The sequence below is a fragment of the Aedes aegypti genome, chromosome 3 (assembly GCF_002204515.2).
Source record: "Aedes aegypti strain LVP_AGWG chromosome 3, AaegL5.0 Primary Assembly, whole genome shotgun sequence".
NCBI classification, from domain to species: Eukaryota; Metazoa; Arthropoda; class Insecta; order Diptera; family Culicidae; genus Aedes; species Aedes aegypti.
In genome coordinates, this window is record NC_035109.1 from 181,907,309 (window position 1) to 181,968,256 (window position 60,948).

General features: G+C 39.1%; 1 protein-coding gene across 1 annotated transcript; it reads left to right on the plus strand.

Moving 5' to 3' along the window:
* The first annotated feature begins 28,990 nt into the window (after positions 1 to 28,990).
* LOC5578558 lies at positions 28,991 to 48,254 on the plus strand. The gene is made up of 3 exons (XM_001663899.2): positions 28,991 to 29,430; positions 29,497 to 29,634; positions 47,108 to 48,254. Exons 1-3 carry the CDS (start codon positions 29,080 to 29,082, stop codon positions 48,158 to 48,160), a joined length of 1,542 nt encoding a protein of 513 aa, XP_001663949.1. The 5' UTR covers positions 28,991 to 29,079; the 3' UTR covers positions 48,161 to 48,254.
* The last annotated feature ends 12,694 nt before the right edge of the window (positions 48,255 to 60,948 follow it).

Below are 60,948 nucleotides of genomic sequence, written 5' to 3' on the forward strand. Positions count from 1 at the left end.
ACGTGCTGCTTTAAGTTTATTATGCATTTTTGCATAGCAGATATCAATATGGTATTGCAAGCTGGGGCTCATCGTATAATTTTATTTTTTATTTTATTTTATTTATTTATTTCTTCATCTTCAGTAAAAACTGTACAGACTGATTATGCTTAAACTAATGCTTGTAACAACCACATGAATTGACAACAAAAATTTCCTAATCCTTACACACGAATTAAACAACAAATAATCGGTACATATCAAAAGAAAAACAAAACGACAATATATCTTCATGAATTAGACTTCACACAATATGACATAGCACTACACAGTTAAGTTTCTCAAAGAAATCGGTTTCCATGTGGCATTCTTCTTGCGTGTAAACTCTCTGAATTTCACTTCTCGTGGCCAAGTGGACGCCTCCATAGCAGATAGTTTCCATCGATTGTGCAGAACAATTTTGAAAGAAATGTAGTCCAGATCTTCACAATTTTTCCAGTTCGATACTAATTTGGTCACATCCATACATTCGGGTTGCGGAGCACAAAGCGATTCAGATACCAAGCAAACAATTTCTTTTTCTGTCACGCGCTTATCGATGTTCGTTAAAAGCAGTGCAAAAGAATCTTCGGGACTGTGCCTAGGATAGTGGTATGTCGAACACGCATTCGTATTATCTAATGATTTCGGTGATCCATTCGGGGTAGAGTGACGATGTGTTGAGTCGAACGGTGCAATAGGAGTTAATTTGGCAACCACACTGTTTATTGTCGCAATTTGAGACTTAATTTCCTCCAGTTCAGTTGAGATCGAATCAGACGGTGTAGGTTTGGAATTTGGAATGCGATCTCTGGCTCTGCAAAATTCCAACATGCAATCATCGCACATCCAAATAATGTTTTTGGACAGCACACATAAGTCTGCTTCACTGACATTGACGCACGATGCATGAAACTTTCGTGCACAGCTTCCTTCACATACGGTGTAAAGACCCTTCATCATATCGATGTCTAAGGAACACTTTTTGCATTGTTCGTCCATTGTTGAGCTCCGCCTTCAGGAATATCACCTACGAGATTGGGTTGCCCTCGATCTAACTGTGCTTTCTAAGATTATCCTTAATAACACTATCGTGAAACAGAACTAAATCACCGTGTACAAACTAAAACTTTGAATTTATCTTCAGTTTTCCCTACTCAATCAACGTTTAAAACGAAGCGACAGACGTACGTCAATTATATATACAAGTCTCGTCTTGAGTCTTGATATCTAAAGGAAATCCAAGTTCAACAAAACAGGTGTATTAAAGCTATTTTCAAATTACCGTTTTTAAATCCCACGAATGAGCTTTATACAATGTCGGAGCATAACATTTTGCCAATAAGAGGTCTTCTCACCATGCCAATATGTACAACAGTGTTTAAAATATTGAATAATTCAAATTTTCATCATAATTGGTCATTATTTTTTTTTAAGATTTTTAAACTTTTCTACTCTTTAAAAAGGCATGCATATTTCAAGGATGTGTTATTCTACGCAACATTAGTCTCCATGATAGCTTCCTTTTCTACTAGTACACCATCTTGATTGAACCATGATTTCTCATTTTTTTTTACTTTGTCCGGTATTGGGTGCTGTCCGGTACTGGGGGATCTCCCCCTACGTTTTCTTTAGTGATCCAATTTTTATCGGATTTACTAGCCGTTAGTAAATTTTGCTTCATTGGTTGGGTCAATTTGTACACAGTTCGGTCCATTATTAACAGTTGGCCTGCTCAGAGATAGCGGTTCCATGCCGGGATCTAAATCCGAGTTAACGGTCCTTCAAATAGAAAGTTGCGCATAAGCCGTTAGCTTAACGATACAGAAAGGATTGTTACAAGTTCTATAGTTCCCCTATTTAATTACCAATTATTATTTCGGGTGATTAGTTTTCAACAAAGAGAAATGACACACAAAGTTTCACCTAGGTTCCAGTCGGGCGGCGGTAGAATTTTTGCAGTCTTCTCTGTGTGGGTATATGGATTCGATCAGGGTGGGTATACGGCTTTCAACTACGAACAAAGCTCTCATACCAATCGCTTCTCACGCGGGCTGGCCCAAACAGTACGGGCCAAACCAAGCAGCTAACGCTGATGCTTTTCAACACTCATTCAAAAGGATGTCTAACAATGTTATGAGCTACACTAACACACTCACAAAACATGAACGGTAGGCGTATCTCGTTGCGAATACCCCCTGGATTTGATCGCAATTTCTTACTAAATTAAATCATCAACAAAGCTGTTGCTGATTTGTTTTAGCTCTACATTCGACAATCTAGCTGGTGGTGACCAATCGATTAGGTTTTCAGCTCAAATGGGTGTTCAGTTCTCCAGATTTGTGCTTTTGAAAATTCTGAGTTTAGCTTCGATTCATCTTCACCTTATGGGTGGGATGGATTCTACATTCTAGTTCATTTATTTTTATTTCATTTTCATTCATTTAGTATTAACACTTAACAGATAACACTGAATCAGCAATTTCACGCCACAATACTCGGTTCGTGGCCGCATCTTTCCATCCTCGGTTCTGCCCCACGCTCGCCAAATCGCTACGCACTTGATCCGCCCACCTAGCTCGAAGCAAAGAAATTGACTGGATCTCGTAAAAATCGTATCTCGGCTGTTGAGCCCGGCTCTCCGCATAACACCTAGCGCAATATTGAACAACAGACACGAGAGTCCATCACCTTGTCGTAATCCCCGGCGGGGTTCAAAGGAACTGGAGTGTTCACCTGAAACCTTCGCACAATTTTGCACACCCTCCATCGTCGCTCAGTCTCGTGAGCTTCCCGGGAAAGCTGTTCTCGTTCATGATTTTCCATAGCTCTACGCGGTCGATACTATCATATGCCGCTTTGAAATCGATGATGCGTGGGGATCTGGTATTCACGACATTTTTTGGAGGATTTGCCGTACAGTAAAGATCTGGTCCGTTGTCGATCGGTCGTCAACGAAGCCGGCTTGATAACTTCCCACGAACTCGTTTACTATAGGTGACAGACGACGGAAGATGGTCTGAGATAATACTTTGTAGGCCGCATTTAGAATGATGATCGCTCGAAAGTTCTCACAATCTAACTTGTCGCCTTTCTTGTAGATGGGGCATATTACCCTTTCCTTTGTTCTGTTTCCCAGATTGTGCCTATCAGCCGGTGCAGACCAATGGCCCGTCACTCCGGACCCATCTTTATAAGTTCAGCTCCGTATCGGATCCTTACCAGAAGCTTTATGGTTCTTGAGCTGGTGAATGGCATCCTTAACCTCCCTCAAAGTGGGTGCTGGTTGGTTTCTATCCTCTGTAGTACTGACGAAGGCGTTTCCTCCGTTGTCCTGTCCTTTATTGCCTGTGCTCTCAGCGCCATTCAGGTGCTCGTCGAAGTGCTGCTTCCATCTTTTGATCACCTCACGCTCGTCCGTCAAAATGCTCCCATCCTTATCCCTGCACATCTCGGCTCGCGGCACGAATCCGTTACGGGATGCGTTGAGCTTTTGATAGAACTTGCATGTTTCTTGAGACCGGCACAACTGTTCCATCTCCTCACACTCCGTCTCCTCCAGGCGTTTTTTTTTCTCCCTGCAGCATGACCGCCCGCGCTGCGTTCTGCTCCTTCAGAATCTGCCCACATTCCTCGTCGAACCAATCGTTCCGTCGACTCCGTCCCACGTACTCGACGTTGCTCTCAGTTGCTTTGTTGAGGGCAGCTTTCACTGTTCTCTAACAGTCCTCAAGAGGGGCTTCGTCCAGCTCACCCTCTTCCGGTAATGCAGCCTCGAGGTGCTGCGCGTACGCAGTTGTGACATCCGGTTGCTTGAGTCGCTCTAGGTCGTACTGGGGCGGCCATCGGTACCGTACGTTGTTAACGACGGAGAGTTTAGGGCGCAGTTTAACCATTACCAGATAGTGGTCAGAGTCGATGCTAGCGCCACGTCGATAATGCCGGAGAAGTTCCGTCCATCAATCAGAACGTGGTCGATTTGTGATTCTGTCTGCTGTGGTGATCTCCAGGTGTATCGATATGGCAGACTGTGCTGGAAGTAGGTGCTATGAATAGCCATATTCTAGTGCCGTCCGCAATTTATTCCTCATACACACACTGTTGACGATTGCCCCACGCGAGCACGATGGAAAATTGATTTCTTGGCACTGTGATTCTCGAAAAGGATTATTTGACCCTGATGAGTGATTGCATGCAAATAACTGACCGACATCTGTGTGAATCACAATCAATCACCAGTAATGTCGCTCTTCACGGTGGAAAATTCTCATAGCTCTCTTTCAAAATGAAATTGACCTCCTGAAAAGCACGGTTGGTGGTAGTCATCGTCGATCGAACTGGGTTTTCATTCCATTCCAGAAACACACCAAAAGATTACCGAAGACGATTGAATTAAAATGCGTTCGTACGCTTGCGCGTGGAGCGGAGTTTGGTTGGCTTCGACTAGGGCAGTTCAAGTTTCAAAAACGTTTGGAAATCCAATCTCAAAACTCTTACTTGCCAGGCTTACCATAAATATAGTGTACTGTGAAATGTTCACCTCTCTAGGTGGTGATTTAAAGGTGGCCCAAAGACAATGTAGGTTTTTATGGAAATTACTATGGAGAAATTTTGAGAAATGTTCCAAACACGCTAGTACTGTAATGTAAGTACAAGCTTATTATCCCATAGTTAAAACTCATTCTTCAAAGATAAAGATCGCTTTTTATGGAGTAAAATAATCACAGATTCTTCAGAAAGACCTTCCCAACAATTGGGGTTTCTTCTTCATTTTGATTACTTGAACTGAAAAAAATATCGCGTGAATCATTTGTTTCACTTTCGATTGCTTCAATAATCACTTCAGAGATCTTTTAGGATGACTTTGAACAAACTTTCAATATGTTTAAAAAGCAGTTTGGGATCTTTTGTGGATTCCACCAAATCAAGACAGACTCTTTTCTGCGCGATTTGGAAGCAAATCTTGCTTTTCCTAATGGAGTCCAGTATCTCTAACCTAAATCCAGCAAATTTGAAAATACCGTAAAACGGGGTATTTTTTTTTTTAATTTTCAAAACAGGTACTGGTATTTCAGTTATCGATTACAGATGAGAGATTACATAACAATTCATTTTGAATAGACCGACATTCTTTCATATAATTGAAAGTCGATTTTCGGTTTTTGGGTAACTTCAATAATGGGTATGTGAACACATGAAAATTGGCAACCAACCTATTGTTTGGCATCATTTAAGTTGGAAATTGATAGGACAATACAGTAGAAAATGTGGATTAGATTTGGTTCGTAAAATAACAGTATATATAAAAATAGCATTATAAGTCTGTAAAAATTGATATAAAAGAATGTTTCTGAAAAGCTATCGATTGATATTCACATTTCAACATTGAATTCAACATAAATCAATTATTTTTGGAACATAAAGCAGTAGGGTAAAAGCACCGGTTTTGGCCAGCCTAAGAGAAAATGTCAATAAAAATTAAATGGGAAGCCGTATTTTTACTACAAATATATCAAATGCAAGCTTTCAATCCATATTATGCGTGTAAAATATCAAAACTGAGCTAAAACCATTTTTTCGCTTTGAAAATCTCATTGGTCAATATAGGCAAACGGAACCAGTTTCAGCCAGAGATTTAACTTCGGTTCTTAAATTGGCCAATTGCATTGATTTCTCAAGAGAGCGGCCAAATTAGGAGTGCCCTGGCCAAATTAGGTGTATGGGAGTTAAAATTATAAGGAAAATGAATTGTTTTTCTTATGTTTTGAATCAATTTGGACGAGTAAATGAATGTAGCTCTATCATATGAATGTGATCTACTGAACACAAAAGGTTCCATGCTGATTGGCTATTTAAAACGGTCTATAATATACTATGGCTACAGCTGGCGTATGGCCAAAACCAGTGCTTCTACCCTATATAAAACAGGGCGGTGCATACCTCAAGGCGATTAACATTACATGAAAATTTCTGAATTCGATTACAAAAAAATGGTCTCAATTTTTTAAAATATTTTTTACTAAGGGATATGAGATTGGATTTATATTCTACTATGACTGGGCTGTCAGAGAAAAGTGAGGAACTTTTGAAAATTTCATCAAATATTCATCATAGAACAGATTGTTTTTAAGGGTTTCAAAAATGCTTTAAACTCATCGATTTATAATATTCGAATATAAATTTAAAATGCAATTGATTCTTACGAAAAAAGCTCTGACATGAAGTTTACCACTAGAGCAATTCTCGCTGAAACCAGGCCGCCATCGGCACCTATCGTTAGAATTCCAATTTTATGTCTCTGATCGCTAGCTTTCGATAAAACTTAAGGGTGGTCCTTTTTGTTTTCTCAAATTGGTGGACCCCTCGTACGCCAGCTAGCTAAACAGTTTGCAAAAAAGCCCATTTTTTGATAAATCTTGGGTATTTCTTCACGTGATATGTCTCATATTTCCCTTGGAACACATACCAAACTTAATGGCATCGTATAGAGAAAGGATATAGCTTTCATTTGAAGTTAAAAAAAATCCGGCGGCCATTTTGAATTTGGCCGCCATCTTGAATTTTGTTAGAAAATTCGTTTTTTCACCATTAGCGCACCGCTCGTTTTGAATTCTGAGATCACCATCAGAAAGCTGAGGAAAAATTGCGTAAGATAGGCTACAGAAACTAGGTGTGCAATGGTATTTACCCTATGAAATGAACGATTTTCTAAAACATGTTCCACGATTTTGCCGTATATGGCGAGTGCAATCAATGCAAACATCATTTTTGGTACAACAAAGATACAAGTTTTCAATAGTTGGTGTATTTTTCGAGTCAGATGAAGAATAGGAGTATTATTTAGAATGATAAAATCTGGCGGCCATCTTGGATTTCGACGCCATCTTGGTTTTAAGTAATAGAATGAGTTTTCACCTTGATAACACTCAACATGTTGAATTTTAATGCCACCGTTACACTTACTATTCTTCTTGTTCTTCTTTTTCCTGACGTTATGTCCCTACTGGAATAGAGCCAGCCCCTAAGCTTCAAAAATAAATTAACAAGTAGAATTTTTTAACGCTTATTTGTCACCTGAATGATTGTTCTGCATATCTGCGAGTTGAAAAATAGCATTAATTCTTTCACTTATTTGGTCTAAAACCATTGATAGAAATGAACAATCTGTTGAACAGCTAAAATAAGAAAAGAAATAAAGAATCTGTTTGTTTTTTAACGGAGATCTTTAATTAATTAAACATGAATACAGAGCTGGTAAAAAATCATTCTACTGCTAAAAACTAAGATGGCGTCGAAATCCAAGATGGCCACCAGATTTTCCAAACTCAAAATGATTCAGTTTCGGCATTACGTCCACATTAGAACAAAGCCTGCTTCTCACCTTTCAATTTCGCTATTTTTCACATGAATGTTGGGTGTTAGTAAAAACAATACTTTATGATTCAGAAAATCAAGGATTTTTTTTTGCTTAAAAATTTAAGATTTCCATTCTAAATTAATGCACTTTTGGAAATGTTTTACGTTAAAACTACAGATATTACCACAAAACTTACTAATGTCCCAACGCACAATTTATAAACTTCATTTGATGACAAAAAAAGCATATGGTAAAACAAAAAATTTGTTTATTTCAATCAATGTTTTTGGACGGTTTTTATTCATTAAATTTATTTATTCATAATAACTGAATTCAAAGATATGTCGAAGAAATATTCTGTTATTAAAAATCGTATTATAAAAGAAAATTCCTATTTAATAACCTGTATTTATAACTAATAAAGCTGAGTATCAGGCTCGGTTCCACTAGGGACGTAACGTCAGGAAAATGAAGAATAATAAGAAGAAGAATATACGTAACCTTGTTTTTATTGGTAACCTCTAAATTCGACATGCTGAGTGCTATCAAGGTGAAAAATTCATTCTACTAGTCAAAATCAAGATGGCGTCAAAATCCAAGATGGCCGCCAGATTTTATCACTCTGAATAATACTCCTATTCTTCATCTGACTCGAAAAATACACCAACTATTGAAAAGTTGTATCTTTGTTGTACAAAAAATGATGTTTGCATTGATTGCACTCGCCATATACGTCAAAATCGTGGAACATGTTTTAGAAAATCGTTCATTTCATAGGGTAAATACCATTGCACACCTAGTTTCTGTAGCCTATCTTACGCAATTTTTCCTCAGCTTTCTGATGGTGATCTCAGAATTCAAAACGAGCGATGCGCTAATGGTAAAAAAACGATTTTTCTAACAAAATTCAAGATGGCGGCCAAATTCAAAATGGCCGCCGGTTTTTTTTTTAACTTCAAATGAAAGCTATATCCTTTCTCTATACGATGCCATTAAGTTTGGTATGTGTTCCAAGGGAAATATGAGACATATCACGTGAAGAAATACCCAAGATTTATCAAAAAATGGGCTTTTTTGCAAAACTGTTTAGCTAGCTGGCGAACGAGGGGTCCACCAATTTGAGAAAACAAAAAGGACCACCCTTAAGTTTTATCGAAAGCTAGCGATCAGTGACATAAAATTGGAATTCTAACGATGGGTGCCGATGGCGGCCTGGTTTCAGCGAGAATTGCTCACTAATGCTCTTTGCTTTTGTATTCGTTTTTCCTAACTGATTAACATAAATTATGTTGTTTCGTTTAGTGTGTTGTGGGTCCCTCATTAGGGGTCATGCACAAATTACGTCACGCTCCGAGGGGGGAGGGGGTCAAGCCAAGCGTGACAAGCTTTACAAAATTTCGAAGGACTCATACAAAAAACGTGACAAAAAAGTTGAAATTTAGCGTGACATAATTTGTGTATCATCCCTTATTAAAGTTATCCACATTTTCAAAGATACCCCGTATTACGGTGCCACAATTGACGGCGCCCTTTGCTTCCTCACTTGAATTGAACTCTTCGCTACAGGTTGCTTCAAATTTTGGCTCAAAACATGTGCAGGAAATGCAGGAAATTAATTACGACGGTGACCCTCATTGGCTCACATACCGACATTTTCATACAGATGTGATTTTAGTGCTGAAAATCGTCTCTGAAATAAAAATTCAAAGGATTCCATTCCGAGGTGAAATTTATTACTTCTCAAAACGATTATTTTTAGTTTTGAAAACAACTTTATTCACTTAATATGCTTGCTAAATAATTAACAATTATATTTCAAGAATACATAAAATGCCAAAATGTAGGCAATTTCCAAAATTCAATTATTTCAACAAAATGAGCAAATTGTTACGAATTTCGATGAAAAATCTGTTTAGGGACATTTTTCATGCAACCTTACAAGCATCCAGATTGACACCATCTCCAAATTTTATATATTAACCTAGAAATTTATATATGTCTGCCAATACCACACCAAACACGATTGTGGAGCTTTACAATATTTTCAGAGAAATAAACATTCTTTACCATAAAAAAAATTACAACATATAATTCGACAATAGTTTAATCAAACAACGTTCATTTGCTTAAAGATTGCAATGCATGATGTTTGTGCTCTATTAGTAAGAAATAAAATCGTGTGACATGATGATCAATTTCACCCGAACTTACGGTACCTGACAAAATCAAAACTCAAAATGCTGAACGGTGATGTAAGCAGAATGTGTCCATTTTACTTTCTCTACTCAACGTTGTTGTGTAGTGTGTTATAATTAACAAGTTTCACCAATGTGTGAATCGAGCAGCATCGTTCCATTTTTGCTAAAAACGGACTCTACATTTGCATTTTACTTCACATGCAGCATTAAATTTAGAATTTTTCACTCAATTTACCGCAAACGATATGGAAAAATGCTCTTCTTGTAAGCGGAAACAATTCCTCAACACAGAGAGGGTGAAATATTCCTTCCACCTATTCTACAGGCTCTACATGTTGTAGCTGGGAAAATTCACGGAACCATTTGAATAAGCTACCCTCAACGTCATGTGCAGATGAAATAACAGCAACAGATATATGATATGATATGATCGATATATTTCACAAAATTTATAAACTCTAAATAACGTACTGGCATAATAAACAATTCCCGAACATGCTATAGCAGATTTGGAGCTTGTTTAGATGGATTTTATCATGCACTGTTCCCCCCCGATAAAATCCGAGCTGTAGCAGTAGACGATAAACAGACTCACATGATGTGTTGCAGGTCGTGATTGTTACAGAGAGCAATTAGTGAGAAATACTCTCAATTTTCTTAGAATTTATCCAATTGAAGTAGTTAAACAACATTTGATATTTTTGAATAAAACTGTTTATATACTAAAAAAAATATAGAAATTAAGAAGAAACCACTTCAGTGTAATAAACTGTTAAGTACCTAGTTTTATTGCTTTATTTGCGTGATGGGCCCACATCACATCCTAGGCCGAGATAACCACCGTTAACCCTACATAGATGTAAGGAACGGGGACAAAACGGGGTAAGCTAGAACAAGCTACATCCTGGCAGTAAACAAGCATCGTTTAAATGCTGGGTGCATTTGAGATCCTCAACCTTCAAGTGGAAGATACTTCATTTTAAATCCAACTTTTTGAGGAGTATAAGCTGGCAGCCTTATGAGTATTACAGAAAGAGAGTTTGACGCGCGTTTCATGACGAGTTTAAAGAAGAAGACAAAGATAAGAAAATCAACCTAATTATAAAGTTCTGGTTGAATTTTGCACTTGGAATTTATATGAGCTTGATAAATAAAAATATAATACCAGTATACAATGGATGAAAAATTTTATTTTTAAATTCGCAGAGTATTGTACAGTTTTTTTGTAAATTTCTTCAAAATTTCGTGCAAAAATTCAAATGTTGTAAGTATCTATTGGTGCAAGCTTATAAAATTTCAAGATATTCGTTATTTATTAAAACTTCCACTCGGCTCGCAAACGCGATAAATTATTATTAAAGCACAAAGATTCTATTGATGCCCAATCAATTATACATTTGTAATTTTAAAATTAAATCATGTGTTTATGTCTTTATTATATTGACTACTCGCCATGGCGATGTCTTAGACAAATGTCAGATATCACATTAATAAAAAGAGATTCTTCAATTACTTTCCTCATATGAAATAGTTAATTATGTAACAAGTTACAAGATGATGATTTTATTAACATTTTGTTTACAACATATTACATTTCATTTGCCATAGCAGTTTAGATTTTTTTCAGATGAGTTGATTTCACCTGCTTATAAGAGAAAAAAAAATAACGTTTTCAATTTACTTAACCTAACTTAACCTAAACCTAAACGCGAGTACGACCGCTGCCCAAGCCACGACGTCAAGATCATCATAGGAGATTTGAATGCTCAGGTTGGCCAGGAGGAGGAGTTCAGACCGACGATTGGAAAGTTCAGCGCCCACCGGCTGACGAACGAGAACGGCCTACGACTGATAGATTTTGCCGCCTCCAAGAACATGGCCATTCGTAGCACCTATTTCCAGCACAGCCTCCCGTATCGGTACACCTGGAGATCACCTCAGCAGACAGAATCGCAAATCGACCACGTTTTGATCGATGGACGGCACTTCTCCGACATAACCGACGTCAGAACCTATCGTGGCGCCAACATTGACTCCGACCACTACCTGGTGATGGTGAAACTGCGCCCAAAACTATCCGTCATCAACAATGTACGGTACCGACGCCCGCCCCGGTACAATCTCGAGCGGCTGAAACAACCGGATGTCGCCAATGCGTACGCGCAGCATCTTGAGGCAGCGTTGCCGGATGAGGGCGAGCTCGATAGGGCCCCTCTTGAGGACTGCTGGAGGACAGTCAAAGCAGCCATTAACGACGCTGCCGAAAGCGTTGTCGGATATGTGGAACGGAGCTCAAGAAACGATTGGTTCGACGAGGAGTGCCAAGAGGTTTTAGAGGAGAAGAATGCAGCGCGGGCTGCAATGCTGCAGCATGGTACGCGGCAAAACGTGGAACGATACAGACTGAAGCGGAAACAGCAAACCCGCCTATTCCGGGACAAAAAGCGCCGCCTGGAAGAGGTGGAATGCCAAGAGATGGAGTTGCTGTACCGTTCTCAAGAAACGCGGAAGTTCTATCAGAAGCTCAACACATCCCGCAAAGGCTTCGTGCCGCGAGCTGAGATGTGCCGGGATAAGGATGGGAGCATCTTGACGGACGGACGCGAGGTGATCGAAAGGTGGAAGCAGCACTACGATGAACACCTGAATGGCGCAGAGAACACAGGCACAAAAGGTCAGGACAGCGAAGGCGATGGCTACGTCAGCACAGCGGATAGCGGAAATCAACCAGCTCCCACGATGGGGGAAGTTAATGATGCCATTCAACAGCTCAAGAACAACAAAGCCGCTGGCAAGGATGGTATCGGAGCCGAACTCATCAAGATGGGCCCGGACAGGTTGGCCGCTTGTCTGCATCGGCTGATAGTCAGAATCTAAGAAACGGAACAGCTACCGGAGGAGTGGAAGCAAGGCGTTATATGCCCTATCTACAAAAAGGGCGACAAACTGGAGTGTGAAAATTATCGTGCAATCACCATCCTAAACGCCGCCTATAAAGTGCTATCCCAGATTCTCTTCCGTCGTCTATCACCTATAGCAAACGAGTTCGTGGGAAGTTATCAAGCAGGTTTCATCGACGGCCGCTCGACAACGGACCAGATCTTTTCCGTGCGGCAAATCCTCCAGAAATGCCGTGAGTACCAGGTCCCTACGCACCATTTGTTCATCGATTTCAAGGCGGCATACGATAGTATCGACCGCATAGAGCTATGGAAAATCATGGACGAGAACAGCTTTCCCGGGAAGCTCACAAGATTGATCAGAGCAACGATGGACGGTGTGCAAAACTGCGTGAAGATCTCGGGCGAACACTCCAGTTCGTTCGAGTCTCGGCGGGGACTACGACAGGGCGATGGACTTTCGTGCCTGTTGTTCAATATTGCGCTTGAAGGTGTCATGCGGAGAGCCGGACTTAACAGTCGAGGCACGATTTTCACGAGATCCGGACAATTTGTTTGCTTCGCGGACGACATGGATATTATTGGGAGAAAATTTGAAACGGTGGCAGATTTGTTCACCCGCCTGAAACGCGAAGCAACAAGAGTCGGGCTAATGGTGAATGCGTCGAAAACAAAGTACATGCTGGTTGGCGGAACTGAGCGCGACAGGACCCGCCTAGGAAGCAGTGTTACGATAGACGGGGATACCTTCGAGGTGGTGGACGAGTTCGTCTACCTCGGATCCTTGTTGACGGCTGACAACAATGTTAGTCGGGAAATACGAAGGCGCATTATCAGCGGAAGTCGTGCCTACTATGGGCTCCAGAAGAAACTGCGGTCAAGAAAGATTCACCCCCGCACCAAATGCACGATGTACAAAACGCTCATAAGACCGGTAGTCCTCTATGGGCATGAGGCGTGGACTATGCTCGAGGAGGACTTGCAAGCTCTTGGGGTTTTCGAACGCCGAGTGCTAAGGACGATCTTCGGCGGCGTGCAGGAGAACGGCGTGTGGCGGCGAAGGATGAACCACGAGCTCGCTCAACTCTACGGCGAACCCAGTATCGTGAAGGTAGCTAAAGCTGGAAGGATACGCTGGGCAGGGCATGTTGCAAGAATGCCGGACAACAACCCTGTAAAGATGGTGTTCGCCACGAATCCGGTCGGAACAAGAAGGCGTGGGGCGCAGCGAGCTAGGTGGATTGATCAGGTACAACAGGACCTGGAGAGCGTGGGTCACAGTCGAGGATGGAGAGAAGCGGCCATGAACCGAGGGAATTGGCGAAATATTGTTGGCGAGGCTTTATCAAGATAATTGATGTAAAGCCAAATAAGTAAGTAAGTAACTTAACCTAAACATATAACGCATTAATCGTGGCAATAGAAGATTGCAACGATTTTTGCCTGGTATTATTAATGATTTTATTTGACATTTGTTCCAATGTTTCAACATTGGATATTCTATGTAACTCATTGGTACTATACCAGGAAGGAAGCCTCAGAATCATTTACAAAATTTTATTTTGAATTCTCTGCAGAGCTTGCTTCCTGGTATTACAACAGCTAGTCCATATTGGTACAGCATACAACATGGCTGGCCTGCAAATTTGTTTGGATATTGTGGTACCGAGATCCGTGGCACACGCGTCTAACTCAAAGAATGAATAGCTGTGTTCGCTTGCTAGTTAGTCAGACCATCGATAGCATTAAGTTAATACTAATACACAAGTGGTACTTACCGAGTATCGAGGTATATACCTATATCATGCGCTGTCCACCACATCCCCCTTTTTATAAAACAAAGACATTATTACTTATCACCGAGTCATAGCATATTTATTATAGTTCCTTACTCTTCAGAGTTAAACAAGATAATCAAATAAATGTTTTAATCCTAGTATTTACCGGAATCATATCTGTTGGGTACTTGCCGCGATCTTTCTGATCGTCGGGGTGCTGCACTATTAGGATGATCACTTTCAGGAATCGCGACTTCATTAGTTGTCTCTGCTGATTCCGAAATCTTCTTCAGGTGTGAAACATTTCTTTCGTATGATTTTCCTGTTTCCAACGATTGAACTCTTACGTTAGAACCATTGCGTTCTACAACTAGAAACTTCTCCTTGAGGAAGTTTGTCGAGAGTTTATTTGTTTGAGGAAGATTTTGCATAAGTACAACATCGCCAGCCATGATGTTACTTAGCGTTGCTCTACAATGTGCATCCTCTCGTTCTTTTCCCGCAATTTTTTGAATTTTATCACGATCAGCGTAATCAGTCAAAGGAACTGCTGTTGAAATGTCAGCCAGATCTGGGAGTTTTGAACGTATCTTGCGATTTTGAAGAAGCGCGTTTGGCGTCTTGCCGGTAGTCGAGTGAGGAGTATTGTTATACATCTCCAAGTATCGATCCATTTCTGTACGCCATGAACCATACAACGCGTTAGCTATCTTCAATCTCTTCAGAAGAGAACGGTTTTGGCGTTCAACTTCACCATTAGCTTGAGGCCAGTATGGTGACGTATGATTTAAAAAGATACCTTTTATCCGGCAGTATTCTTCAAATTCGGTAGCGACGAACTGTTTTGCGTTATCTAAAGTAATAGTACGCGGAATACCCCAAAGGCGGAAAATTTTGTCTAACCTTTTGATAGTTTCCTTAGCAGTGATGCTCGTCATAACCTCAAGATCAACATGTCTGCTAAAATAATCGACCACTACCAGAATGTACTCTCCACCCAAGCAGCACAGTTTGTTGCAACAGAGCAATATAATCTCGTTTGAAACTAAACAGGTCCGATTTTTTTAGCTAACGTAACTAGAAATCATACTCAATTGCAACGCAAAAAGCGCAAGAGGTGGAGCCTATTTGCAACATGGTTTTGTGTCTAGCATATTGCAATACACTTACAAAAAACTTCAACACTTTACGTATCGCATTGCACAAAAGTTGTTTGAAACATCATATTGAAGTGCAAACAACATAATTATCTAGTTTCAAAAACGTCGTGTTGAACTTGCGTGAACTGTTTTTGAATAAAATCCTAAACAAATATTTATTGATTGGTGCAAATATTTTGTGACAACCCAGCATCATGTTTTGTTCCTCAAAGTGAAAGACTTCATTTTCTATTATGCACATCATTCTACGCCATCTGAGAAAAAGTTTTTTCAATTGCACAAATGAAATATCAAAGCAGATCTAAAATGGTGCTTATCAAAGTGAGTTTCAGAACGCTTCTAGATTTACTGTGAAATTGGTTATTATAATTCGATTTAAAGCAACGCGCTTCTTCAAATCATGAAAAAAGTTGAATTCTTTTAAGTTCATAAAAGTACAACATTACAGTAAATCATGATATAACGATCGAAACTTTTATTTTGTTGGCTGTTTGAGAGAACTTTGCTCTAAAAGGTTCATAAAATCTTGAAATATCTGTGATACAGCTTAAATTGAAGAGTTTATTTTATATTTCTACAAATAAAACATGGAGACACGGCAAAAAATACATACACCACCGGTTAAAAAAAATGGTACATACACAGTAGTATTCCAAATCTAGGTTAATAATTTATCAAATTATTATCTATATAAATAAAAATGGAGTGGTGTTTGTATGTCACGAAATGGCTTGAGAACGGGACAACCGATTTACATAATTCTGTTACTGTTGTTTTCTTGAAGGGTTCCGACGTGTTCGTGTGACGAAAAAGTTTAGGAAAGTTTTCGGAAAATTTGGTAAAACGGGGAGTACTAATATGTTATTTTGTATGGGAGGATCCGTGATATTTTTCAACAGCCTATTTGATGGCAAGACGAAGTTTGCCGGGACCACTAGTTTTGAATAAAATTAATGTAAGTAGGGTAGGTATACCAGTTATGGACATAGTGAGTCCCTATTTCGCCATACGTGATTACTTTAATGTCTTCAAATTTTGGAAATGTTTGTGTGTTGTAGTAGTTAGATTTAACATACAGTGAGAGGCAAAATAAAGTGCCCACCTTACCAGTTTTCGAATTTCTCTCATTGATTTGGTTCAAATTAAAGTTAACACACCTAAATCTTTTGTGATATTTTATTTTTGATGTTCTTTTAAAGTTGCACTTACGAAATTTTGATTAAAAAAAGAATTTTACTTAAAGAAAAAGAAAATCAATTTGTATTGAAAAAAAAGTAGTGACAAAAATAAGTGCCCACTTCCTTCTTGGCCCCAGAAAAGATGATTTAAGAAAAATAAAAAGCAATTTAATAGTTAATGTGTCCTCCTTTGGCCTTAAGGACTTGCTGGAGGCTCTTCGGCATGCTTTTCACCAGGTTTTGTAGGTGTTGTGGATCTAGTTCTTCCCAGGCGCGCTCCAAGGCTTCAAAATAATTATTTTTGTTGGTAACACCAGTTTTTTCAACCCTAGCATCGAGAATCGCCCACAAATTCTCGATGGGGTTGAGGTCTGGGCTTTGTGGAGGCCATTCCAGCGGTTTAATCCGACAAGACCGGAAGAAAGACTTGGTCTTCTTTCCAGTATGCTTCGGGTCGTTGTTCTAGAGAAATATGAATTTCTCTTCAAGGCCCGTCTGGATCAGCGAAACCTCCAGATTTTCCAGCAAGATGTTAATGTAGGAATCTGCCGTCATTATTCCGTCGATTTTCACGACGCTTCCTACTCCAATCCATGAAAAACACCCCCAGACCATCACATTTCATCACATCACACTTCCATGCGTCACCGTTCCTTGGATGTGGCGCTCCTGAAGCTCGAGCTGTCTAACCGAGAGCGGCGGGCTCGTGTGTGATGCAGAGCACCACATCCAAGGAACGGTGACGCATGGAGGAGGAAATGTGATGGTCTGGGGGTGTTTTTCATGGAGTGGAGTAGAAAACCTCGTGAAAATCGACGGAATAATGATGGCAGATTCCTACATTAACATCTTGCTGGAAAATCTGGAGGTTTCGCTGATCCAGACGGGCCTTGAAGAGAAATTCATATTTCTCTAGAACAACGACCCGAAGCATACTGGAAAGAAGACCAAGTCTTTCTTCCGGTCTTGTCGGATTAAACCGCTGGAATGGCCTCCACAAAGCCCAGACCTCAACCCCATCGAGAATTTGTGGGCGATTCTCGATGCTAGGGTTGAAAAAACTGGTGTTACCAACAAAAATAATTATTTTGAAGCCTTGGAGCGCGCCTGGGAAGAACTAGATCCACAACACCTACAAAACCTGGTGAAAAGCATGCCGAAGAGCCTCCAGCAAGTCCTTAAGGCCAAAGGAGGACACATTAACTATTAAATTGCTTTTTATTTTTCTTAAATCATCTTTTCTGGGGCCAAGAAGGAAGTGGGCACTTATTTTTGTCACTACTTTTTTTTCAATACAAATTGATTTTCTTTTTCTTTAAGTAAAATTCTTTTTTTAATCAAAATTTCGTAAGTGCAACTTTAAAAGAACATCAAAAATAAAATATCACAAAAGATTTAGGTGTGTTAACTTTAATTTGAACCAAATCAATGAGAGAAATTCGAAAACTGGTAAGGTGGGCACTTTATTTTGCCTCTCACTGTATATCTTGATGTAACAACATTCAAAAAGATTTAAAATGTGATAGTTATTAAAATTTTACATATGGCCAAATAGGGAACTACTATGGCCATAACTGGTACACTTTCCCTAAATGAAAAACCAAATTCAGTACTATATCATTTATTTCCACTAGAGTTTGTATACAAGTGTCAAAGGATATATCCTTTTACAGATACGCGTATTTCGACCTCGACTGTTAGGCCGTCTTCAGTGTCATGTACTAGACTCGACTTCTGGTATAGTACTAAGGGGCCGTCCATTAATTACGTAAGGGGTTATGGGAGGAGAGAGGGATTGATATTTCTAACGCGCCATACAATTTAATTTTGGTTTTCATACAAAATCTTACCAGGGGAGGAGGGATGTTTGAAAAATTTCGAAAATTGTCTTACATAATTAATAGACAGCCCCTTAATTCCGTTATTCATTTACTTATAGGTGTTCCACTAAACAGCTCGAAGATTTATTATCAATCTAGCGCAAGGTTCAAACTTTTAAATTTCTACATTCGGTGAATGACCGCAAACTGAAGCATTTTAGGAGGAAAAGAAAAGTAATCGCCTATCTCGATACGTGGAAAATTTCTTGCAAGAAATGCTCAAGAAAAGATTTTTTTCAGTACGCAGTTGAAAAGTCATTTCAAATGGAGATCACTGTAGAAAATTTCTTGGCCATTTCTTTCGCTGAAGTTTTTACTTTTCTTGAGCGGAACAGCATACATTTCTAAAAATGCTTCATTTGGCCAACCGCGAAGTAGGTGGCGGTAGTGAGCTAACGTAAAACTCGAACAAAAGTGATATAATTATACACTTTTCTACGATACAATGAAAATAAATAAAAGTCTGTTGTCTGTGGATAATACATTCTTTCTGAGCTTTCATCATCTTCCTCAGCATGTTTAATTGAACATGTTGAGAGAAACCTACGTCGTATAGGCCTTTTCACGAGACAATCAAAATCAGCTGATCTCGAAGCAATTTGACAGTTCTTCTATGGAAATGACAGGCCCGTGTATGCGCTGGTCCTCCACCGATGTAAACAAATTCAAACACAGACCTGTCACATGAAAGGACCTATTGCATGAAAGTTTGCATCATATTTGCACTAACTGCACTAACTTTATCATATACAATTAGTTAGTTCAACAATGGATGAATCAAATTTACATATGCTTGGTATCCATTTAATTTTTAACAATTTGATTTAAATTATTAGAACCTCTCATGATTCAAAGTAGACATCCTTCTAAGTTGATGGAGATCTTTACGGACACTCGATCTATTCCGAACAAAATAAATTCCATTACGAAACTTTTCAGCGTGCACGAATCTTTCGGAAAGAGAAAAACTGTAACCTGTTCAATTAATTCATAGAACAGGTTGTTTTCACACATGTGTATTCTTTTTAGTGTATGCTTACTAAGCCGTGAATGTATGTGGGACCTTAGTTACATGGGATTGGCAGTAGAGCAGGTTGAACGCACGCGTTTTACCGACGGCATGTCTCTTCAACTTTTGCTCTACTGTCTTCAGTGAAGCACCACGGTCGTGCTGAGAATATCAAGTGAGCTTTTTACACACGACGCAATCGTCCTTGGCGCCTTGGGCTTTAGATTTGTTTGTTCAACTCTTATTCCACTAAAATGTTTGATGGGTACATCGTTCCTAAATGCTAACAGTTTGCGCAAGCGGAAAAAGTACTGACAACAACCTTTCGAACATTCAGTCTCTCAGGCCACTGTTGTTTTTTAGTCTATTCACTGATTGCACTACGCTCGGTTCTAAAGTTACTCAAACTTCTAAAACAAGCGCATGGAAGAATGGTAGTCGAGAACTGTCAAAACTAGTGCTTTTCAATATTCGAATTTATCGGTATCGGTGATATCGTTTTCATTCAAAATTGGAATCGGCGATATACCGGATTTGACATTATCGATATAGAACCGATATCCGATAACTTTCATAAGCGATGTTTCAAAGCAAAACCACAAATAACAGATGTTTATGCTAGAATAAAAATCATCTGAAAATTTGTGTAAATATTCAAACTAAAACATGTTTAAAACACTAGCGCCGCCACACAACGTATTGCGGCAATCAGAGGTGAATATAAGTTTCTTGAAATGTCTCATATTCCCCACTGACGTCGACAAGGGAACTTAACGATAAAAGCGCCACCACGATGTTGCTACTTGTGTTGCCATTTAAAAAGACCATAAATTGTCTTAAACAGTTTTACAATCGGACTTAAACGTCTGTTATCTGGGGCACAACCTACAACTTCGGCTTTTTTGAAACTTGTTCTCAAAAGAAGTGATTATGAATCAAGCGCAATGTGAATATATTGTGCATCCCAGTAATTTAGAGCTCCAGCGACGTATTGAAACAGCCTGTGTCGCTCAAGTACTCACATGGAAAGGTCGTCAGAGTCCAGCGACGTTTCGGTCGCTTGAAATAGTTGAGCGAAGTTTGGGTTTGTTATTGATTTTCCCTGCACTGACAATATCACTCTTTGTGTTTAGTTCATCTTCCGTGGTGCTTTCTTTACCTCAGGAGCTCGTTTTCATAGACCTATTCAAAAGACGTTTCAAATCAGCTGATCGGAAAGCTCTTTGACATTTCTTCTATGGAAATGACAGCCTCGTGTTTGCACCGGTCCTCCACCGATGTAAACAAACGTATAGACGAATCTGTCACATTAAAAGGTCTATTACCACTGAAAAAGAGCCATCTATTGCCTTTTCCGATTTGAATATCACCCTATGAGCCTCTGTATGTGCCATAAATTCTTTTACTGTGTGCCGTGTGTTGGTGCTGTCTCGCTCTCTCTAACGGGCAACTTGAGAACAGGGCGGACAGTAAAAGTCAAACGTTCTATAGCATGCAAAGGCTAATTGCCTCTGGAATGAACATAAACTTAGCTCAACTACTTCGCTTTTCATGTTAGTGCTCAAAAAAAAACAGGCTATGATCCTATGCATGCTATCAAATGTTTGACTTTTACTGTGTGCGCTGTTCTCAAGTTGCCCGTGTGAGTAAGCGAGGCAGCACCAACACACGACGCACAGTAAAAGACAAAAGAAAAAAAGATTTAATTATGAGCCTGTGCATGCTATGAAAAGTTTGACTTTTGCTGTGCGCTCTGTTTTCAAGTTGCCCGTGAGAGAGAGCGAGACAGCACCAACACACGGCGCACAGTAAAAGTCATGAGAGCAAAAGAATTTATGGCACGTACAGAGGCTCATACGTACGGTACGTACTGAGGCTCATTTCAATGCGTCGCTGGAGACAGGAAGCAAAAGGCCAGGAGAAGTGGATGAACTTGTCATTCATTTTCCTGTCAATTTTCATACAAAATCTACTTTTTCTCTGCTATAAATTCACTCTAGGTGAACCACTTCCCCTGGCCTAAGAGATATCGGTCTGCGCATTTTCTGTCAAAATAACCTGCACGGAGAAAATGAAGTACTCAAAAGTGAGTTCATTCCACTCAATAGGCCTTTTCACAAGACGTTTCAAATCTTCTGATCGGGAAGAACTTTGACAATTCTTCTATGGAAATGACAGCCTCGTATTTGCACCGTTCCTCTACCGATGTAAACAAATACATAGATGGACCTGTCACATGAAACGGGCTATTGGGGGGCGAGGGGTTGTTCATGCGTTAACCTAATTTCGAGTTAATGGGGTTGAAGTTTTTTTCATTTGCAGCCTATGTTAAAAATACCAACTAGCTAAGTTTTTTACTCCATCGGTGGATTAATTTACTCAACTTTCAGTATCATCGCACTGTCACCAAACCAGATCGCGGCAGTGTGACTCAACGCGACGCACATCAACTCGCCGCATTTTCAAATCAGTTTTTAGTATGGCGCTGCATTCTTACGATTTTTATGAACAAATAGCATTATTCACGTATTAGCAGCGACGCTCGGGGTCCGAGAAAATAATCCAGTTTTTTACGAGCGCTAATGGCCGCCACAATTAGGCTCGCTTTCTGGTAGGGATCAAACGATCTGACATTTCACTTGGGTCATTTGATAGCAAATCAATAAAATCGAAATCGAATGAAATCTTTTTTGACGTTGGATAACGTCTTACGGCAACATACTGGGGTACAATTTCGAAAAACGAAAAATCGCTCGCGTCACGAAAAGTGGTTAGATTTTGACTGTTAATAACTTACTAACGCCCGGATAGATTTTCAAGATTCTTGCACCAATCGATTGGAAATCTTTCTACGAATCTACTCGAACAATGAAAACTATTGATTCTCATGACTAAACTATTGAAAAATTGAGAAATATCGAAGCATGTCTTATTTTTCATAAAAAAGCACATTTTTCTTGTGTATTCCTGACACAGACATCATTGCGCGATATCTTAGCCACTTTCGTCATTCAAAGGGAAACGCCCCTTTCGGTCTTCTTCTTACTTCTCTCCATTATCTCGTGTTCAGTCGAAGCCAATCAAATTCCACTTCACGCGCACGCGCACGACCGCATTTTAATTAAATCGTCTTCGGTAATCTTTTGGTGTGTTTCTGTCTAAGAATGGAATAAAAACCCAGGTCGATCGATTGTGACTACCACCAACCGTCCTTTTCAGGACGACAATTTCATTTTGAAAGAGAGTTATGGGAATTTTACACCGTGAAGAGCGACATTCCTGGTGAATGGGTGTGATGGATTCATATTTCGGTCAGTCATTTGCATGCAATCTTTCATTAGCGTCAACATTAGTGCTTTTCGAGAATCACAGGGCCAAGAAATCAATTTCCCATCGCGCTCTTGCAGGGCAATCTTCGACATTGTGTGCATGAGAGATAAATTGGGGACGGCACTAGAATGAGGATCCCGGTTTGCCTAGCATTTAGCGATGATTGAATAATGCCGTTGTCGTCGTCGTCGCTAACCACATGCATGACAAAGCGATCAGTATAAACTTGTCGATTTGAAAGCTATAACTTATCAGCAACAGCTTCGTTGATGATTTGATTTGGTAAGAAATTGTCGATCGAAACCAAATAATCGCACAGAGAAGACTGCAAAAATGCTACCGCCGCCCGACGGGAACCTATGTAAAACTTTGTTTGCCATTTCACTCCGTTGGAAAACTAATCATCCGAAATTTCAATTGGCAATTAAATAAATAAATTAATTAATAATAATAGGTGAAATATCTCTAGCCGTAACTCTTTTACAAGGAATGCATTGTTGTGGCTCTGAAAAGGGCCGTTTTGCTTGTGTCCCAATTCAATTTAAACTCGTTCGTCACGGATACGACGAGCCAGCTAGAAGGCTTTCGGCATGATGGTCACACGCTTGGCGTGGATCGCGCACATGTTGGTAGCCTCAAAGATAGGCCTAGCTCGCTTCCTGCAGGGCCATGACGGCCAAGCTCTGTAATCGCAGATCGGTCTTGAAGTCCTGAGCGATTTCACGGACCAGGTGCTGGAAAAACAATTTGTGGATCAGCAGCTCCGTCGAATTCTGGTTGCGACTGATCTCACGCAGAGAGACCGTTCCTGGCTGATAACGATACGGCTTCTTGACTCCTCCGGTGGCTGAGGCGCTCTAGCGAGCGACTTTCGTGGGGCCGCTTCCACCAGTGCACTTACGGGCAGTCTGCTTGGTAGAGCCATCGTCGTAGTGTTCTCTGGACGGATTGAAACAAATGAATGATTGAATGTGCGCGGCTGCCGGTCCCTTTTATGACCTTCTCTTGCGAGCGAGCGAGACGAACAGTGAACAGCGAGCGAGCAAGAAGAATTCATCCATTGCGTAACGCATAAAAGGAGCCGAGCCGGCGGCCAAGCATCAGTTTTGTTACAATCGTTGCCGAAGATAGACCGGACTCGGAAAAGGAAGCGCCAAGCGACATCGCAAGATTTTGCGTGACAACATCAATTGCATCATCACCAAATCACAGCCGTCTGGCTCGCCGTGGTGACGTCAAGCGTACCTTCGGTCTCATCTACGAGAAAACCCGCGGTGTACTGAAGTCATCCAGAATTCTGTCGGCTACGCTCTGAAGTGGCAGGGCCGTACGCTGTACAGATTTTGAGGTTAAATCACCTCCATCACCGAGACCAGAATTCAAAACTAGCACTAAATCCATCAAACCTGAGCATGGAATGGCGATCGACGATATCCAAACCCAACCGTCCTTTTCAGGACGACAATTCAATTTTGAAAGAGTTTTGAAAATATTTCTACCATGAAGCGCAACAGTATTGGCAATTCTCACAGCAACAGAACTGTCGGTGAACTAAATAATAGTTATTCGATTCTCACAGTTCAATCGGCCCTTTTCAGGGCTAACAAATGTGTACTAAAGAGTTATTTGTGTTATATTTGCTAATGTGTTTACCACATTCTTGCTATAATTCATCTCTCATTAGTTATGAATAATTGACAAAACGACAATTTGGGAATGTTTCCGAAGACGCTGCTGCAGTGCTGTCGGAATGCAATATATTTTCTATTGTTAAGGAATGATTCAAATATTTTGAATTAATTGCTCCAAATTAACAATGATTAAGTATACACTTAAAAATCAATTCTTAAATATAACGGACTAAGCTTCTGAATACATGTAAAGTGGTTATTTTGTATCAACACAAAATAATAACACAAATGTCTATAATAAATCAGAATTGACATGCAACAAATAGTGTGAAAGTTCATTGGATTTTTAGCAGTAGAAATCTTTCATAAGTTCGTGACGGTCCCAAGCCAGGAAATAGAAGAGGCTAACGATATCCAACGTCAACTTGGCGGTCGTATCTTGGAAACAACCTCTTACTTTTTATTTGATAACACGAAAAAACGTGTTACTGCAACTACTTTAGTATTTTTTTCCGGTCAAATAACGGCTATAAATATTCAAACTTCAATTTAAAAGTTGGGTCCATAAATAAACCTTGACACTAAAGATCATGTTTGACGTTCTATTAGTAGACAAAAACACCACAGGGTTTTAGTTTTAGCACTACACGGAGAGGCCAAACTACCTAAAATTAACTCTTTTGTACTCATCTTGACAGCTAAGTGGAATGATTCAAAATTGAGTATTTTGCAAGGTATTCAATTTCGAGTCATTCCACGAAGAGGGCGTTTTAAGTAAAAACTAACTATTTCTGGAATAGTGATTTTTGGGGTAAAACTACTCAAAATAGGGTTCTTAGCGGTGGCAAAATTGTTCGAAATTTTGATCGTGATTTCTCTGAAACAACTGCATAGATTAGCTTTATAAATTATATATTATTTTTCACTATTATGCACACTTTCGATTACATAATTATTTAACACATAAATATCTTAATGATCTTCGGAAAATTCAGAATATCCGCAACCCGTGTTCCGGTGACGAATGTGTAGGGCGTGATTAATCCTCCTGCTCCTGTAGGGTGTGAGATTCCTCCTGCTCATGTGATGCATCTGCTTTGTGAGGCTGTCCTGCTAATATTATAAATACTTAAGTCTTGTTTCAAATATAACATTGCACCGATTCTTACCTGTGAAATTCAAGTTTAACGTATTTGGAATTCCTTTTAATTACGGGAAGGATTTTACGGTCCTCTTTCTGTTGGTGCATTTTTTTTTCAACTCCCGTGAACGTTGCATAGATCTGCAATAAAATAGTGAAAGTTCGTAGGAAAACGACTGCTATTTAATAAAAACATGGAAACTTACCTGAATATTGCAATAAAATCTCTCTTATCACCTATCCTAATGAAGTCGTTTTTATTTTTCATCCAAAATAGAGTGCGGTTTCAACACTTCATTTTGGGTACTTTCATAGGACGAAAAGTAAACAAAATAAATCATCAAAAATCATAATTCTCAAATAACTCAAAAATAAGTTTTATCGGTAGTACTCTGAGAATAAGTTAAAAGTACTTAAAACAGAGAACATAAAATTACTTATTTCAACGGTGCTGGCAAAGTACTTAATTTTAGGTACTTTTTATGTCAGCTTTGAGTTGTTTCGCCTCTCCGTGTAGGGTTGTTCCTATCTGAGATTTCGAAAGGGACACGGAAAACAAAATACACCCAAAAATTTGAGTTTAAGCCAAGCGGTGTGACAAAATCTAAAATAACATAATAAAAATTTTTTTTTTGGACTCGAATCAACGAAAAAAGACGGCCGCTATAGAAAGCATACACTGTAAGGTCAAAGTACCCTTTAGAGAGTAAAAAAGTACCCACTTTGAGAGAAACTAGTTTAACTCATAAAAAGAGTAAAGGCCCTGTACTCATTAAAGAGTAAACGGCTTGTACGTCAGATCAACGAGTGAATTTTACCCACTATTCGAAAAACATATTTTGAGGAACAGAGTAAAATTTACTCTTTTTTATATATGAGAATTTAATTTGATTTGTATGCTATTTTCGTATAAAAACAATGGAATCCTATTGATAAAAAAACATAAATTTATTTCATTTAACATTAATAATCAACAACAATTATTTGGTATCTAATGCAGCAGAATCATTTGTTATCAGCCATGTAGAGTTGCTGGCCTGGAAATCGGGGCTGCTTCTCCTGGAGGTTTTGTGGTGGGATATACTCGGCATTATAATCATCCTGTAAAATTTGATTTTTCTCCTAGTTAGTGCACACGGCAGGAATATGAATTCATTTAGTTCACCTACCTTGACCTTGACCTTTCTGAACACTTAATTTCTTTGTTTCGAGAACGAACTACTATGCGCATCACAAACTGCTGCATAATATAATGGGGAGTTCCACTATTATTATATCGCAAGGAAATTTTCACCCATTATACAGTAAAAGAACCGAACATAAAAAAGGGCAAAAAATACCCATTATTTGAAAAAATGAAATACCCCCCATTTTGACGTTTCCATATATCAGAAAATAATGGATACTATTTCCACATTAAAGAGTAATGCTGAGTTCACAGTGTAGATAGCGCCACCGTAGCCTTGTGTGTTTGACAGAACAGCAATGCTGTCACAATGTTAAATCCCATATACAGTGGTGCCTTTCTTTTGATGCGGTGAGCACTTGCAAAAACTACTTTCAATGATCCATTGAGTAAACATGTAAATTTTCCCCTAAACTTAAGCGTTTGGCACTAAAATTGGGACAGGGCTTTAGGACCCTATTGGATTGGTATATATATATAGAGCGTTGCACGCACCACATCACCTCGAAAGTCCATATAAACAAATGTCAACATTTCCAGCAGTGAATGTCTGTAACGATGAAACTCAATATAAAAAATCTAATCAATTCCAGCAGTGAATGTCAAAGAGCATGACAGTCAATTGAGCGTGATGAAAGAGGAACAAAGAAGGAGAATTTTTCGTGACGTCACTATGCACGCTTCTATATTAAAGAGTAATGTTTACAATGTGCTACAGATCTTGGGTTAAAAGAATAATCGGTATACTTAATTTTGAGTAAACTCAAAATTTAGGTAAAAATTCCGAGAAGAATAGTGCGCATCTTAAGGACTACACCGTGTGCATCATGTGCACTATTGAGAATTGAATTTTGACGCGGCGAAGTTGGTCAAATATCGTACTTCGCACGTTCACGGAAAAAAACAGTTTACCTAATTTTTGAGTTGAATTTATTCAAAATTAAGTATATCGATTATTCTCTCAACCCAAAATCTCTCGGTGTTCTCTCTCTTCCTCACCAATGTTGTCAAAAATAGAGAGAGCTGTACCTACTCAATGGGGGTAGTTTGGCCCAAAAAGCCCAATTTGGGTAAATACATTATTCTCAAGCTTGGCTTGAATGAACTTAATTTTGCGTTGAATCAAACCAAATGTAAGTAAATTTTTCTTATGGTTTCAAAGGCAAAGTACCTAATGGAGGCCTTGGAAGTTTAGCCAAATTTGAGTTATTAGGCTCAACTACGGTTTTGCGCTGAAACAACTCTGATTTGAGTAGATCCGCGTTGCCGTTTTGGTTAACCCATTTTTCAACGCGAAGAAATATTTAACACTCGCGCAGAAATACCGTTTTGATTCATATTACGGACAGCTTCAAATTCCGGACACTCTACTTTGTATGGAAAACTTTTCACACGAAATGTTTCAATTTTTGCCGTTCAAAAGTTCACAATTTCAAGACTCGTTTAAGTAAGCTTTTTCCATAAATATCTTTGAAAATTTAAGATGTCCGACTACCTTAGATGTCTCTTTAGTGGTTTGACGATTTCAATTGATGATTAGACTGTTCCATTAATGATTATCATGAGCTGTCCGGAATTCGAATCAAAGTGTCCGGAATATGAAGCAAAAGTGAGGAAGCGTCCGGAATAAGAATCATGAGAAGGCCACACATTTTGATTTATTTAAAATTATTCAAGTTGCGGAAGCGTATTCTTTACCCATCATTCGAAAGTTAAGGGCTTCCGATGCTTGATAACGCTAAAGAATCATACATAATGTCTTATTTTGTATGCTCTATGCTGGGTTATACTTCACTGAGGCCTCAAGTGTCCGTATTATGAATCAAAACGGTAGCTCGCGGCGCTCTCCGAAATGCTGCAATTTAAAATCAATCGAGCTTTGATGAGATGCTTGAATTAAAGCTTGATTTATTTACATTATCGAAATAATTTTGATCGGTGGTGTTAGATTTCGTTCGATGCAATTCAATGAACTTGCAAGTTACAAATACTGATACATTAACGTTGCAAACATGTACCAAGTCTTTGCTGCTGTTGCAGATGTGATAAATGCAACGTAAGGTATAAGTTACAAATATTTTCAGTGTGCACACGTTTATGCAACATTGAGGCAACGTTCAATTAGGGTGTAGTGAAACATTTCATACAATTGATTTCCTACATTATTACAACATTTCAATCACTTTGATTTAACCGTGTTCATCGCAAAGTTGAAAGCCTCACGAATCGCTTAGCATGTTTTTGTTACCGATATTTTAAGAAGTGCGGTTCGATCCTTTTTGTGTTCTTTTAAATCCGGTTTAATCAGTCGTAATGCCGTTTGTCGTTGTGCAAACCCGCAAGAATAAAAAATCCAAACCGTGCATGACCGTTGTGCCGGAAAAGTGGGCCAAAAGAGACCATGTTTACTGGCCGCCAGCAAATTTGGTATCGCTTTCCAAAGATGGATTTTCGGAACCAAACATTGATGTTTGGAAAATTCAGAAATGTAAGGTTGTTGGTCGTGGCTCGTCATATGCGGTTGCTGAAGACGTGATGCGACGGTTGGAGGCGGTCACGGACTCGGAGGATGCTGTACAGTCAACTCTAGGAACACGGGCCAATCCTGGCAAGAAAAAGGTCAAATTTGTGCCAAAAGTGTACGAACTGAAAAGCAGTAAGAAGGTAATTGAGAATTGAGATTTAGTTCATTTTTTTTATTCTAACTACTTATTATTTTCCTTTAACCAGGATCACGTAACAAGCCCTCCGGAGAACGAGGCCACATACCCACTTTTTCCAGTGCCAAAACCGCAGACGACCTCACGCCCAGAGGAATTGCGTGGCGTTGCCTCCACTGCATCACAGCAAATCACGGAAATCTCTCAGGTATGTTAAAATCATCGGTCGGATGTCAATTCCCTTCGAAGCCATCAGGATTTGCTGAGACATATATTGCTCATACACGCATAACAATCCTATTTCTATAGAAAATCCCATCGAATATGGGGCTGTTATGCGAGTATGGGCAATAAAATTCATGATCACGTCCTCCTTCGTAAGGGAAGTAAAGCCGATGATGAGTTCGAAATGGGCGTCAGGAATTAAGACCTCGATTCTAGAACCAGGGTGCCCATTCGTCCGGGAAAAGCGGGAAAAACCCGGGAATTCCAAATGACCGGGAATAATACAGGAAATACCCGGGAAATTGTAGAATACACCGGGCGAAACTAGACATTTTTGTCTGGTGGGCACGACTGCTTTACAGTTCATTCACTTTGCATCATGACTTGTGGATTGATAGAGTTAGCAAAATCCTTAAAAAATTGATTCTCAGGAGATATTTTGGCCGGATTTTTCTCACAATTTTGACCTGTTTCTTGCTAGGTCTGTAGTGAATTTATGGCTGAAGACTCAAAGGAAATCTTTTGGAATATGATTGGTGTTGGGCGTAGTCGTCTCTAGTTCGATGAAACACATATTGAAAGCAGCGTTTACTTTACATCAGCTTCAATGCTGCAATAATTTATTTAAATTCATTTCTATATATTCCTTTTACAAGTTAATATCTTACATGATAGTTTCACGAACGAATCTTCTAGAGACACTTACTCTCCAACCGATTCCTTTACACTACTTACGAATATAAGACTTACAGTGTCACCAGTTTCACTGTAAAAACAGTCGCAACAATTGGATTCTTGAAAAATTTCTAGGAAAATATTCATGGATTCTTGACAAGTTTCTTGGTAGGATGCTTGATAGATTTCCATTTAGTTTTATGGAAAATTCTTGATAATATTTTTGCTAGAACCCGAAAATCGAAACGAGAATGGACCATAAATTGTTTGGAAAATCACTGAAAAAGTAATTAGCAGTTCCATAAGAGATTTTAGTGAGCTCTATGAAAGATATCATTTTTCATGAAATTCTTCAAAGATTTCTAACAGATGGTAATAAACTGAGTTGATTTATTTTTGAGAAATTTCTTAGGAGATCCATATTGAAATACTGAACATTTTCTTAAGCATTCCTGACTGTTCCTGATTCCTGGAGACGCTAATACTGGTGATGATCAGATTTTGTATGGTTTTCTGTAGATTTACTGAACTATTACTGTTTTCCATAAACATGGCAAGATCATTTATTGATTAATAAATGGAAAAATCTCCTAGGTATTATGTCAGATTTTTGTTCAGTTCTTGACCGCATTCTTCGGAAAATCTTTGATGGATTCCTGCAAAAATGCTTGTTTGGATTTATGTCAATTTTGTTTAGCAAGCAAGCTATAAATGCTTTTTAGGCAAGGTATCGTTTATGAGTTTTGCCAGGACTCAGAAACCAGCCATATGCCATCTCAAACTTGTCAAGGATTCGAAATACCATGGACGCTTCGAAAGCCTGACCTTTTTCATGATGTTTTTAAGCCAAATTCCGATTTTTTTCATCTAGATTTAATTATTATGATGTCTTCTACATTCTCCAAAAGCTGTCGAAAAAATAATTTTTGGATGATGTAAGGCCGATGTCCACACGGTAAACAAGTGATTTCTTGTTAGAAAATTAAATTTATATTTCTGAAGATCTGGTCCAATGATAATGATAATAAAAGCTTTGTTCAAGCCACAGCATTGAATTAAAAAAAAAACTCCTGAATAATTTTTGGTTTTTCAATTTTGACCAGCTTGAATGAAAAAAAAGAGGTTGATTAATTCTGTATACTAAATTTTTAACATTCCAGAGCGAGCAGCTGTAGAACTTGCAAAACTCCAAGAGGTAGTGCTTCGAGTAATCCCCTACTATATTTTGTACAATATTTATGAAACTACACTCAACATTTTATTATACTTGATATTTCAGGAACTTTTTAATAGTTTCCATTGTTGGACAATTTATAACCTGACCAATGTCATAGTATTCTAATGTTATCGATCTGCATAAAGTTTTTTAAAGGTGAAAACAAAAATATTTTGAATTTGTAGATACTGCTTTGAAATCCATAGTTTAAAAACGAATATTTGGAAGGTCTAACAAACATCAAAACTTTCTATAAACATGTCTGGGAAAAATGGAGTCGCAGGACCATTATGTCATCCGATTCTAAATGTCTAGGCGTCCGGGAAAAATCCGAGAATTTGAAAACTGATTTTGAATGGACACCCTGTAGACCCTGTGGACGTCAAATAACGTAGCATTTTAGGGGGATTTTAAGAAGAGGGGTATAAGGAATTTCTCAATTTTGACTGGCAATACATAAATATTATACTGTTTTTGATATGCAGTATGCTTTCCAGAATATTGAAGCATTTCCTTAGAATTGTTGCATAATTATAAAAACAATATTTTATTTCAAGAAAAGAGGTTAACAAAGTTTTAATTTGGTACTCACCATTAAGCTAGCACGGCAAAGTGGACACCCCTGTGGGGCAGTATGAACACCTTAACGTTTAGGCAGCATCCATTTATTACGTAAAGCTAAATTTTGAAATGTTCAACCCCCTCCACAACCCGTCAGTAACGCTTTTGTATTTTGTGGACGGCGCTTTATAAGAAGTTTATCCCACGATAATTCGCAGGACCTCGAAAAAAGGAGCACACACTCAGACAACCGTAGTGACAGGTCACTATGTCACTTTAAAAAAAGTATTAAAGCCAATCGAGGCCATTTTTCGTTGTGATACCTATAATGTTGCATCAAGGTTAGTGTTAATCCACAGCTCATGATTTTCAACCGATTTGTGGTTTCGGATCATGTTGATTGCATTAAGGTGAAGATAAATCGAAGCCAAACTTCAAATTTTCAAGAGCACCGATCTGGAGAACCAAACATCCGTTTATTCGAGCCAAGAGATTCGATATTTTCTCACCAGGTGGCGCTAGTGAGCATTGAATTTTTGTTTTGTGTATAGCTCAGTAGCCTGACCACTTAGAAAGATGGCGTCTTCGACAAAGTTGTTCAGTAGCACAAGGGCTATCATTATTCGAGCCAAGAGATTCGATATTTTCTCACCAGGTGGCGCTAGTGAGCATTGAATTTTTGTTTTGCGCATAGTCCTAAGTTACCTGACCACTTAGAAAGATGGAGTCTTCAACAAAGTTGTTCAGTAGCACAAGGGCTATCATTATTCGATCCAAGAGATTCAATATTTTCTCACCAGGTGGCGTTAGTGAGCATTGAATTTTTATTTTGCGGATAGCTCAGTGGCCTGACCACTTGGAAAGATGGCGTCTTCGGCAAAGTTGTTCAGTAGCACAAGGGCTATCATTATTCGAGCCAAGAGATTCAATATTTTCTCACCAGGTGGCGTTAGTGAGCATTGAATTTTTATTTTGCGGTTAGCTCAGTGGCCTGACCACTTGGAAAGATGGCGTCTTCGGCAAAGTTGTTCAGTAGCACAAGGGCTATCATTATTCGAGCCAAGAGATTCGATATTTTCTCACCAGGTGGCGCTAGTGAGCATTGAATTTTTGTTTTGTGTATAGCTCAGTAGCCTGACCACTTAGAAAGATGGCGTCTTCGACAAAGTTGTTCAGTAGCACAAGGGCTATCATTATTCGAGCCAAGAGATTCGATATTTTCTCACCAGGTGGCGCTAGTGAGCATTGAATTTTTGTTTTGCGCATAGTCCTAAGTTACCTGACCACTTAGAAAGATGGAGTCTTCAACAAAGTTGTTCAGTAGCACAAGGGCTATCATTATTCGATCCAAGAGATTCAATATTTTCTCACCAGGTGGCGTTAGTGAGCATTGAATTTTTATTTTGCGGATAGCTCAGTGGCCTGACCACTTGGAAAGATGGCGTCTTCGGCAAAGTTGTTCAGTAGCACAAGGGCTATCATTATTCGAGCCAAGAGATTCAATATTTTCTCACCAGGTGGCGTTAGTGAGCATTGAATTTTTATTTTGCGGTTAGCTCAGTGGCCTGACCACTTGGAAAGATGGCGTCTTCGGCAAAGTTGTTCAGTAGCACAAGGGCTATCATTATTCGAGCCAAGAGATTCGATATTTTCTCACCAGGTGGCGCTAGTGAGCATTGAATTTTTGTTTTGTGTATAGCTCAGTAGCCTGACCACTTAGAATGATGGCGTCTTCGACAAAGTTGCTCAGTAGCACAAGGGCTATCATTATTCGAGCCAAGAGATTCGATATTTTCTCACCAGGTGGCGCTAGTGAGCATTGAATTTTTGTTTTGCGCATAGTCCTAAGTTACCTGACCACTTAGAAAGATGGAGTCTTCAACAAAGTTGTTCAGTAGCACAAGGGCTATCATTATTCGAGCCAAGAGATTCAATATTTTCTCACCAGGTGGCGTTAGTGAGCATTGAATTTTTATTTTGCGGATAGCTCGGTGGCCTGACCACTTGGAAAGATGGCGTCTTCGGCAAAGTTGTTCAGTAGCACAAGGGCTATCATTATTCGAGCCAAGAGATTCGATATTTTCTCACCAGGTGGCGCTAGTGAGCATTGAATTTTTGTTTTGCGCATAGTCCTAAGTTACCTGACCACTTAGAAAGATGGAGTCTTCAACAAAGTTGTTCAGTAGCACAAGGGCTATCATTATTCGAGCCAAGAGATTCGATATTTTCTCACCAGGTGGCGCTAGTGAGCATTGAATTTTTGTTTTGTGTATAGCTCAGTAGCCTGACCACTTAGAATGATGGCGTCTTCGACAAAGTTGCTCAGTAGCACAAGGGCTATCATTATTCGAGCCAAGAGATTCGATATTTTCTCACCAGGTGGCGCTAGTGAGCATTGAATTTTTGTTTTGCGCATAGTCCTAAGTTACCTGACCACTTAGAAAGATGGAGTCTTCAACAAAGTTGTTCAGTAGCACAAGGGCTATCATTATTCGAGCCAAGAGATTCAATATTTTCTCACCAGGTGGCGTTAGTGAGCATTGAATTTTTATTTTGCGGATAGCTCGGTGGCCTGACCACTTGGAAAGATGGCGTCTTCGGCAAAGTTGTTCAGTAGCACAAGGGCTATCATTATTCGAGCCAAGAGATTCGATATTTTCTCACCAGGTGGCGCTAGTGAGCATTGAATTTTTGTTTTGTGCATAGTCCTAAGTTACCTGACCACTTAGAAAGATGGAGTCTTCAACAAAGTTGTTCAGTAGCACAAGGGCTATCATTATTCGAGCCAAGAGATTCGATATTTTCTCACCAGGTGGCGCTAGTGAGCATTGAATTTTTGTTTTGTGTATAGCTCAGTAGCCTGACCACTTAGAATGATGGCGTCTTCGACAAAGTTGTTCAGTAGCACAAGGGCTATCATTATTCGAGCCAAGAGATTCGATATTTTCTCACCAGGTGGCGCTAGTGAGCATTGAATTTTTGTTTTGCGCATAGTCCTAAGTTACCTGACCACTTAGAAAGATGGAGTCTTCAACAAAGTTGTTCAGTAGCACAAGGGCTATCATTATTCGAGCCAAGAGATTCGATATTTTCTCACCAGGTGGCGTTGGTGAGCATTGAATTTTTATTTTGCGGATAGCTCAGTGGCCTGACCACTTGGAAAGATGGCGTCTTCGGCAAAGTTGTTCAGTAGCACAAGGGCTATCATTATTCGAGCCAAGAGATTCAATATTTTCTCACCAGGTGGCGTTAGTGAGCATTGAATTTTTATTTTGCGGATAGCTCGGTGGCCTGACCACTTGGAAAGATGGCGTCTTCGGCAAAGTTGTTCAGTAGCACAAGGGCTATCATTATTCGAGCCAAGAGATTCGATATTTTCTCACCAGGTGGCGCTAGTGAGCATTGAATTTTTGTTTGTGTATAGCTCAGTAGCCTGACCACTTAGAATGATGGCGTCTTCGACAAAGTTGTTCAGTAGCACAAGGGCTATCATTATTCGAGCCAAGAGATTCGATATTTTCTCACCAGGTGGCGCTAGTGAGCATTGAATTTTTGTTTTGCGCATAGTCCTAAGTTACCTGACCACTTAGAAAGATGGAGTCTTCAACAAAGTTGTTCAGTAGCACAAGGGCTATCATTATTCGAGCCAAGAGATTCGATATTTTCTCACCAGGTGGCGTTGGTGAGCATTGAATTTTTATTTTGCGGATAGCTCAGTGGCCTGACCACTTGGAAAGATGGCGTCTTCGGCAAAGTTGTTCAGTAGCACAAGGGCTATCATTATTCGAGCCAAGAGATTCGATATTTTCTCACCAGGTGGCGCTTAGTGAGCATTGAATTTTTGTTTTGTGTATAGCTCAGTAGCCTGACCACTAGAATGATGGCGTCTTCGACAAAGTTGTCAGTAGCACAAGGGCTATCATTATTCCAGCCAAGAGATTCGAATTTTTCTCACCAGGTGCGCTAGGGAGCATTGAATTTTTGTTTTGCGCATAGTCCTAGTTACCTGACCACTTAGAAAGATGGAGTCTTCAACAAAGTTGTTCAGTAGCACAAGGGCTATCATTATTCGACCAAGAGATTCAAATTTTCTCACCAGGTGGCGTTAGTGAGCATTGAATTTTTATTTTGCGGATAGCTCAGTGGCCTGACCACTTGAAAGATGGCGTCTTCGACAAAGTTGTTCAGGAGCACAAGGGCTATCATTATTCGAGCCAAGAGATTCGATATTTTCTCACCAGGTGGCGCTAGTGAGCATTGAATTTTTGTTTTGCGCATAGTCCTAAGTTACCTGACCACTTAGAAAGATGGAGTCTTCAACAAAGTTGTTCAGTAGCACAAGGGCTATCATTATTCGAGCCAAGAGATTCAATATTTTCTCACCAGGTGGCGTTAGTGAGCATTGAATTTTATTTTGCGGATAGCTCAGTGGCCTGACCACTTGGAAAGATGGCGTCTTCGGCAAAGTTGTTCAGTAGCACAAGGGCTATCATTATTCGAGCCAAGAGATTCGATATTTTCTCACCAGGTGGCGCTAGTGAGCATTGAATTTTTGTTTTGCGCATAGTCCAGTTACCTGACCACTTAGAAAGATGGAGTCTTCAACAAAGTTGTTCAGTAGCACAAGGGCTATCATTATTCGATCCAAGAGATTCAATATTTTCTCACCAGGTGGCGTTAGTGAGCATTGAATTTTTATTTTGCGGATAGCTCAGTGGCCTGACCACTTGGAAAGATGGCGTCTTCGGCAAAGTTGTTCAGTAGCACAAGGGCTATCATTATTCGAGCCAAGAGATTCGATATTTTCTCACCAGGTGGCGCTAGTGAGCATTGAATTTTTGTTTTGTGTATAGCTCAGTAGCCTGACCACTTAGAATGATGGCGTCTTCGACAAAGTTGTCAGTAGCACAAGGGCTATCATTATTCGAGCCAAGAATTCGATATTTTTCTCACCAGGTGGCGCTAGTGAGCATTGAATTTTTGTTTTTGCGCATAGTCCTAGTTACCTGACCACTTAGAAAGATGGAGTCTTCAACAAAGTTGTTCAGTAGCACAAGGGCTATCATTATTCGAGCCAAGAAAATCATATTTTCTCACCAGGTGGCGTTAGTGAGCATTGAATTTTTATTTTGCGGATAGCTCGTGGCCTGACCAGCTTAGCACACACTCAGACAACCGTAGTGACAGGTCACTATGTCACTTTAAAAAAAGTATTAAAGCCAATCGAGGCCATTTTTCGTTGTGATACCTATAATGTTGCATCAAGGTTAGTGTTAATCCACAGCTCATGATTTTCAACCGATTTGTGGTTTCGGATCATGTTGATTGCATTAAGGTGAAGATAAATCGAAGCCAAACTTCAAATTTTCAAGAGCACCGATCTGGAGAACCAAACATCCGTTTTATTCGAGCCAAGAGATTCGATATTTTCTCACCAGGTGGCGCTAGTGAGCATTGAATTTTTGTTTTGTGTATAGCTCAGTAGCCTGACCACTTAGAAAGATGGCGTCTTCGACAAAGTTGTTCAGTAGCACAAGGGCTATCATTATTCGAGCCAAGAGATTCGATATTTTCTCACCAGGTGGCGCTAGTGAGCATTGAATTTTTGTTTTGCGCATAGTCCTAAGTTACCTGACCACTTAGAAAGATGGAGTCTTCAACAAAGTTGTTCAGTAGCACAAGGGCTATCATTATTCGATCCAAGAGATTCAATATTTTCTCACCAGGTGGCGTTAGTGAGCATTGAATTTTTATTTTGCGGATAGCTCAGTGGCCTGACCACTTGGAAAGATGGCGTCTTCGGCAAAGTTGTTCAGTAGCACAAGGGCTATCATTATTCGAGCCAAGAGATTCAATATTTTCTCACCAGGTGGCGTTAGTGAGCATTGAATTTTTATTTTGCGGTTAGCTCAGTGGCCTGACCACTTGGAAAGATGGCGTCTTCGGCAAAGTTGTTCAGTAGCACAAGGGCTATCATTATTCGAGCCAAGAGATTCGATATTTTCTCACCAGGTGGCGCTAGTGAGCATTGAATTTTTGTTTTGTGTATAGCTCAGTAGCCTGACCACTTAGAATGATGGCGTCTTCGACAAAGTTGCTCAGTAGCACAAGGGCTATCATTATTCGAGCCAAGAGATTCGATATTTTCTCACCAGGTGGCGCTAGTGAGCATTGAATTTTTGTTTTGCGCATAGTCCTAAGTTACCTGACCACTTAGAAAGATGGAGTCTTCAACAAAGTTGTTCAGTAGCACAAGGGCTATCATTATTCGAGCCAAGAGATTCAATATTTTCTCACCAGGTGGCGTTAGTGAGCATTGAATTTTTATTTTGCGGATAGCTCGGTGGCCTGACCACTTGGAAAGATGGCGTCTTCGGCAAAGTTGTTCAGTAGCACAAGGGCTATCATTATTCGAGCCAAGAGATTCGATATTTTCTCACCAGGTGGCGCTAGTGAGCATTGAATTTTTGTTTTGTGCATAGTCCTAAGTTACCTGACCACTTAGAAAGATGGAGTCTTCAACAAAGTTGTTCAGTAGCACAAGGGCTATCATTATTCGAGCCAAGAGATTCAATATTTTCTCACCAGGTGGCGTTAGTGAGCATTGAGTTTTTATTTTGCGGATAGCTCGGTGGCCTGACCACTTGGAAAGATGGCGTCTTCGGCAAAGTTGTTCAGTAGCACAAGGGCTATCATTATTCGAGCCAAGAGATTCGATATTTTCTCACCAGGTGGCGCTAGTGAGCATTGAATTTTTGTTTTGTGTATAGCTCAGTAGCCTGACCACTTAGAATGATGGCGTCTTCGACAAAGTTGTTCAGTAGCACAAGGGCTATCATTATTCGAGCCAAGAGATTCAATATTTTCTCACCAGGTGGCGTTAGTGAGCATTGAATTTTTATTTTGCGGATAGCTCGGTGGCCTGACCACTTGGAAAGATGGCGTCTTCGGCAAAGTTGTTCAGTAGCACAAGGGCTATCATTATTCGAGCCAAGAGATTCGATATTTTCTCACCAGGTGGCGCTAGTGAGCATTGAATTTTTGTTTTGTGTATAGCTCAGTAGCCTGACCACTTAGAATGATGGCGTCTTCGACAAAGTTGTTCAGTAGCACAAGGGCTATCATTATTCGAGCCAAGAGATTCGATATTTTCTCACCAGGTGGCGCTAGTGAGCATTGAATTTTTGTTTTGCGCATAGTCCTAAGTTACCTGACCACTTAGAAAGATGGAGTCTTCAACAAAGTTGTTCAGTAGCACAAGGGCTATCATTATTCGAGCCAAGAGATTCGATATTTTCTCACCAGGTGGCGTTAGTGAGCATTGAATTTTTATTTTGCGGATAGCTCAGTGGCCTGACCACTTGGAAAGATGGCGTCTTCGGCAAAGTTGTTCAGTAGCACAAGGGCTATCATTATTCGAGCCAAGAGATTCAATATTTTCTCACCAGGTGGCGTTAGTGAGCATTGAATTTTTATTTTGCGGTTAGCTCAGTGGCCTGACCACTTGGAAAGATGGCGTCTTCGGCAAAGTTGTTCAGTAGCACAAGGGCTATCATTATTCGAGCCAAGAGATTCGATATTTTCTCACCAGGTGGCGCTAGTGAGCATTGAATTTTTGTTTTGCGCATAGTCCTAAGTTACCTGACCACTTAGAAAGATGGAGTCTTCAACAAAGTTGTTCAGTAGCACAAGGGCTATCATTATTCGATCCAAGAGATTCAATATTTTCTCACCAGGTGGCGTTAGTGAGCATTGAATTTTTATTTTGCGGATAGCTCAGTGGCCTGACCACTTGGAAAGATGGCGTCTTCGGCAAAGTTGTTCAGTAGCACAAGGGCTATCATTATTCGAGCCAAGAGATTCGATATTTTCTCACCAGGTGGCGCTAGTGAGCATTGAATTTTTGTTTTGTGTATAGCTCAGTAGCCTGACCACTTAGAATGATGGCGTCTTCGACAAAGTTGCTCAGTAGCACAAGGGCTATCATTATTCGAGCCAAGAGATTCGATATTTTCTCACCAGGTGGCGCTAGTGAGCATTGAATTTTTGTTTTGCGCATAGTCCTAAGTTACCTGACCACTTAGAAAGATGGAGTCTTCAACAAAGTTGTTCAGTAGCACAAGGGCTATCATTATTCGATCCAAGAGATTCAATATTTTCTCACCAGGTGGCGTTAGTGAGCATTGAATTTTTATTTTGCGGATAGCTCAGTGGCCTGACCACTTGGAAAGATGGCGTCTTCGGCAAAGTTGTTCAGTAGCACAAGGGCTATCATTATTCGAGCCAAGAGATTCGATATTTTCTCACCAGGTGGCGCTAGTGAGCATTGAATTTTTGTTTTGCCCATAGTCCTAAGTTACCTGACCACTTAGAAAGATGGAGTCTTCAACAAAGTTGTTCAGTAGCACAAGGGCTATCATTATTCGATCCAAGAGATTCAATATTTTCTCACCAGGTGGCGTTAGTGAGCATTGAATTTTTATTTTGCGGATAGCTCAGTGGCCTGACCACTTGGAAAGATGGCGTCTTCGGCAAAGTTGTTCAGTAGCACAAGGGCTATCATTATTCGAGCCAAGAGATTCGATATTTTCTCACCAGGTGGCGCTAGTGAGCATTGAATTTTTGTTTTGCGCATAGTCCAGTTACCTGACCACTTAGAAAGATGGAGTCTTCAACAAAGTTGTTCAGTAGCACAAGGGCTATCATTATTCGATCCAAGAGATTCAATATTTTCTCACCAGGTGGCGTTAGTGAGCATTGAATTTTTATTTTGCGGATAGCTCAGTGGCCTGACCACTTGGAAAGATGGCGTCTTCGGCAAAGTTGTTCAGTAGCACAAGGGCTATCATTATTCGAGCCAAGAGATTCGATATTTTCTCACCAGGTGGCGCTAGTGAGCATTGAATTTTTGTTTTGTGTATAGCTCAGTAGCCTGACCACTTAGAATGATGGCGTCTTCGACAAAGTTGCTCAGTAGCACAAGGGCTATCATTATTCGAGCCAAGAGATTCGATATTTTCTCACCAGGTGGCGCTAGTGAGCATTGAATTTTTGTTTTGCGCATAGTCCTAAGTTACCTGACCACTTAGAAAGATGGAGTCTTCAACAAAGTTGTTCAGTAGCACAAGGGCTATCATTATTCGAGCCAAGAGATTCAATATTTTCTCACCAGGTGGCGTTAGTGAGCATTGAATTTTTATTTTGCGGATAGCTCGGTGGCCTGACCACTTGGAAAGATGGCGTCTTCGGCAAAGTTGTTCAGTAGCACAAGGGCTATCATTATTCGAGCCAAGAGATTCGATATTTTCTCACCAGGTGGCGCTAGTGAGCATTGAATTTTTGTTTTGTGTATAGCTCAGTAGCCTGACCACTTAGAATGATGGCGTCTTCGACAAAGTTGTTCAGTAGCACAAGGGCTATCATTATTCGAGCCAAGAGATTCGATATTTTCTCACCAGGTGGCGTTAGTGAGCATTGAATTTTTATTTTGCGGATAGCTCAGTGGCCTGACCACTTGGAAAGATGGCGTCTTCGGCAAAGTTGTTCAGTAGCACAAGGGCTATCATTATTCGAGCCAAGAGATTCAATATTTTCTCACCAGGTGGCGTTAGTGAGCATTGAATTTTTATTTTGCGGTTAGCTCAGTGGCCTGACCACTTGGAAAGATGGCGTCTTCGACAAAGTTGTTCAGTAGCACAAGGGCTATCATTATTCGAGCCAAGAGATTCGATATTTTCTCACCAGGTGGCGTTAGTGAGCATTGAATTTTTGTTTTGCGCATAGTCCTAAGTTACCTGACCACTTAGAAAGATGGAGTCTTCAACAAAGTTGTTCAGTAGCACAAGGGCTATCATTATTCGATCCAAGAGATTCAATATTTTCTCACCAGGTGGCGTTAGTGAGCATTGAATTTTTATTTTGCGGATAGCTCAGTGGCCTGACCACTTGGAAAGATGGCGTCTTCGGCAAAGTTGTTCAGTAGCACAAGGGCTATCATTATTCGAGCCAAGAGATTCGATATTTTCTCACCAGGTGGCGCTAGTGAGCATTGAATTTTTGTTTTGCGCATAGTCCAGTTACCTGACCACTTAGAAAGATGGAGTCTTCAACAAAGTTGTTCAGTAGCACAAGGGCTATCATTATTCGATCCAAGAGATTCAATATTTTCTCACCAGGTGGCGTTAGTGAGCATTGAATTTTTATTTTGCGGATAGCTCAGTGGCCTGACCACTTGGAAAGATGGCGTCTTCGGCAAAGTTGTTCAGTAGCACAAGGGCTATCATTATTCGAGCCAAGAGATTCGATATTTTCTCACCAGGTGGCGCTAGTGAGCATTGAATTTTTGTTTTGTGTATAGCTCAGTAGCCTGACCACTTAGAATGATGGCGTCTTCGACAAAGTTGCTCAGTAGCACAAGGGCTATCATTATTCGAGCCAAGAGATTCGATATTTTCTCACCAGGTGGCGTTAGTGAGCATTGAATTTTTGTTTTGCGCATAGTCCTAAGTTACCTGACCACTTAGAAAGATGGAGTCTTCAACAAAGTTGTTCAGTAGCACAAGGGCTATCATTATTCGAGCCAAGAGATTCAATATTTTCTCACCAGGTGGCGTTAGTGAGCATTGAATTTTTATTTTGCGGATAGCTCGGTGGCCTGACCACTTGGAAAGATGGCGTCTTCGGCAAAGTTGTTCAGTAGCACAAGGGCTATCATTATTCGAGCCAAGAGATTCGATATTTTCTCACCAGGTGGCGCTAGTGAGCATTGAATTTTTGTTTTGTGTATAGCTCAGTAGCCTGACCACTTAGAATGATGGCGTCTTCGACAAAGTTGCTCAGTAGCACAAGGGCTATCATTATTCGAGCCAAGAGATTCGATATTTTCTCACCAGGTGGCGTTAGTGAGCATTGAATTTTTGTTTTGCGCATAGTCCTAAGTTACCTGACCACTTAGAAAGATGGAGTCTTCAACAAAGTTGTTCAGTAGCACAAGGGCTATCATTATTCGATCCAAGAGATTCAATATTTTCTCACCAGGTGGCGTTAGTGAGCATTGAATTTTTATTTTGCGGATAGCTCAGTGGCCTGACCACTTGGAAAGATGGCGTCTTCGGCAAAGTTGTTCAGTAGCACAAGGGCTATCATTATTCGAGCCAAGAGATTCGATATTTTCTCACCAGGTGGCGCTAGTGAGCATTGAATTTTTGTTTTGCGCATAGTCCAGTTACCTGACCACTTAGAAAGATGGAGTCTTCAACAAAGTTGTTCAGTAGCACAAGGGCTATCATTATTCGATCCAAGAGATTCAATATTTTCTCACCAGGTGGCGTTAGTGAGCATTGAATTTTTATTTTGCGGATAGCTCAGTGGCCTGACCACTTGGAAAGATGGCGTCTTCGGCAAAGTTGTTCAGTAGCACAAGGGCTATCATTATTCGAGCCAAGAGATTCGATATTTTCTCACCAGGTGGCGCTAGTGAGCATTGAATTTTTGTTTTGTGTATAGCTCAGTAGCCTGACCACTTAGAATGATGGCGTCTTCGACAAAGTTGTTCAGTAGCACAAGGGCTATCATTATTCGAGCCAAGAGATTCAATATTTTCTCACCAGGTGGCGTTAGTGAGCATTGAATTTTTATTTTGCGGATAGCTCAGTGGCCTGACCACTTGGAAAGATGGCGTCTTCGGCAAAGTTGTTCAGTAGCACAAGGGCTATCATTATTCGAGCCAAGAGATTCGATATTTTCTCATCAGGTGGCGCTAGTGAGCATTGAATTTTTGTTTTGCGCATAGTCCAGTTACCTGACCACTTGGAAAGATGGCGTCTTCGGCAAAGTTGTTCAGTAGCACAAGGGCTATCATTATTCGATCCAAGAGATTCAATATTTTCTCACCAGGTGGCGTTAGTGAGCATTGAATTTTTATTTTGCGGATAGCTCAGTGGCCTGACCACTTGGAAAGATGGCGTCTTCGGCAAAGTTGTTCAGTAGCACAAGGGCTATCATTATTCGAGCCAAGAGATTCGATATTTTCTCATCAGGTGGCGCTAGTGAGCATTGAATTTTTGTTTTGCGCATAGTCCAGTTACCTGACCACTTAGAAAGATGGAGTCTTCAACAAAGTTGTTCAGTAGCACAAGGGCTATCATTATTCGATCCAAGAGATTCAATATTTTCTCACCAGGTGGCGTTAGTGAGCATTGAATTTTTATTTTGCGGATAGCTCAGTAGCCTGACCACTTAGAAAGATGGCGTCTTCGACAAAGTTGTTCAGTAGCACAAGGGCTAACATTATTTGAACCAAGAGATTTGATATTTTCTCACCAGGTGGCGCTAGTGAGCATTGAATTTTTGTTTTTCGGATAGCTCAGTAGCCTGACCACTTGGAAAGATGGCGTCTTCAACAAAGTTTTTCAGTAGCACAAGGGCTAGCATTATTTGAGCTAAGAGATTTGATATTTTCGCACCAGGTGGGGCTAGTGAGCATTGAATTTTAGTTTTGCGCATAGTCCAGTTACCTGACCACTTAGAAAGATGGAGTCTTTAACAAAGTTGTTCAGTAGCACAAGGGCTATCATTATTCGAGCCAAGAGATTCGATATTTTCTCACCAGGAGGCGCTAGTGAGCATTGAATTTTTGTTTTGTGTATAGCTCAGTAGCCTGACCACTTAGAAAGATGGCGTCTTCAACAAAGTTATTCAGTAGCACAAGGGCTAACATTATTTGAGCCAAAAGCTTCAAGATTATCTGACCAGGTGGCACTAGTGAGCATTGAATTTTTATTTTGCGGATAGCTCAGTGGCCTGGCCGCTTAGAAAGATGGCGTCTTCGACAAAGTTGTTCAGTAGCACAAGGGCTATCATTATTCGAGCCAAGAGATTCGATATTTTCTCACCAGGTGGCGCTAGTGAGCATTGAATTTTTGTTTTGTGTATAGCTCAGTAGCCTGACCACTTAGAAAGATGGCGTCTTCAACAAACCCAGACACCTTCAGCATGGCTTCGCGTTGTAGTCGCGGACTCTAACCAGTGTCCTGCTAAGGAAGGCTTCTAATCGATCAACTAATGAGATTCATTAAAGTCAAATTTCACCTAATATTTTTGAACTGCACTTTGCTTTAATACCAATAAAAATTCGTAATTTTTTCCTGTAATTCCTTCATTTTATTCTAGTATTATTTATTTTATTTATAAGTTTTATTCCAATTATTACATGCATATCTTATATCTAGATGTTCTGTGTTAGAAAACACTAACATCCTCATTTGGGGTTATTCACAAATTTCATAAAAATGGGCATTTTTGATACCCACCTACCCCCTTGTGACGCTTTTTGTATGACTGTTTTACAAATTTTGTATGAGCTGTAACATTTTAAGAACACCCACCCACCCCCTTCAGCGTTATGAAATTTATGAACAGTAGGGCGATTCACATTTTAAAAATGTTTGAAAATCCAATCTCCCATATGCTCCTTACCATCCTTACCATAAAAAAAGTGTTCTGTGAAATTTTCAGCTCTCTAGGTGGTGATTTAAAGGTGGCCCAAAGACAATGTAGGTTTATATGGGAATTTCTATAGAAAATTTTTGAGAGATGTTCCAAACACGCTAATACTGTAATTTAAGTAGAAACTTATCATCCCATATTTAAAACTCATTCTTCAAACCTTAGTGAAGGATGATGCTGAAGAAACAAATCCCTTTTGAGCTAATTTTGTTTGGGATTTTTGTACATGTTTGCAGGGCTATAATCTCATATTAAGCTAAATAATAGCAAACTAACTCATGGATATCTCTTCTGTTATCCGTCGGATTGAATTTCTCTCTTCAGCAAAGTTCTTTATTATGGTTTGAAAAACGAGTTTTTGCTATGGGATAATAAGTTTGTACTCACATTACAGTACTAGCTTGTTTGGAACATTTCTCAAAATTTCTCCATGGCGATTTCCATATAAACCTACATTGTCTTTGGGTAAAGGTGGCCCAAAGACAATGTAGGTTCACCACTTAGAAAGCTGAAAATTTCACACATCACCTTTTTTATGGTAAGAATGTTAAGGAACATATGGGAGATTGGATTTTCTAACATTTTCAAATTTTGAGCCGCCCTAATGAACAGGCCCTTTGGTAGAAATGAATTAAGCAATTATTAACATTTTGCTAACAACATTTTACATTTCATTTGTCGTAGTAGTGCAGAAGTTATACAGATGAGTTGATTTCACCTGATTATACGGAAAAAAGCTTTCAATTAACTTAACCTTAATATATAACGCATTTATCATGGTAATAGAAAATTGCAACGGTTTTTGTCTAAAATTATTAATAACAAGTTGACCCGACAAACCTTGTTTTGTCCCGCAGTAGACTGCTCGATAATGTCTAACAAAATTTTACTTAAAACGTGTCAGTTTTCTACTCCTGTTTTTTAATATTCCTGTGGAGTTCTTCGATGTTTAGTACATACAATCACGTCAGAACACTTCAAGAATCTAACTGTGAAAGAATCATATAAATCCGTTGTCTCAGTCTCAAGTTATTCCGTGACGTAAAAACACCGTTCCATTTAGATTTATATAGATTTGATTTGACATTTATTACAATGTTTCAACATTCGATATTCTTTGTAACTCATTAGTACTATACCAGGGACGCAGCTTCGGGATCATTTTCAAAATTTAATTTTAAATCCACCGCAGAGCTTTCTTCCTAGTATTACAACAGCTATTCGTTATTGGTACAGCATACAGCATGGCTGGCCTGAAAGTTTGTTTGAATATCAAATCGCAATTGTTTTTTGTTGATTTACATATTCCTACGGTCAAAATACTGGTCATCGATTCAAGTACTATCTACCTATTATGTTCAATTAGCTCTGATCCGATTGGCTCAGATAGTCCTATCCGCCTATGTCAATAGAGTGGCTGTAGTTGAAGTGTTTTCTGATTAATAAGTTATGAAGTAACATCTGGTATGTTTGACAATATGTTTTATTTTATTTTCAGATTGACCAAACTATGACTCAGTTTGTCATTCAGTCAGGTGACGGTCGGCAATATGTCCAGATGAGTGACGGAACATGTTTGGAAATCATTGCTGGTGAAGCTAACTCATATGCTTCGACGAGTACTCAAATTCAACCTACAACACAAAGCAGTGTAATACTGGACAGCAGTAATGTTATCACCGACAATGATCTAAACAATGTTCTCGACACTACGGGAAATCAGAATGATCAGCCATGTTCTATCGAACAACCGACTCAAGAAGAACAAATGTGTCATGACACCTCAATCATGACAGTCCTTCGAGATTTGCAAGGTCGGGTTACCAGAATGGAAACGATGCTGGAGAAGGTTTTTGCTTTCATGGCCAATATAAATCGACTCTTCGAAACCAAACTATCGACAAAAATGCAGGATGGAGATGTGAAAAAATACGACGAAGATTTCTCCGAGTTTGACGATCTCATGCCGGTTAAAACCGAGGAAAAACTGAGAGAACTGGAGCATCAATTAAAAACACAGTCATATGCAAACAAACTTTATAGATTCTTCGAAACCGTTTTCAAATTAAATGGCAAACGCGAAGGAAAACCATTCTTCCGAAACCTACTACGGAAATTTGTTGACCCGTCCATTTTAGTTTCGTACTCGTGGTTGGGAAATTCACGAGCAAAAAAAGGTGAACCAGCCAACAAGAACAAGAGTTTCAAAGACAATTTTCCAAGCTTTGTTCAATTTGTTGGCCGTATTCAAAGATCTGCTGACTTCGAATTTTCGGCAGAAGACACGGAAGAATCGTTCAGCCAATTTCTACGGCAGAAAAATACAGAGTTGAAACGGAAAATTGCGAGATCTGGCGCTCCGAAAGCCTCCCACACAAAAAAGAGGCGACAACATTCTCAACATCTCTCACCCAGAATCGACGAAACAACTGAAGAAATCGAAAACGGAGATCTTTTAGAACAAATCGCCATCAAGGAGGTAGACATCATTCCAGCAGCCTCCTACAGCAGTTCCAGTTCCAGTAGCAGCTCAGATACCGATGTTGAGTAAAATGTACACTTCCATGTGTACAAACAGCATGACATGCCATTTCTTGCCAATATGTTAACTTATTGTTACTACTTTTTTAATAAAAGAAACAAAATCTTTGCATCTCTTTGAATCTCCAGAATAATTTCTATTGTTACGCTTTATTTGAAATGGATTTGGATTGACTCTAGATTGGATTTGGAATGGATCTGGATTTTATCTGCATTAGAATTGGATTTGATATTAATTGAATTTGTTTTGAATCAAAACTGAATTTGAATTGGATTTCTATGGGATTTTAATCTTATATCAATTGAATTTGGAGTTGGATTGGATTGGATTTGAATTAAAATTCGATTGGATTTGAGTTGGAGTTGGATTGGATCTGGATTGGATTTGAAATGGATTTGGATTGGATTATGATCTGATATTAGTTGAATTTGGAGTTGGATTGGATTTTGATTTGATTTGGGTTTGATGTTAATTGAATTTGTTTTGGATTAGAATTGAATTTGGATTGGATTTTGATTGGGTTAGGATTTGATTTGGATTTGATATTAATTGAATTTGTTTTGGATTAGAATTGTATATAGATTTGGGTTGGATTTGAATTGGATTTAGATTAGATTTGTATTGGATTTGGATCGGATATGGATTGATTTGGATTTGATATTAATTGAATTTGTTTTAGATTACAATTGAATTTGGATTTGGATTTGAATTTTATTTGGATTGAATTTGAATTGGATTTAGATTGGGTTTGTATTGGACTGGTTTTGGATTTGGATTGAATATGAATTGGATTTGGATTGGATTTTTATTGATTTGGATTTGATATTAATTGAATTAAATTTGGATTGGATTTTTATTGGATTAAAATTCGATTTTTATGGGATTTTAATCTGATATTAATTGAATTTTGATTGGATTTTCATTTGTTTTGGGTTTGATATCAATTGAATTTGTTTTGGATAAGAATTGAATTTGATTTTTGTTTGGATTGAATTGGATTTTGATTTGGGTTGGATTTTGATTGGATTTGGATTTGAAATTAATTGAAATTGTTTTGGATTAGAATTGAATTTGGATTTGGATTTGATTTGGTTTTGATTTGGATTGGAGTTTTGTTGGATTTGGATATGATATTGATTGAATTTGGAGTTGGATCAGATTTGGATTGATTTTGGCTTGGATTGGAATTGAATTGAATTTGTATTTGATTTTTATAGGATTTTGATCGGATTTTTAAGGGATTCTAATCGGACATTAATTGAATTTGGAGTAGGATTCGAATTGGATTTGTATTCAATTTTGATTGGATTTGGATTGGATTTGAAATGGATTTTGATTGGATCTATATTTGATTTGGATTAGATATTAATTTAATTTTGATCTGATATTAATTGAAGTTGGATTGGATTTGAATTGGATTTTGATTGAATTTTGATCTGATATTAATTGAATTTGGATTGGATTTTCATTTGTTTTGGGTTTGATATCAATTGAATTTGTTTTGGATAAGAATTGAATTTGATTTTTGTTTGGATTGAATTGGATTTTGATTTGGGTTGGATTTTGATTGGATTTGGATTTGAAATTAATTGAAATTGTTTTGGATTAGAATTGAATTTGGATTTGGATTTGATTTGGTTTTGATTTGGATTGGAGTTTTGTTGGATTTGGATATGATATTGATTGAATTTGGAGTTGGATCAGATTTGGATTGATTTTGGCTTGGATTGGAATTGAATTGAATTTGTATTTGATTTTTATAGGATTTTGATCGGATTTTTAAGGGATTCTAATCGGACATTAATTGAATTTGGAGTAGGATTCGAATTGGATTTGTATTCAATTTTGATTGGATTTGGATTGGATTTGAAATGGATTTTGATTGGATCTATATTTGATTTGGATTAGATATTAATTTAATTTTGATCTGATATTAATTGAAGTTGGATTGGATTTGAATTGGATTTTGATTGAATTTTGATCTGATATTAATTGAATTTGGATTGGATTTTCATTTGTTTTGGGTTTGATATCAATTGAATTTGTTTTGGATAAGAATTGAATTTGATTTTTGTTTGGATTGAATTGGATTTTGATTTGGGTTGGATTTTGATTGGTTTTGGATTTGAAATTAATTGAAATTGTTTTGGATTAGAATTGAATTTGGATTTGGATTTGATTTGGTTTTGATTTGGATTGGAGTTTTGTTGGATTTGGATATGATATTGATTGAATTTGGAGTTGGATCAGATTTGGATTGATTTTGGCTTGGATTGGAATTGAATTGAATTTGTATTTGATTTTTATAGGATTTTGATCGGATTTTTAAGGGATTCTAATCGGACATTAATTGAATTTGGAGTAGGATTCGAATTGGATTTGTATTCAATTTTGATTGGATTTGGATTGGATTTGAAATGGATTTTGATTGGATCTACAGTATTGGACAAAACATTTGCAACTTTTTCGATTTTCCATACAAAATGACCAACTTTGGTAAGCTAGATCTCAGTTATTTATCGTCCGATTTGAATGAAATTTTCACAGAACATCAGATGTAACTTGAATTTTAACATATATTTTTGAGTGATTTTTCCAATCACGGGTTTATAAATTATAACGGTTTATCTAAAGTGTAATTTTCGACGAAAAATTCAAAACTATTTATCTAAAAATGTGATAGCCCTACACAAAAACTGTCTTGAGCAAACTTGTTCACCTCGTTAAAAACTACAACTTTGCTGAAGATACCATGAAGCTATTCCTTCAATATGTTTAGTTATGTCATTTATAAAAAATCGTCAAAAAATTGACTTTAGTCAAACCGTTACTGCTTTTGAACTTGTGATTGGAAAAATTACTCAAAAATATATGTTAAAATTCAAGTTATGTCTGATGTTCTGTCAAAATTTCATTCAAATCGGTCTATAAATAACTGAGATATAGCTTACCAAAGTTGGTCATTTTGTATGGAAAATCGAAAAAGTTGCAAATGTTTTGTCCAATACTGTATATATGATTTGGATTAGATATTAATTTAATTTTGATCTGATATTAATTGAAGTTGGATTGGATTTGAATTGGATTTTGATTGAATTTTGATCTGATATTAATTGAATTTGGATTGGATTTGGATTCGGTTTAGATTTGATTTAGATTTGATTTGCATTTGATTTAAATTTGATTTGAATAGGATTTTGATTTGATTTGGATTGGATATGTAAAATGTACTAGTCAACGTCGGTTGACGAAAAGTAATAAAAAAAAATAACTGAATTTGTTCTGGATCATTTCAATTTCATCTTTTTATGCGAATAGCCATCTTGCCCCGAAGCATTTTTGATCGAAGTGTTTTGAGTAACTTTTGATGGTTGGAAATTGAAATAATAATATCAAATATAAAGATAATTACTTATTTTACCAAAATAAATGTTGCGGTTGGCTCATCTTCTCCCATCTAACCCTATAGTTTGGTATTTAAGCTAACTTGTTCTTTTTGTAGAAATGTGAGCTACCATGAGTGGACATTTACATTTTGGTAAACGTTGAAGTGAACGCATAGTTGCCCTAATGCATCGTGATGGAACCAATTAGCTAATCCCGTATTCCATGTTTCCATATATGCGTTTACAATTACCGTTAAACGTGATGGGATAGCTGTATGTAAAATAATATAGAAAATATTCAAAAGCGAACCATGCTGAACAATAATTAGCTCTAGGGAATGTGTTTTATTCTGTACACACCATTCAAAACCTTTTTTATGATACAATAATTTTTATTTCTATCATTTTACAAAAGTGTGTGTATCAAGGGAAAGAATACTGATTTTGGCATATCGGTTTCATTGCAGTCTATTTTAACCATTTTGCAGAGAACATTATCATAGTCAAACATTTTGCACGACTTCAATTCAACATTCGATCCATAAATATATAATGATGAAGATGCAACAGGTTTAATGAAAAAGTCAGCAAGATTTTTTACTGGATAACCGTATACATAAATTGATTCTTCTTGCGCATTATGTAATAAGTACTTGACCGATACTACTTCTAACTCTTCAGTTAGAATCCATTTATCTGGCAGTGATTCAGAATCAATACAAAAGCTATCGAATTTCACATATGAATAAACACGCCAATTTTTACCTTCAAGGAATGATTGGAGTCTAGGTTCTAGATTTTCGATCACACAATATTCTTTTTTAAAAATGGGTTTGAGAATACGCTTTCCTTTGTTTAGTTTGAGGCTGGATACGTTCGATTGCATTTCAATAATTCTCCTTGAAACTTGAGACAATGGTAAGTTTCCACTTCGAATTAAGCGTTTCAAATGATACAGCTTAGATTCGAAAGGGTATGCATCGAATGTGCCCAACGGACCAAATCGTTTAACGTCATCAATGAGATGTGCCAAATTGTGCATATTGCTTGTGAAGAATTGTTGCCCATATAACAATTTGGTTCCATTGAGAAAATCTTTGATGAACTCTGACCCTTTCCAATGAGACAAATGGTCCAAACTGCGTACCGGGCGAATAATTTCCCGAGGAAGTTTGCAAGACTTTAAATATTCAGAAACAAGTTTAGTTTCTCTCGCTGACCATTTGGCATCGAAGTTATTCAAACTTCCATTCTTCCAACCCGTTAAAAACCGTTTAGTAATCCCTAGGTCTAACAAATGTAAGGCATCACCAATTGGAAAATCTTGTATCATATCCAAACCATGGACCGTTTCCAAAATGCTATCCATTTTATGATGGCCTTCATATGTTCGAGCACGGAATTCGTGATCTGTTCGGAGTGGTGCATCTGTCTGTGGAAAAATCATTGTCCTTGCGTCTGCTGAAAACTCTCCTTCAGTTGTACACTTCAGGCATGAGTTATAACCGTTGTGGCCAATTACACCTAAAATGAAAAGAGGTCAAATTTAAAATACTTCCTAAAGGAAATCTTGCTGTAGAATATAGTTCTTAGATGTATTCAATGGAACAATGTATACTAGAGGTTTGGTATCTTCGTCAAAGTATTTTAGATAAGTTGCACTATATTTTGATGGCTTTGGTTTTGATCGAGATAACTTGTAACTGATCAAGATCAGTTTTATATTTTAATATGAACGTCTTAGTAAAAACCATTCACATTCAATACATGCAATCTGTTTGCCGATGGCAGTCCGCATTAGATATAGAATTTGACAATTACCTCGAAGCATTGACCGAGCTGGAGTGTCGCAGATGAAGCACCGTAAAACTACATTTATTGTTTTATCTCCAACATCTAACCCTTTAAGCAAAATTTCATTCAGTTCCGTTACAAAAGGCTTCAAAAACGCATTCGTATCTGTTGGCTTGTCTGGAATATTCAAAATGCTTATGATTATTATGTTATAACGTTACAGAAAGTTGTAATTACATAATCCGCAAAAAATTCCAATCACTAACGGCGATATATACTCCTTCAATTCGTCTATGTTCACTAGTATCGGCCAAAATGATGTAGTAGAACTTTTATACGCCGGAAGTCCATCAATATTAACATTCAAAGATAATTTTTGAGGCACATTTTCAACGCCAGAGACAACTTCCATTAATATGCGCTTCAAACCATAATGCCAATACTTGCCACCCAGTGATTCTTCAGCGCAAATGATTGTTTTGCGAGGGGTTTTCACTAGTGTCCTTGCATCAGTAGGCAAAACATTGTCTTCAATATGGTTTTTTAGGATTATCAAGAGCGAATTAATAGCCGTGTGTTTTATCTGATAATCTACAGCCCACGATCTGAGGTCATTTATTAAAGCAAAATGATCCCTTTCATGTTTCTTGTAGTATTCATCGTCTTCCTCATCAGACATGTCGCTCATTTCGTTATCGATATCATTTCTTAATTCTTCAAACGCCGGCTCTCCTGACTCATGTACAACATTTTGGCTGACAGATTCTTCAAAACTTTTAGGTAGTTTCCTTGGCGGTGACCCGATTGACTCGAGCAACAATTTCTTTTGCTTTGAGAAGTGACCATTTCGTTTAATTTTCTTCCACAGTTTCTTATCCTGTTCACTGACTTCCATCACTTTTGCTTTACAATTTGAACACGCCACTCAACAAATAAAATTTAGAACGAACTTTTAATTTTCCTTGGATTTGTATTCCGAGTGGTAAAACATAACGATTTTATGGAAGTTGTTTGTTTTGCACAGTTTGACAGCTTCATATGTTTTCAAATGTTACAAAAAAGTTATCATTCACTTAATAATATTAAGCCTCTAAATATCCGCAATTATACGTTCCTATGTGGTATTGATAATAGAAAAGAATCGTTCTGTTTCTTAATACATTTCTGAAACTATTTCGTATCAGTAATTCATGTTGCTAATTGGTACGAAATTACACCAAGGATTACTATACCACATTGGTACATATTTGCAGCATGAGCAATACCTATGTTTCTCAGTACTTTACTGAAACATATTTTTTATTGTTTTCCTATGTTGCACTGTAGTTCTACAGTACAGTATGTTTCAATATACATAACTGAAACATTTTAAATACTTAAAGAGTTTTATTCGAAAGACAAATACTGTTGTGCAACGCTAATGAAATATACTATGTTTCCGTAAACGTGTGAGTTCACTAAACTGGAACAATAAGTATTATGTGCATCAGCTTCATCACTTGATTGCAACTTTAAAAAAAAAAATAGAAACTAAAAGTGTACTGTTGTGAATTATTAACTACAAAAATATGTTTGTATTTGGGATTGAATGCATTAAATAAAATGTGTTCCCTAACACTTTTCTGTAACTAGGTTCAATCAGTTAAATCTTGTTGCAGATTGACACCAAATTACACCAAGGTTTACTATATCGCATTGGTACATAAGTGCAACATGAGCAATACATCTGTTTCTCAGTACTTTACTGAAACATATATTTCATTGTTTACCAATGTTGCACTGTAGCTTTGCAGTGCAGTATGTTTAAAAATACATAACTGAATTATTTAAAAGACTTAAAGAGTTTTATTCGAAAAAAGTGTGCTGTTGTGCAACGCTAATGAAATATACAATGGTTCCGGAAACGCGAAGCAAACTAAACTGAAACAATATATGTTGTGTGCAACAGCAATATCACTTAATTGCAACTTAAAAAATATTTTTTTAAAGCCTAACTTGTTTCACGTGCTACTTGGGCAGATGGTAGTGGGCCAAGAAAATCGATAGCTATATCGGTCTATCCGGTAACGGTCTGCGCTGCATTGGTTCTGGAGGATCCGGAATCTGTGCCAATCGACATCCTTCACATTTTTCACACACTTTCACCGTTTCTTGGTCCATATTTGGCCACCAACATCTGTCTCGTAAACGCCTTTTCATACAAGATTGACCTGGGTGCCCTTCATGAGCAAGCATTAGCATTCGGCCTCTCAAAACCGATGGAATGACTAACTTCGACCCTCGAAGGACTAGATCATTAGCAAACGAAAATTCGGTACGAAACTCTGAATATGGTTTCAATTGCAAGGATGACCAATTATCGGACATAATAGCTGTAGTAGTTGAGATTGGGAATTTGATGTACAAAAAAATAATAAATGAATAAAATAAATAAATTGTTGATTTCAATTATACAACTTTGTTCAGAAAATATCGGAAAGAAAAAGAACCTTTATCGTTAAAATGAGCACATAGAATGAATAAAATGATATCATGAGTGCGGAAACAATTATAATTTACATGCCGATACGTATAACAATGCGATACACGCCACATTCTTACAGCATCAAATGACTGGGCGGATACAAACAAAGCAGGCTCCTCTTTGTATAAATAGGGGTACACTAAACGTTCTGGCGTCATTCGTGAAACGGACGCAGAACGCGCAACAACCGGAGCAGCCGAAAAGGAATAGCAATAATAGCAGCGAGATCTTGAGTTGCGACTCGCTGCTATTTCATCCAACGCAAACCTGGGCCGAGGCTCAAATTGAGCGCCCCTCCACCTTCCCTTGGTGGTGGATAAATAGCAGTGCGTGGAGCGTTTTCCTTTCATTCGTGAAACGGACGCAGAACGCGCAACAACCGGAGCAGCCGAAAAGGAATAGCAATAATAGCAGCGAGATCTTGAGTTGCGACTCGCTGCTATTTCATCCAACGCAAACCTGGGCCGATGCTCAAATTGAGCGCCCCTCCACCTTCCCTTGGTGGTGGATAAATAGCAGTGCGTGGAGCGTTTTCCTTTCATTCGTGAAACGGACGCAGAACGCGCAACAACCGGAGCAGCCGAAAAGGAATAGCAATAATAGCAGCGAGATCTTGAGTTGCGACTCGCTGCTATTTCATCCAACGCAAACCTGGGCCGAGGCTCAAATTGAGCGCCCCTCCACCTTCCCTTGGTGGTGGATAAATAGCAGTGCGTGGAGCGTTTTCCTTTCATTCGTGAAACGGACGCAGAACGCGCAACAACCGGAGCAGCCGAAAAGGAATAGCAATAATAGCAGCGAGATCTTGAGTTGCGACTCGCTGCTATTTCATCCAACGCAAACCTGGGCCGAGGCTCAAATTGAGCGCCCCTCCACCTTCCCTTGGTGGTGGATAAATAGCAGTGCGTGGAGCGTTTTCCTTTCATTCGTGAAACGGACGCAGAACGCGCAACAACCGGAGCAGCCGAAAAGGAATAGCAATAATAGCAGCGAGATCTTGAGTTGCGACTCGCTGCTATTTCATCCAACGCAAACCTGGGTCGAGGCTCGAATTGAGCGCCCATCCGTCGTTGCGTATCAATTCGCAGCGGCCGTGTGCAGCAAACGATGGATTCTTCAGATGACGGTCGCGACAGTGGCGCAGCGTTCACCGGACCGCTGGCTCCCACAAAGTAAGTAATCTTTATGTATAGACTCTGCTGGAAATAGACAGAAGTCTAGTGCAGATTATTTTGAAATTCGGTGGAGATAGACGAATTTCAGTAAAATATCAGACTCCGGTGGAAATAGACGGAGGTCTAATGAAGGATATTTTGAAATTCGGTGGAGATAGACGAATTTCAACAATAATAATAATAATAATAAATTAGCCTCCGGTGGAGATAGACGGAGTGCTGATAATATCTTTGAAATTATTGGGCTAACGCTATGTTTTGCTATTGTTACAGAACGCCCTCGAAAAAGCTTATTCTCAAGGAACTGAATGAAGCACTCAAGAAGAACAATGCACTTCGCGAGCAGGTGGCAAGTTTATCAGCAGGCTTCGGCAGTGATCTGTCTCCAGCTCCGGCTGTCACCGGTCGTTCGGACGGACTGCTATTTTCGACAATGAATAGCTTGTCGTTGGGTTCACTCAACATACCAGAATGCGCACCATCGGAAGGGCAAACCGAGATAGACAAACAAGCTTTCGAGTACTGGAAGGATTTGCTTGTTTCGTCACTACAGCTTGTCAGTGCTACAGATGAGAGGATGAAATACGGAGTATTCAAGATAAAATCTGGCCCCAAGCTACGCGAAATACTAAACACAACTTCTTCTGTACCTGGGATGCCGGATGAGAAAACTGCTCCATTCTCAAATGCATTGGCTCGACTTGATGGATATTATGGATCCAGAGCTTACACATTGACCCAACGAGGCAAACTGATGATGATGATGCAGAATGGAACAGAAACTAGTATTGCGTTTGTGCGACGAGTGACTGCTGCAGCTAAACTATGTGGTTACGGAGCAGATGAAGAAATGGAAGCTGTTGTGCGAGTTGTTACCCAAAGAGCAAACGATGCGAGAGTTCGGACCCTGGCCAACAGAAATTGGCTGAAGCAAGGTACCTTGAAGGACCTGATCGATCTGATCCAGGATTACGAAATTGAAAAATCAAGCGAAGAAGAATTTCAGAAGAGTCAAGCTCGAAGAGATTTATCTTTGGTCGCAGCAGTGTCCCACGGCAATGAGGAATTTCGCAACCAACGCCCGCGTTCGGCCCATACGGAAGAGGAAGAGGATTTTCGCACACAAGCCGAGGTGGCGGAAGAGGACGAAGCTTTTCGAGAGGCAACAATCGTTTTCAATCCGCTTCTAATTGTTGGAGGTGCGGAAGCATTTATCATCGACCATCTGAATGTTTCGCGATGAAGAAAGACTGTAGAGTTTGTCGGCAATACGGTCATATTGCTCGTTGCTGTCCATCGAGTCAACCAAGCTCCTCAGGGGAACAGAGAAGGCCCTGGAAGCGTCGCGCCGAAGAAGAGGAACCTGTTGTAGAGAGAAAGGTTGCAGCCATCGAGTGTACGAAAACTGAAGTTGAATTGGACTCGAAGGTACATAACGATGATGATCTGGAGTAAATCCTTACCTTAAATATTCTTATTTGAATTAACATTTATAAAACAAAAGAGTTGAATTTGAAAAAAAAAGTAAAATAAATCATTGAATTCGCAAAGAAATGAAAAACAAATATTGTTATAACATTTGTGTATTATTTTACAGAAAAAAATCGATTCACAAGTCGCCGAATCTGATAAACTCCAGCTGAATCATGTCGTGCCGGGTTGTATACCCGCTATACCAAATGCAACGATCAAAGCAAAAATTGCGGGAGTTGAAATCACATTTCTGATAGATTCCGGTGCTCAAGTCAACACCATAACAAAAGCATCGTTTGATAAGATTTTAGCTGATGAGAGCACGGCATCTCAAATCCTTGGTTTAAAGTCCTCTTCTGACACACCGTTGAAAGCATATGCAATGATAGAACCAATCAAGGTCATTGCCAATTTTTCCGCTGAATTGTTTATATCGCACGATAGGCCAGTGACTGTAGAAAAGTTTTACGTCGTGGATGAGTTCAAAGCACTTCTGGGACTTAGCACGGCAATCAGATACTCTGTCCTTGACATTGGTTTAGATGTACCAATACGACACCATGAACAAAAGCTTTTCCATCAAACCACATACTACGCTCAAACGATCTCGGTTGAAGACGAGTTTCCAAAGTTCAACATTCCACCAGTAACGCTAAAATATGATGCTGATATGCCACCTGCCCGCAATGTGTACACCCACATTCCAAAAGTGTTTAAAGAACTAACGAACCAGAAGCTCAAGTATCTGCTATCAAGTGGTATTATTGAAGAGGTCACTATGGACATGGATCGTTCTTTCTGTTCCTCACTTTTGGTGGTTCCAAAAGGAAAGAATGACATTCGACTTGTTATCGACCTACGTGGCCCTAATAGATGCATTTACCGAACACCCTTCAAAATGCCCACGCTAGAGTCTATACTAATGGAACTTCATGGTGCCCAAAGGTTTTCAACAATTGATTTGACAAACGCATTTTTCCATATTGAATTGGATGAAAGCTCTCGTCATTTAACGAATTTCTTCGCCGGAGATGGGCTTTATCGTTATCGTAGGCTTCCATTTGGATTGACAAATGCTCCTGATATTTTTCAAGAGACCCTTCAAACGGTGGTACTGGCAGGATGCAAAGGACAGATCAATTACTTGGATGATGTATTAATTTTCGGCAGAAATAAGAAAGAACACGATGAAAACCTGGAGAAGGTGATGCAGTGCTTGGAAAATCATAATGTCAGAATAAATGAGGCAAAATGCAAATTTGGAAAGCAGTCGGTCGACTTTCTAGGATTTGTGGTGTCTGCTGATGGATGGAAAATCGAAGATGAGAAGATTTCAGCCTTGCGAAACTTTAGGCATCCAGAATCAATAGCAGAAGTGAAAAGTTTTTTGGGATTGGTGAATTTTGTCGGGAAATTCATCCCGAACAGAGCGGATAAAACGTTAAAACTCCGCGAAGTAGCGAAAGCTGATAGATTCTACTGGAGTCAAGAATTGGATGACGAATTCGAGTTCCTGAAAAACGAAGCATGGGACACCATAACGCTGGGATATTTCTGTAGAGAAGATCGCACTGAATTATTCGAGGATGCTTCTCCCTTTGGTTTGGGTGCGGTGCTAGTTCAATTTGACTCTGAGTCTAAACCACGAGTGATAGCCTGTGCCTCGAAAGCTTTATCTGCTACAGAACAGAAATATCCCCAAACCCAAAAAGAAGCCTTGGCGATGGTCTGGGGAGTTGAGAGATTCTCTGTTTATCTCACTAGCATATTCTTTACAATCAGAACGGATGCCGAATCCAATGAATTTATTTTTGGAGGCTTGCACAGAATTGGAAAAAGAGCAGTGACGAGAGCAGAGTCATGGGCCTTGCGGTTACAGCCGTACAACTTCTGTGTCAAGAGAATTCCCGGAGAATCGAATGTAGCAGATGCCCCATCCAGATTGGTAAAACAAAACCAACAAGCCAAATCGTTCGATGAAGAAGCCGATACCAACCATCTGCTCTACTTCATTGATGCTGGTACTATAGAAATTTCATGGGACGAGATCGAAGAACAATCAGATAAGGACATTGAACTAGAAAAAGTAAGAACTTCCATTCAAACAGGACACTGGGAGCATGGGTTGGGCCGATATGAATCACAAGCTAAGGAACTTAGTGTTTTTGGAAGCTCGATTTTCAGAAGCGACAAGATTGTTCTGCCTGAAGTACTACGAAGGAAAGCTATTGAATCGGCTCATCAGGGTCATATGGGCATTGGTTCAACGAAGAGAATTTTGCGAGAACATTTTTGGTGGCCAGGAATGAGTTCAGCAGTAGAATCATTCATTAAGGGCTGTGAAACATGCCTATTATTGTCGAAAAAGAACCCACCTATCCCACTAATCAATAGAGAGCTTCCCCATGGTCCCTGGGAGATCATTCAAATTGACTTCTTTACCGA

Excerpts from the sequence above, each read along its gene's own strand:
- LOC5578558 (XM_001663899.2), top strand. The coding sequence starts at position 29,080 with ATGCCGTTTGTCGTTGTGCAAACCCGCAAGAATAAAAAATCCAAACCG. Across the intron at positions 29,431-29,496 it reads AACTGAAAAGCAGTAAGAAG|GATCACGTAACAAGCCCTCC; the intron begins GTAATTGAGAAT and ends TCCTTTAACCAG. Across the intron at positions 29,635-47,107 it reads AAATCACGGAAATCTCTCAG|ATTGACCAAACTATGACTCA; the intron begins GTATGTTAAAAT and ends TTTTATTTTCAG.